General features: G+C 46.5%; 1 protein-coding gene across 1 annotated transcript; it reads right to left on the reverse strand.

Moving 5' to 3' along the window:
• Positions 1-995: 995 nt before the first annotated feature.
• MYCBP (MYC binding protein) lies at positions 996-38,316 on the reverse strand. The gene is made up of 5 exons (XM_088460563.1): positions 38,124-38,316; positions 17,844-17,916; positions 3,144-3,192; positions 2,526-2,655; positions 996-1,992 (listed from the first exon to the last, which is right to left on the reverse strand). The coding sequence occupies exons 1-5, from the start codon at positions 38,298-38,300 to the stop codon at positions 1,948-1,950; spliced, it is 474 nt and encodes a 157-aa protein (XP_088316689.1). The 5' UTR covers positions 38,301-38,316; the 3' UTR covers positions 996-1,947.
• Between the last annotated feature and the right edge of the window lie 20,979 nt (positions 38,317-59,295).

Genomic DNA, 59,295 nt, shown 5'->3' on the forward strand with positions numbered 1-59,295 from the left:
GGTACGCATCAAATTAACATCAACATGAATGACCAGATCTAGGGTTTTACAGCAGAACATTGCCCAAAAGCATTAAACTTCATTGGTTTGTTTTCGTTCCACAAAGCATCCTGGTGCCATCTCTTCCATAGGTAAATGATGCACACATATCTGGCCAAACACACGATTCAACATAAAAAGGGATTCAAACAAACCAGGTGAACTTCTTCCATAGACCCAGGACCAGTACCGATGCCCATCTGCTCATTGTAAGTGCTTTCTATGATGGGTGGGTTACCATGGGCACTAATCGTTACACATTACTCATGATACAAACCATTACAATTTTATTTAATTTATTCCACAGTAGCTCTTTTTGCTTCATAACAGAACAAATAACCTTTGCTGACATCTCATATCGATGAGTCTTGGCCGCCCAACACTCAGACAATCCTTTTGCCTTCATAAGTAGGTAATCAAAACAGCTGACTTTGAGCACATTACAAGCCTTGCCGTTTTACATATGCTCTGACCCAGTGATCTGCCCATGGTGATTTGTCCTTTAAAGTAACAAGTCTTTACACCTGATCAAATAATCTACTGACCTTGCCATGCGCCATTGCTATGAGATAGTCAAAACGTCATTCACTTCATATGGGAGTAGACATAATGCTTTGGCTTGTGTGTGCAAAATTATTTTTATGGGTCAATTCAATTGCATGGCATCTTACATTGCATGTAATTGTATCCAGTGTAAGATCTGCTAATCTCCTGTACATACAGTAGTCTAAAATTCTGTGCACCCCTATGGGGATGCCAGGTAAACTGTACAATGTAAACTCAATGCAGGGTGCTGTTGCCAATGTTCAGGCACAAGTGCAATAGTGCCAAGTCTTGTACCAAAGATAATACTTAGCTGTGATTAACAGATTGATTGTAGTGGAAATCTGTTAATCACAGTAAAGACCTGTTTTCATACTAAGGAGAACCCCAAATAAAATACACATGATGCATAATACTGTTTGTATAGCATTTTTTTAATATAGGCAATAAGGACTACTCACAAAAAATCTGCTTATCAGAAATACACTGGATACGGTCAACATTTTATTCCATTTCTTCTTTAGTCACCAAGGAGCAGTATAGATGTGGACAACCCAGAACCCCAAGTATCTGCAGTTTCAGAAGGACTCCTCTTTGAAATGAGCTGAATCCGAAGTGTAATGAAGCCAGAATAGGAGAGATACAGCCAAATCCCTGGATTTCTTATTTCTTCAGTGAAGGAAGAATAATTTCTCGGAAGACACATTTGAAAGAGGGGATTTCTCTCTTTCCAATGAAGGTAAGCAAGTCTGTGGGTGCCAGGATGGAGAATTTATGGTGCTACAGTTACATGGTACTTTACATTTGACTTAAATGTTTTGGCTGTGAGTACTGTGGCTCATGCTCCCAGCAATGAAGGCAAGCTTTTCCAACATTTAACCTACTGCAGTGCTTAGGAAGTGTGGGGCTTGTCTTTAGCAGTTTAAATTCACAGGAACTGGGATGAGTGGTCACACTCATCCCACCAATGAAGGAGTTAATATCTATACATCCCTATCTTTAATTCAAATTGATTTAATTCAGTCTACTAAAAAAAAAAAAAAAGTTTCACATAACTTTATTTCATTATAATGAAACTAAAAACATTTTACTGATCACAAGTTCCAGAAGCCAGAGATGAGCGCTCTCAAGTTTGGTTTGATAAACTATAAGGATTATAATAGTTTAAATATAAATATAGACGAAAAAAAACTAAATATGGCTTTGGACATAGTGTTTATTTCGGAGCATAAAAAGAAAAAAAAAAAAAAAGAAGAAATACTGAAACCAATTGTTCCTTTCTGCCCAAAATAGAATACATCCTGATCTTCTATATATTATTTACAATTCCAGTGCAGCATTTAAAATAGGAAGTCAAAGAGAATCCTATTCAGGACATTTGTCATCAGAAGGAGGTTCATGCTGTGCAAGCTGCAATAGTCAAACAAGAAAAGGTAAAGTGAGAGATATTATTGACTGTAGCACAAAATTCAGCTGAATGGTAAACATAATGGAAGAACTGAGTGCAGCATTGGTTGTGAGGGGGAAAAAAAACAAAATAGATAATTAAAAGTTGAGTTCCAACAGGACTATATTACTATCAACTTAAATGTGAAAAGTGGTAGTGTTACCCCTAGCAACCAATCAGCTTCTAGCTATAATTTCTCTATTGCATACTACAAAATGATAGACAGAATCTGATTGCTTGCTACTACTTAATTTTTAGAAGCTTTAGTAAATCTACCCCATGATGTTAAAATACCCAATTATTAGTACATTTGTGGGGGCCTCTTCACGGTCGGTGCTACTCCAGTTCCAGATGGTGTGAGTGCAACTGGGTTTGATAAACACTACTAATAGTGAATTAAAAAAAAGAATACCTAGTTTAATAATAATAATAATGTAGAGCCACCTTAGGTCAAATGTACAGTGAAATATAACAGAAAAAAACAGAAGCCACTAACCTTTGCTTTCAGTTCTTTATTCTCTTCTAGAACAGCTTCATACTTTTGTTTCAGTTCTGCGACCTCCAAGCGCAAAGCTTCCACATCTGGTGTTTCTGGCCCAGCAGCTCCCATGTGCTGTTTCAGGAAGCTGAATGTACAATTTAAGGATACAGAGCTCTCCATTCTTAAGTTTCCAAGTTCTATACAACCATGAACATATTTTATAGAACATAAAAAACTATTTAAATTGGCGCATGAGACCCACTTAAAAAAATAAAATAAAAGTTAATAGTTGTTTTCACATGAACACAATAAAGCAAAGGTCTACCCTGGCATAAGCAAAATGTAAAATGCGTATATGGTACCATTTTTTTTAAATATATTTTTATGCAAACACCCAGATTGCACAAACAGATTGTGTCAACATTTAAGAATTACACCTTTCTTTTTTGTAAAGAAAAAAAAAAAAAAAAGGGAAGGACATTTGACCTGACAAGCCCTGAAAACTGCAATAACTAAACTAAAATTCTGTTGCACATAAATTCCAGATTGACTAATTTACTGACTACATAACTGATTGAATTAGGCATACAACCTATTAAGGTGTAATTACAATTTTAAACATAGAAAGGATACTCCAAGGCATTATTTGGCTTTTCTGGCTCTTCATACAGCTCAACTAACACTGGAACAGAAAATGAAAGTTAATTAGTATTTATTTCTAGCAGAGTAATGTATGTCATGAGCACTATGCTTTGCCAAGTATAAATTTGATAAATTATAAAAAATAAAAGTCCTGCCATTGACAAAACCATTTGGGCAATCCTATAATTACCAGTTTTGAGCATCATGTATTGTTGAGGATCCTCATGTTATCTAGCTTTACCAAGGTGGACATGTGACATAGTATCAGAGAGGAATTACGTTTCCAAGGGTTCTGTAATGTCATATGGTGCATTTGCATGGCATACTTTTTGTGCAGTCATTCCCTTAGATAGAAAGGTCAATGCTAATTGCCACGTCATGGTAAAAAACACCTTTTCACCCCATAATGCAGCGTTACTTTTGTAAGGGAGGGTGCATTCAAGGACGACAACAATCTGAGACACAGAGTATGGTCAAAGATTTAATGAGCATGACACCAGATTATCCTTATGTCATGGCCTTCTCAATCACCACATATCAGTGGCGTAACTTCATCCCAGGTGCCCAGAAGCAAAATAAATGTTGGTGCACCCCCCTCAAATTAAAATTCACCACCCTGCCAGCACCTATGCCAGCCCCAGCCAATTCCCCGTAGTGCCCAATCCAGATGTCATCCTCATGCAGATTCCACCGTCTGCTACACATATCACCATCATTGATTTATGTTCTGCTTTCTTCTCCGTCCCTCTTCACCCTGACTGTCAATATCTATTTGCATTCTCCTACAGAGGGGTACAGTATACATGGACACGACTTCCTCAGGGATTCAAAGATAGCCCCGAATTTTCTCCCAGGCCTTACACGACTGTTTGCAATCTTTTCAACCAAGCAATGGATCTGTCCTAATTCAATACGTAGACTATTTGTTGTTGTGCTCTTATTAGTTTATGTCATGTTTAAATGATACTAAATTGTTGTTGCTTCATCTTTCACAAACAGGGCACAAGGTTGCAAAGGACAAATTACAGCCATGCCAGACTAAGGTCAAATACTTGGTACACTGTCTAACCCAGGGGCTAAGACATTTGACAACGGACAGAATTCAGCCAATACAGACCATGACATTGCCGCAAAACCAGCAGCAGATCCGTACCTTCTTGGGAATGTGTGGATATTGTAGGACGCCCAGGTTTCTCTATCCTGATATTACCATTGCAGGACTTAGGGGCATGATTCAGAGCCGGACGCTCTTTAAGAGCGCTCGCTCTGAATCAGGGTTTTTTTTTTTGCGGCCTCCTGGCCGCTCGCTAAGCTGTGGGTGACCACAAACAGCTTTTGCGGGCGGCCAGGTGATGGTCGCGACCATCGTGGCTTGCGACGAGACCCTTGTGGTAGGGTCTCGTCTGTCGCAAGCCCCAGGGAGCTCCCTGCTCTAACAGAGCAGGAAGCTCTCCACTGACATCACTGTCAGTGGTGTCTCCCAGAAACGGCAGGCGTTCCTTCGGGAACGCCTCAGTTTGTGTAGCTACCTCCCCGCCCAAAAAACAGGGCGAGCTGTCGATCAACATCGACAGCCGCCCCTTTTGTAGTGAGTCCCGGAGTGAGAGAATTTCTCTCTCACTCCGGGGCTAGCGCATGTATGCACCACACGTGCAGTACCCCACCATCGACCCGCTTGCAAGCGCTGCGCGGTCGCGAGCGGGTCTAAATCAGGCCCTTAGTTTCATCCTCAAAACCCGACCGAGTCACACACACTGAGGAAACAGCAGGCTTTCCTTAACCTTAAGGATAGTCCGACGAGAGCACCTGCCTTGGCAATACCAGATTATGAAAAACCCTTTGAGTTATATTGTATGGAAGCTGACGGTTGCGCAGCAGGTGTCCTTACACAGAAACATGGTGACGCTAGCAGACCTGTAGCATAGTACAGTGCACAATTGGACACTGTGGCAAGATCACTCCCGACGTGTTTAAGAAGTGTAGCTGCAACTGCGCTTCTGGTAAATAAGAGCAAGGATGTAGTATTAGGGCATGATACAACTATCTATACACCACATGCAGTATCTGCTTTGTTGAATGCAGCCCAAACCAGACATGTCTCTTCAGCAAGGTTCACGAAATAGGAACTAGCCCTGATGGTACCTGCAAATATCACCATTAAACGGTGCAATATGTTAAATCCAACAACATACTTACCATATGTGCCTAGAGATTCACAAAGGGTAGAAGTGAGTTTTGCAGATAAGCGGATACACATGATTGTATGGAATATTTGAATCAGACCTTTACTGCAAGACTAGACATACGTGACACACCATTAGAAGATATAGATTTGACGTTTTACACGGATGGGAGTTGTCATAGACAGACACAGGAGAACTATGCACCGGTTATGCTGTCGTAGATGAAGAGGATATTATAGAAGCTGAACCTCTTGATCCACCTCACTCACCCCAGGTGGCTGAACTAGTGGCATTAAGGAGAGCGTGTGAGTTGGCAGAAGGTCAATCAGCTAATATATATACACGGACTGTAGGTACGCCTTTGAAGTAGTACATGATTTTGGGGATCTTTGGTGTCTTAGGAACTTTATGACAGCAGCAGGCACACCAGTAGCACATTCACAACACATAAAAGGACTTCTGACAGCAATCGAGTTACCAAAGGCAGCAGCCGTCATCAAATGCAAAGCCCACACATGCAAAGAAGACCCGGTGTCGATGGGCAATAACAGAGCAGATGAAACTGCCAAATGGGCAGCAGGGTTACGTGTAAATATACCAACAAAGTGATGGTCTTCTAGACACAGAAATTAATTGAAATGCAAGATTTGTGTTACCTACAGGAAAAAGCGGTCTGGAGATCGAAGGGATGTGGTCAAGAGTTCACTCGACTCTGGAGAGATGGACAAGGTAGGCCTGTGGCTCCCAGGGGCTACTACACAAGCCTGGCTGAGGCAGCACACGGTCTGACTCACCTGGGAAAAGAAGGTATGTGCAAGTTGGACCGAGCATTCTGCTGTACACCAGGCTTTTCTTCTCAAGCTGGAAAAAGGGCAATGTCCTGTCTAACTTGTTTGAGGAAAAATGTCGGAAAGACAATACCAACCGAGCCATCCCATATCCTCCAATGGATGGTCCTTTTCAGGTAATACAAATTGACTTCATCCAATTACCACCTTGCAGGAATCTCAAGTATGTATTAGTTTGTACTGATGTATTTTCTAATTGGGTAGAGGCATATCCCACTGCCACTAATACTGCTGTTTTTAATGCTATGAAGGTTGTTCAGGAGTTTGTATGCAGATACAGTATCCCTAGAATCACAGAAATTGATAGGGGTACTGATTTCACTGGTGATGTTTTCCAGAACATGTGTAAACTTATGGGAATCAATACTAGACTTCACACCCCCTACCGACCACAAGCCAGTGCGAAGGTGGAGAGAGTGAACGGTACCATTAAAAATAAACTGAGATAATGGCTGTAACTGGATTAGGATGGCCAGAAGCCTTACCGCGCATCCTCCATAGCATCAGAACCACTCCCAGACCTTCTCTTAATCTGTCCCCCTTTGAGATACTGTTTGGAAGGCAACCTCATTTGATCATAGGTCCACAGGATGATTTGAAGTGTAATAATGAGGTTACTGTACAATATCTTATAAAAATGAGCAGACAACTGAAACAACATCAACAGAAACTGAAAATGTTGTCACCTGATATGCCAGAAACAAACGGTCATGATGTTGAACCTGGAGAATATGTTATGATCCGAAATTTCTTACACTCAGGTTGTTTAACAGACCGGTGGGAAGGTCCTTACCAGGTGTTGATGACAAGTACCACATTTTTGAAAGTAGCAGAAAGAGATACCTGGGTCCATTCCACTCACTGCCCAAAAATCAACCACCCGAAGGAGGTACAAGGTGAAGTCAAGACAGACAACGTGGACCTGTCGATTGCGAACCTGTTCCGGGAGAACTAGAGACTGCAGTGGAAAGACTTGAGCCATAGACGTGTACAGACTAGACTACTATCCCAGCAATGGAGTGGCGATATTATTCTTTATCTTGTCCCAGGGTTCTTCTAATTTTTATTTGTTTAAGGATTTCCTATTTCTGTGACGGAGGACAGATTACGGAGAGGGAGGCCGATAGTAATGCTGATAGAGAGAAGTCGGAGGAGAGAGCGATAGAATGATCAGGGCAACCTATGGTCAAACTCAGTTCAGGGATTATTAAGAGATCTGTTAGACATGGAACTCGGAGACAGTGTGAGGGGCTATTGTATGAGGAATATTGTATCTGAGTACTGTGGATCCCTAGTTGATGAGAAATGCATCCAATGATGCCAGTCCAAGGAGTAATCTGTATTTGGGCGGGCATCATTTAGAGGATTACCATTCCTTAGTAGGTAAGGTCTTAAATCAGACTGAATGTTGAATGTGCACTCACGTGTCTCAGGGACAACATAATGTAGGATTAGTACCATTCCCATTAAATTTCTCTGAGGTCCTTGAATTACAGGGAGGAAGGTCCATAGACGGGAAGCATAACGTCACCAGGTCCCCTAGTTTAAAGCTCCGCCAATACTCCATAGATTGGTCTTTGCGGTGTCTAAACATTTCATACAAAGAAAGACTGGAGAATTGGGAAGCAGACTTATTGGATCAGACAATGGCTCGGCACACCAGTAATAACGAACACCAGAGACGAGGACGTAGTAACAAATCAAGTGTGGTATCTATTGGAAAAGTTCCTATGAATTCCTACTTATCTATACACCCTAAATGTCACTATTTAGCGTTATAAGTCGCACAAGAAATAATTGCTTTCCAGACTATGATTGTGTTTCCAAAGCACAAAAAGATATTACTCACCAAAAAGCAGATAGTTACACGCTGTGATCTAAATACAATTAGCGCAAACAGATTATACAATCACTAGGTACAGTCAAATAGATACGCATGCGCTCTGAATCCAGATTCCCGGCATCAACTATGAAACCTCCGTCAACAGCAAAGAAAATAGGACTGACTAGCAGATTCAGGGAGCTTGCATATAAACCCTTGCAGAGATAGGCAATACAATAGAACAAGTTGGCATAATCCCATTGGTTCTTCTTCCTGGTTCTCCTGTTACGATACAGTTCATTGGTCAGTTTGTATTGTAATAGTTCAGCCTCCAACAGCTTCTTTGTGTTAGTTTTCCCGGCGAAGAACAAGTCTAAACTGGCTGCATTAAAGAGTACATTTTAATGCCTAACTCTCTATGATCCATAATTTGCAGACACATGTTGCAATTTCCTCACCAATGGAACCGTAAATCAGCAAATAAACAGTGGTTTTGAATAGCACCAAACACAGTCTGTTTATCATGTACTAAACCTGAGATCTTAAATACATTTGTTTTATTACATACTTAATAATAAATAAAACCTTGAATATAAACCTTAATGCTAGGGAACCTTTTTATGTAAGTGTGCAGTGTGTAAGTGTAAGGATATTAAGAAAAGCCGCTAGTTAGCTTTGTGCGTCTTGGTGTTTGTGAAGTACACCCTGGTACGTGTTTTGCAGGGTTGGTCATATTATATGTTGTTTCAGTAAATGTATGTGCTTATATAATGAGGACTTTTAACATTGTTCTATTGCGTGGGAATCGCACGATGCTAAATAATAGCATTGCCGTATGTACTTATGTGTGAGATTCGTTAAAATGGCGTTGTGCGGCCATTCGCAAAATGGAGTCTTGTTGCCATTCACAAAATGGCGTCGTGCAGATTTTAATTTTAACAGATTCTGTCTCAGCCAATCATCCAGCTTCGACATTCCTATGGGTTATTGTCGAAATGTTATTCAGGCTGAAACTTGTCTTGAGCAGATGAGGACAATAGGCAAAGGTAGTTTTATTAAAACTTTATGTGATATTGTGCAGGATCGTAATCTACCTTATGTCCTCCCAGATAATGTATACTATGTTTCTGGAAGAAGGGCTTATTTGTGGTTATTTCCAAGTTCCAAGGGTTTATGTTTTATAAGCAAATTGGTCCCAGAGTTAATGACCCTTATACATGACTAAATGATTGGTATCCATAAAACTACACCACCTCCATACATACACATGCAATATGAACATCATGACAAAAGAAATATGATCCCCAGTGAAGGACATGTAGCCACACAGCTGATTAGTGAAACGACTGGCTTCCAAATTTTGGTAGCATTAGATCCCACCAGGATCACTCGGGGTATTTTTAATTTTAGATATATCCAAGACCTGGCTAAATTAATAGACAATATCACCGAGATGTATGATGACACTTTCAGGTATACGGGTAAGGAGTTGCAGGCTTTTAAAAAGGAATTGGTAAAACATAGGCTAGTGTTAAACTACCTGACATCTATTACTGGTTAATATTGTGTGACTTTGGCCACTTAATTTGGTGTCAAATGTTACACATATATCACCAATAATACTAATGACCCCAAAGAAGTGATTGACCGTAGAATGGATGAAATCCTACAACTGAAATGGGAATTTCGGAAGAATCATAATTCTTCACTGTATGAGACGAAGGAAGAGTTAGAGGAATGGTTCTCATGGTTGAACCCTATAAAATGGTTCTCCGGTCTAGGACAGTGGGCCCAGGAAATGATTGCTAGTGTAGGTAAGCTCCTTATTCTTATACTTTTGTCATTTTAGTAATTGGTTCATGTGTCAGATGTGTTCTTACTGTGTTAAAGGTAAACAGTGAAAATGAAATCATAATGGTGGTGAGTAGTGGTAGTATAGGTTCTAAGGTCGATAAAGAACTGCATTATGATCCTGAAATTGAATGTACCATCATATAATAAAATGTGAATAGGCTTAGTCATGTATAATAATATGCATCGTAAATGTTACATTAAACATCATAGATAATGTAGTCTCAATTCCCCCAAACTTCCTTTATAGGTTAGATGAGTTCCCACATCCTACCAATGGCCTCGTATCGATCCGCTGAGTGCGTATAAGTGTTGTTCTACCCTTTCCTGAGGCGCACCATTGACGGTTCAATGACCAAGTTGTATAGAACATTAGATAATTTATTATGCCTGACTAAATAAGTTAATAGAATATGATAGTGTTATGTTTGCTATGAAAGGGTGGACTGTCGAAGTCAGATGATTGGATGAGATCAGTATTACTAATTAATATCTATCGATGTCATCGTCCTTTGTCTGATAGCGTGACTGGCATACTAGTGCGTGCCGGCACGAATCCAACACACACACAGGCAGACGCACATATTCGAACGCACACATGTATACACATACATACATACACACACTCACGCACGTATAATAGATAATAACCAGAGTTATTAAAGGTATTGTTAGTTAATAAGTACGATGTCAGATGTATGTATAAGAGATCCAAGGTTCAGAATACAATGGACATGTCATGTTTGGTATCATACTAAATCCCTTTTTATTTGTAGACATCCATTTCAAATCGGAAAAGAAGTCGCATCATGCGTCCGCTAGATATGAATGATAGGGAGTTACTGATTAGAATGAATATTTCTTGTATGCAGTGTTGTAGCCAGTTTTAACCAGTTCTTCGGTAGGAAGATACACAATGTGACCGTTGGAAGACTGATTCATACCCCTGATGACACCGTATGAACTGACCAATGACCAGACTGGTTTGAAGACCGGGAACAATGAAAACCTGCCAACTGTGTCCTTTTGTTTCTAATGTAAACTGAATTGTATATATACCTGTGAACTGAGGACCTCATTCAGAGTCTCTCGCTAGATGCGATCGCTCGCTCCCAGCATATGCAAATTTGTCAAAGTGACGCCACGGAAGCGATTGCTTGTCAAGGCATAAGCACGCCAACCATGTCTTAGCGAGTGGCGAGCGTACGCCCAATCGCACAGGCAGAGCCGCCCACCAGCACACGTCATCTCCAGGAAGTGTATTAAAACATTGGTACATCGAGGACATTCTGAAGCGATCGCAGCACTTGGGGTTGCCTTACCCTACCGCAAGCACTGCGAGGACTTCAGAGTAAAAAACAGGCATGTGATGTGTACTATGACGCTGCGTGTTAAACATGCACGCCTCTAAAACTGCGTTGAAACACTCAGGCACGCCTGCGTTCGCACCTCCACTCCCCCGTTATTAGTGTCCTGTCCCTGTTACCACCCACAAGCGGCCTCTCCTGTCACTCATTTCACTAGGCTGTCTTTGCTGGGCGAGCAAGCAGCCTGCGATCGCACAGAGTAGTTCGCGCACGTGCAAACCATCGGGCCGCTTGCGAGTGCACAGCGCTAGCGAGACTCTGAATGAGGTCCTGAGTCCAGTGTTCCGTCATCTCCGTTTTGTGACCACAGGCTTCAGGACTGAATGACTGTATATTGGATCCAGTGCGCTTGCGTATGTATCGGCTATACTTATTGTATATTTCTTGCTTTTTACTCTAATTGTTAAACTTCTATCGTGTTACTTTTTTTACATAAAATAACTTTTTGTGCTTTGGAACCACACGATTAGACTGGTAAGCAATCATTTTTCATTAGCGACTAAACGGCATCCATATAAGCTCCCTGTAATGCCCCCTGTACTAAGCCCCCTATAGTGCCCCCTGTACTAAGCCCCCTATAGTGCCCCCTGTACTAAGCCCCGTTTTTATAGGTTTTTTTTTTGTATGTGTGCGCGGGGAAGGGGGGGCGGAATGTAGTGTGTCAACTGTTTCTCGTAGTCTCGTGGGGTCTTACCTGGTCCCGACGACAAAGGTGGCTTCCGGGTCCCAGCTGTCACGTGAGGAGCAGAACAGGCAGAGACATCTGATGAGTAACGTTATTTTGATTATCCTTCCTCATACCCTAACCCTCCTCCTAGTGCCTAATGCTAACCTTCCCACTAGTGTCTAACCCTAATGTCGACATTCTGAAAATGATTGGATTTCACAAGTCGGCATTTCAGATGTCAACATTCTTTGAATGTCAACCTTATGACTGCATCCCCCCACAGGCCAAGCTGAGATCAAGGCTTTGTGATGTTTAGGGGTGCAGGAGTGCGAATGAGTGGACCAATGAGAAGCCGCAATCACTGGCAATATCCTGCAACCATTTGAAAGTATTGAGTAAAATATTTTCAACAATTTAGGATGTAGTGCAACTTCAAAAGTATGTTTCTGCCCTAATGTCTCCCAAACTACAGTCCTGGCCTTGGAGATCATAAAGGTCAGCAGGTTGAATTCCTGACAATCTTAACCACGGTATGGCATATCCTTAATAGTTAATTTGAATGTCTCTCAACATTAATTTTAACACCTCCATTAAGCTAAAGCAAAAGATTACATTGTAAGAATATGAGAAAGCCTTTTGCTGTTGGGGTAAAGGGAGGAGGGAGTAAAGAGTGATCACATTATTTTTCACAGAAACCAGATACACTTTAAAGCACATTAAAATGTATGATAATCTACAAATCATCTCTAGGAATTAATTCACTAGACGCAGCATTAACTCTTTTTTTCTTGGCAAGAGCTAATATTTTTATCTGACTCAGAAGTAGTGCTGGGAACACAATAGACGATCCTGGATTATGGCAGACGACTGATTTAACAATACATTGGTTACACGTACACACAGAACAATATAGCGCGTGACTGTGCGATATATCATTCAGTGGGCACATCCAGGAGCATGTAGTCGGATAGTCACATCTGCTGTGTAGAACAGCAGATGTGACGAAGTTGCTGTTGACCCACGGGAGCACGCAATCTCGGGTACACATTAGACGGTGTGCCTGATGAAACACTACGATCCGCATCGAAATTATATATATATAGTATATAACCAAGTTTAGGTCACATCACCACCTGCACTTACAAGTAAATTTAATAATTGGGTTGCTGTACAGCATTCCACAGATTAGCTACACTTAATCCCACCTACCACAAATTTACAACAAATGTTAAGCATTTGTGTTGGATACCACTGTATGACAATTAAATTATGGACTTAAGATACAGTCAGGTGCATAAATATTGGGACATTGACATAATTTTAATATTTTGGCCTCTATTCACCACCACAATGGCTTTGAAATGAAACAAACAAGATGTGCTTTAACTGCAGACTTTCAGATTTAATTTGAGGGTAATTACATCCAAATCAGGTGAACGGTGTAGGAATTACAACGGTTTCTATATGTGCCTCCCACTTTTTAAGAGACCAAAAGTAATGGGACTATCAACTCAAAAGCTATTTCATGGACAGGTGTGGGCTATTCCCTCGTTATTTCAGTATCAATTAAGCAGGTAAAAGGTCTGGAGGTGATTCTAGGTGTGACATTTCCATTTGGAATCAGTTGCTGTCAACTCTCAATATGAGATCCAAAGAGCTGTCACTATCAGTGAAGCAAGCCATCATTAGGCTGAAAAATCAAACCAAACCCATCAGAGAGATAGCAAAAACATTAGGTATGGCCAAATCAACTGTTTGGAACATTCTTAAAAAGAAAGAACGCACCAGAGAGCTCAGCAACACCAAAAGACCCGGAAGACCATGGAAAACAACTGTGGTGGATGACAGAAGAATTATTTCCCTGTTGAAGTAAAACCCCTTCACAACAGTTGGTCAAATCAAGAACACTCTCCAGGAGGTAGGTGTATATGTGTCAAAGTCAACAATCAAGAAAAGACTTCACAAGAGTGAATATAGAGGGCTCACCACAAGATGTAAACCATTGGTGAGCCACAAAAACAGGAAGACCATATTAGAGTTTGCCAAACAACATCTAAAAAAGCCATTACAGTTCTGGAACAACATCCTATGGACAGATGAGACAAAGATCAGCTTGTACCAGAGTGATGGGAAGAGAAGAGTATGGAGAAGGAAAGGAACTGCTCATGATCCAAAACATACCACCTCATCAGTGAAGCATGGTGGTGGTAGTGTCATGGCGTGGGCATGTATGGCTGCCAATGGAACTGGTTCCCTTGTATTTATTGATGATGTGACTGCTGACAAAAGCAGCAGAATGAATTCTGAAGTGTTTCGGGCAATATTATATGCTCATATTCAGTCAAATGCTTCAGAACTCATTGGACGGCGCTTCACAGTGCAGATGGACAATGACCCGAAGCATACTGCAAAAGCAACTAAAGAGTTTTTTAAGGCTAAAAAGTGGAATGTTATGCAATGGCCAAGTCAATCCCCTGACCTGAATCCGATTGAGCATGCATTTCACTTGATGAAGACAAAACTGAAGGGAAAATGCCCCAAGAACAAGCAGGAACTGAAGACATTTGCAGTAGAGACCTGGCAGAGCATCACCAAGAGGATGATTCCAGATGGATAAACCCAGCGTCTGGTGATGTCTATTCGTTCCAGACTTCAGGCTGTAATTGCCTGCAAAGGATTTTCAACAAAGTATTAAAAAGTGAAAGTTAGATTTAGGATTGTTTAGTTTGTCCCATTACTTTTGGCCCCTTAAAAAGTGGGAGGCACATATAGAAACCGTTGTAATTCCTACACCGTTCACCTGATTTGGATGTAATTACCCTCAAATTAAATCTGAAAGTCTGCAGTTAAAGCACATCTTGTTTGTTTCATTTCAAAGCCATTGTGGTGGTGAATAGAGGCCAAAATATGAAAATTCAGTCAATGTCCCAATATTTATGCACCTGACTGTATATATCTTCATCCTTTTCGGGATGCCGGCGTTGGGATACCGTTCTGTTCGGGATTTTGGTGTCGGGATATCGGTGGCCAGCATCCCGTCTGCCGGCATCCTGACTACATCCCCTGTGGACCAAGTGTCCTAATCTGGGGTGCTCCCCAAGTCCTATTCCAAGCTGAGCTCATGTTTTGGGTTTTCTGGTTGTATGTTATCCAGTAAAAGACAAAAATAATATCCTTCCAAAGAGAATTATGTATGCACACATTTTCAAGGCAGGTCAAGAGTACAGCTGTGTGTTGAAATGGGGAGTCAACAAAATGTCTTACCTGAATGTATGCAAAGGTGCTGATTGTCAGAATATGAAATGTATCTTGTTAGACTCTCAGAGAGACGCAACAGTTAGAAACAAGAACATCCAATATCACTCTAATACTCTGTGCTATCTCACAAGCGAAAGCAGGGTAAATAGCCAGGAGAGACACTTGTGTTTTCCCAGAGGGGAGTAATGGGGGAGGGCAGTGGAGTGGCTTTAAAATATGTTTTACAGTGATCCCATGTACGGCAGCAAAACGCCTTGGTGCAATTGTGCCAAAGTGAGCGCTCGCAAGCGGGTCGATGTTGGCCCAGTGCGCATGCGCACGACCCAGATAGCGACGGGCAGGCCGTCGCTCCAGGTCACGTTACAAAGGGGGCGTGCTGTCGATGTTGAGTGACAGCACGCCCCCTTTGGTGGGCGTGGCTGCCCAGAGGGAGGCGTTCCCATGGGAACGCCTCCCGTTTGGGGCCGGCTCCACTGACATCACAAGTGTGATGTGTGCCGAAAGCACTCCAGGGCTTGATGCAACGAGACCCTACCACAAGGGTCTCGTCGCAAGCCCGATGGTCGCGATGGTCTTGACCATCGCGACCATCTTCCTGGCCGCTCGCTATACGAGCGGCCAGGAGGCCACTCTAAAAATTAAGAAAGACGGCCCTGATTCAGAGCGAGCGCTCTGTCAGAGGGTCCGGCTCTGAATCAGGGCCAGAGACGGCCAACACTACCATGGCTGAGGAGGGGAAGCTGACATTACAAGAGGATGATTCCAGATGGATCCACCTCGGAGCATGTGACTATGCAAACCAACAGCAGTCTGACTGAAATGGGTGACGAGAAAATAGAGCCTAACATCAGGAAAGCCCCTCCCACCATTGTAAATAGCCCTACACAGGTTGGAGCCCGGATCCCACACACAAGTTTTTCCTGATCTGTGTATTTAGAAAAGGGCCCTAGACTGCACACCCTGAGAAAAATGTATATGTGTATATATATATATATATATATATATATATATATATATATATTATATATATGATAGATAGGAGGTGCTACCTGTGTAGACTACTGTTGCAAACACAAAAAGAAGAAGAATTACAAGTGCAGAACTCCAACAATAGAATTTTGCAATAAATAAATAAATAAATAAATAGAGGTTTTGGCATAATCATGGCCATGGTTATGGGCCTACCCACTGCGCCCAGGTAATCTCTGAGGGTAGGTCCCTAACATACTGTATTATATATAATTAGTAATGTTGGAGTTGTGCACTTGTAATCCTTTTTGTGATCTGTGTATTTGTACCGTGTAATTATTTTGAGCTTGTCTGTGAACAATTTGTAACTCTCCCTGGCATTTTGCTGTGGCAATGAACGGTCAGCCCAATTCTGAAAGAAATTATTCACTATATGTATGCATTCTTTGCTTACCTGCATGACAAAGAAACAATTTGATATATTAAAAGTTAAGAATTAAATTTGCTGCGAGCACTGCTGGAATGGTTTCCAGCGGCTTTGCAGGATTCGTCTCAGAGACTGATTTGTAAACGCATCCTATGGAGATGCAAGCAGAGATCAGCCTACCATAATTGGCATTTATACGCACAGTGCAAGCTGCTGAAGGAAGCTCATTGCTAATTGAATCTAGTCCATGGTCTTTACAGTAAATTTTAGTATTGACTACAGCCAACAGTTCTCCTAGAAGTAAACCCCTGCACTTTACTCCTTTGCTTTTTAATAAGGTACCTGTACACATCAATTTTAAATATTTAACAAATAGTCTCACCCCACCCAATCACATCAAATTTTAAGAATGCCAAATTTATCACAAGATCTTGAATCTCTATTTATACCAGAAGTGTGAACATCCCAAGATCAGGTGATTGATGAAGCAATCTTGTTTGAAGCTTGTTACATCACGGATGATTCAAGGAGGTGCTGGGGCACAGGGAAGTGACAAGTTATAGATTTTTCTGGTTGTCACTGCTTGAAGTTTGGTTAAACTACACAACTGCCTATCAGAAAGGATGAGTGAATATAGGTAAAACTAATAATTTGTATCTTTTGCTATATTTCTAGATTCTTAGGGCGGTATTCAACTGTTTTGGCGGTCTGGATCTCCCGTCTAAAGTGACGGGAGTTTGCGGGCAGCTATTCAATTGTTACTGCTTTTCGCGCTGATCGCACCCAAAGTGGTCGGGTTTAGCCACGTAAATCGGCTACCCCTGACCAAAGTGCTGGGCGTGATCGCAAAAAGTGCCGTTAGGGCGCCCAAACAGGTCACTTTACGCCCATTTCAGTTCGCACCCCCCTGGGGCTGCGAGCTGAAATGGAGCGCCGGCAGCTGATCGTGCCCAACAGGAGCAACAATTGAATAGCTCCATCGGGCACGAAGGGAGCTGGAAACAAATGAATTCCGCCCTAAGCATAGTTTAATTGTCAAATGCATTATGGTAATGCATTCTAACTATAATAATTTATCAATCTGACGCCTCTAATTTTCCACAGCTAGCAAATAAAGGGGTCCATAGAGCTGCAAGTGATTGCTGCAATTCCTAATTCTGTGGACACCAGGTTATCAACATATTCAACATGTTAGACAATCTTGATTCCCCGATCCAGACCCAATCATTGATTGCTGCCAATCCGTGGATCAGCAGAACGCAGAATCCAGGCCAAAGGAGTATAAGTCTACTTGTTTACCTTTAGTCAGTGTGTCAAGCACTCCAGCCTTCTCCAAGTATCTCCTGAACTGTTCTCTTTTGGAATCTGCTGCCTAAGAAAAAAGAACAAAATAAAATTTTCATTAAAAAAAAAAATTAATTTTATATACAGTCGGGATAGGGGTCCCTCTCCTGGGGTAGAAGGACTCCCTCTTTACACACACAGCAGCCGTAGAAACAGGATACAAGTCTGGGGTTCTCGTAAAAACTTGTCGGCGCCAGTCTTTATTGTGCCAAATGAAAATAAACAAACAAAACAAACATAAGTCCTAGCCCGGCTGGGCACTAGCTACACAGCAGATTCCCTCGCTATAATAATGGTAGGGCCTATTGCTCTCACCATCAACAAAACACATGCACAGTACTTACAAGGAAAGTAACCAAGTGTTTCTGAATAGGCTAGTCTGCCTGCTCTCCCAGGTGTGAGACACTCAGCCACAAACAAACCCAGCTTATATTAGCCATTTCCAGCTGCAAGCCCTAATGAGCCTGTTACCAGGCTGAAAGGCCCAAAACCTGTGGCCTGTGGATGGAGCTCTCCCTCTCCTCACATCCACACCCCAGGACCCAAACCGGCTTTTCTCTAAAGCCGACATCTCTAGTCTTTTTCCCAAACAGACTTCTCCTGGGGGTTTCAGAAGACATATAACAAAAACCTAGGACATGCATAGAAGCCATTCCACACTTCACCAGTGCTTCTATCATATAATAAATGAATATATATATATATATATATATATATATATATATATACACACACACACACATATATACATATACATACACATACACACATATTAAATTTTCACAATGAGGACTTTATTACAGCAAATATTAGAGATATGGTATGAACTTACCTTTGTTATCTCTCTTTCTTCGAAGTCAATAGGGTCCACAGGGAGACCTTGGGGTTCAGGTGATGGCAAGGACATCCGGGCACCACCTAGTTAACTTTTTTCTCCCAGGATGCACTGGGCTCTCCCTATACCCCGCCCCCGGGCCAGAGCCACCTCAGTTCGTAACAAGCCAAAGGCCGGGAGGAGGCTAAAAGAGAGAAGAAAGTCTTGAACACCCCAAGAATCACATTCTCACTTAGAAGAAGACGGAAAAAATGGTGACCAGAGCGAAGCCCATCTGAAGCCAGGTGCATCAGGGTGGGTGCCCCGTGGACCCTATGACTTTCGAAGAAAGAGATAACAAAAAGTTCTTACCATATCTCATTTACTTCTTCAGGGTCCATAGGCTCCACAGTGAGACCTTGGGGATGTCCCAAAGCAGGCCTTTTAAGGGTAGGGACGCTCCTGAGCTGAGAGGAGAACGCCGCCCAAAAGAAGCATCCTGAGAGGCAAAAAGGTATCAAAAGCATAGAACCTCAGAAAGATCTGGACAGAAGATCATGTGGCCGACTTACAAAGCTGAACAGCTGAGGCACCACGACGAGCTGCCCATAAGGGACCCACAAGCCGAGTAGAATGAGCGGTAACAGAGGGTGGAACAGGAAAGCCCTCCTGAGTGTAAGCCTCAGATATCATCATTCGCAGCCATCTAGCCAAAGTCTGGTTTTTGGCTGGCCAACCCTTCTTGTGCAATCCGTAAAAGGACAAACAAGGAGTCTGACTTTTGAAGGGAACTGGTACGGTCCACATAAAGTCTGACCACATCCAAGGAGGCCTCACCCGCTGAGAGGTCTAGAGACTGAAAGGCTGGCACAACAATTTCCTCATGGATGTGGAAACTGGAAACCACCTTAGGAAACAACAGAGGGCGAGTCTGAAGCACCGCCCTTGTCCTGTTGAAATATCAGAAATGGGGAGCGACAGGAGAGTGCCCCCAAGTCTGACACTTTTCTGGCAGAAGCTATGGCCAGAAGACAAACAGTCTTAGCCGTAAGCCATTTGAGATCCACAGAAGCCAGGGGTTCAAATGGAGGGCCCCAAGTACCAAAGCCAAATTTCAGGGAGGCTGAATCCGGAGCACACCCTGGAGGAATGTCCATATACGAGGTAGAGGAGCAATTTTCCTCTGAAACCATAATGACAGAGCCAAAACATGCACCTTCAGTGAGGCTAAACGGTGACTAAGATCCAAGCCTGCTTGAAGGAAGAAAGACTCTGGAAATCTGACAAGTCTGTGGGGGGGGGGGGGGATCATAACCTTTGGGACAACACCATTGGAAGTAGGTATGCCACACCCGGTGTTAAACCCTGGCAGAGGCTGGTTTCCGTGCTCTGATCATAGTATCCACAACAGAGCTGGAAAAACCCTTAGACCTTAGGAGGAATGTCTCAAGAGCCACGCCGTCAAAGACAGACGACCCAGGTCCGGGTAAAGGCAAGTACCTTGAGACAACAGGTCCAGACGTTGAGGCAACAGCAACAGAGTGTCCAGGGAGAGACTCCGATCTGAGTACCAGTGCCGTCTGGGCCACCAGCAGGATTGTGCCTCCTTCTTGTTTGAACTTCTGAATTACTCGAGGAAGCAGGGAGACTGGAGGAAACAGGTAGACAAACTGGAAGGTCCACTGTACCGACAGAGCGTCCACCAGGTTTGACTCAGCATCTCTTGTTCTGGACCCGTACACTGTCAGTTTGTGGTTGTGTTGGGAGGCCATGAGGTCCACGTCTGGAAGGCCCCACCTGTCCACTAGGAGCTGAAACACTTCTTTGTGAAGAGACCAGTCCCCTGGATGCACATCGTGATGGCTGAGGAAGTCCGCTTCCCTATTGAGAACTCCTGGAATGAACACTGCCAATATGGCTGGGAGATGACCTTCCACCCATGTCAGAATGCATGACACCTCTATCATTGCCGCCTGACTTAAGAGTTCCTCCTGGATGATTGATGTAAACCACAGTCGTAGCGTTGTCTGACTGAACTTGCATGGGCTTTCCACGAAGTAGGAATTTGGCTTGCTGAAGGGCCCTGAAGACCCCCAGAAGCTCCAATATGTTGATTGGTAGAGCCGACTCCTCTGCTCTCCACCGCCCCTGAAAGGAGTGTGGACCTGTCACCGCGCCCCAACCACGGAGACTGGCGTCAGTCGCCAGGAGGACCCATTCCAGAATCCAAAAGGGGCGCCCCTTGGTGAGGAGACACGTCTGCAGCCACCAGGCGAGGGACAGATGCACCTCTGGAGAGAGCACCATCGTTTGTGCTTTTATCCGATGGGGTAATCCGTTCCATCTGGGAGAGAATCAATTTCTGCAGAGGCCTGGAATGAAACTGGGCATATTCCACCATGTCGAATTAAAATACCATGGTCCCCAGTACTTGCATTGCCAAGTGGATTGACACTTGGTGACTGTGGAGGCATCTGGGTAATCGAGTCTGCAAATTGGAGAACTTTACTGCGGTCAGAAAGTTTCTCTGCTGTTGGGAATCCAACAGAACTTCCAGATGGAGCATCCTCTGAGACAGAGTCAAGGAGAACTTTGTCCAATTGATCAACCACCCATGAGTCTGAAGCACAGAAATTGTCAGCTGTAGATGATGGTGAAGTACTTCTGGAGACCCTGCTAACAATAAGAGGTCGTCCAGGTAAGGCAACAGGCGAACCCCCTGATGCCGTAGATGTACTGCCATGACAGCCATAACTTTGGCAAACACTCGAGGAGCTGTTGAGAGACCAAACGGCAGAGCCCGAAACTGGAAAGGTTGTTGCTGTATAGCAAAATGTAGGAAACACTCGTGAGATGAACCAATTGGAATAGGCATCCTGACTATCCGGCGATACCATAAAATCCCCCGGTTCCATAGCCGGCATAATTGAGCGGAGGGTTTCCATCCTGAATAGAGGTACCCTGAGGAATCTGTTTAGGGACTTGAAATTGAGGATAGGCCGATATGATCCGTTCGGTTTCTGGACCAGAAAGAGATTGGAGTAATAATCTGTTCCTCTCTGAGTAAGCAGTACTGGGATGACAACTCCTGCTTGAAGCAAGGATTGTATGGCTTTCAGGATTTGTAATTCCTTATCTTTGTCTGACATAGGGCTTGTGCAGAAGAATTGCTGGGGGGGCCTCCTGTGGAAGGCAAGGGCGTGCCCACGAGAGACCACTTCTCTTACCCAAGTGTCTGTGGTGGTCTGAAACCAGCACTGGGCGAACTGAAGAAGTCGGCCGCCCACCATGGAATCCCCCAAGGGGAGGCCCGTCCCGTCAGGCTGAAGACTTGTCATCGGACTTGGTCGCTGGACGTCTGGTACTCCAAGCCTGTTTCTTGGACTTGGTAGTCTTTTTGAGGGCTGACTGTCTAGGAAAGGGCTGACCCTTAGGCTTACCTTGGGGCTGAAAGGACCGAAAGAACGAGGGCCAGGATCCTGAAGAAATAGATGCTGAAGGAAGACACGCAGATTTAGCCACTGCCAACGTATCCACAATATTGTCCAGGTCAGGACCAAACAAGATCTTACCATTATAAGGTAGACCCTCTAATCCTTACTTAGAGTCCGCGTCCACTTTACAAGAACGCAGCCATAAGGAACGGCGAGCTGACACCGCAGCAGCCGATATCCTGGAGGATAATAGGGTGACGTCCAATGCAGCCTCATTGATATATGTAGCCGAATCACGGAGGTTACCCACCAGAGTCACTTGACCTGTGGTAGCATCCGAAGAAAAAGACTCCTCTAGGGAGTCTGCCCAGAACTCCATAGCCTTGTCCACCCAGGAGATAGCCATAGCTGGTCTGGAGACTGCTCATGAAAGAAAATACATTGACTTTAAACACACCTCTACCTTCCTATCCGTGGTATCCTTTAAGGAAGAAATGGATGGCATAGGTAGAGTAGCACTTTTGATTAAGCATGTCATATGAGAGTCCACTGCAGGAGGTGTCTCCCATTTAGTACAATGCTTGAATAGAGCAGGTTTGGACCGGGGAGCAGGCGGTTCGTCCTACTCTATGACTAGGGCCGAACGGACAGCATGTATCAGGGCAAAGTCGCCTGCTGTGTGAACCCCATCTGGGGAAACACAGGGGGTGCTGCCCACCGCCCCGCCATGGCAGTCAATGCCTGAGCAAAGCATTGAGGCATGACCACAGAGGGGCCTGGAGGATTATAACACCTCACACATAATCCCTCTGAGACCATGTCCCCCACACCTAGTCCTGCAGTACATGATTTGCAGGACTGGGGTGGAATCGTGCACATCATCCCCACTTTCAGACATAGCAATGAGGGAAGTGCACACTGTGACAAACCACACAATAAAAAAAAAAAAAATTATATATATATATACATATACACACACGATGTTACTCCTATGGGCGGTATGGCAACCCCCAGGGGAGGAAAACAAAACACAGGAGGCACTCCCTTGTAGAAAATAGAAAAAATGTGTATACTTATAACATGATGCAAAGGCGGTACAGCAATATATCAACGTTTCAAGGTCCGCAGACCTTTTCGTCAGGACTGTACATCTGGTAACAAAGAGTAACATCGTGTCTATAGTTGTCATTTAGGACGGCACCCCGCACTTCGCAGCTTTCACTGAGTGCCGAACTTTTGCAGTCATATATATATTTATTACAACACTTGTAATTGTAAGGGCTTCAGAAAAAGAAAAAGGTATAATTAGATTGTCTGACAGAATGAGTAAGAAATACAGACAGACAGCGCTAGCATAAAGTTAGATACAATGCAGAAATTACACCTGCACAATGGCACTACAACTCAACTACCCAGACTAGGTGTCTGGTAGGATATAGAGCTACATACACTGACCAGGAGGAGAGGCATGTAGCGGGACCCAGGCAGATCTGCGACTTTGCAAGGGAGATAATGGCCGCCAGAAACCTCAGAAGGGGCGTTCCTGAGGGAGGAGTGCTGCTGCAGCTCAGCCAGACTGCAGTGGAAAGGCGCGCTGTGCAGAGGGTAGGAGCCGGCTGTAAACAGGGAAGGCTGCCTCCCCTGGCCAGCAATTAACCCCATGGGCGCTGGAAGCGCAGTTTACTTTGTTCATTGCGCCCCAGAAACATGTCCCCAGGCAGGTCTAAGTGGAAGTGTAGGTCATCCCCTGGTCCGTCCCCTGAGATCCGGTGGGAAAGGACTGCAAAAAGCGGATCACCACACGCGGTGTCCATAACTTACCTGCCTCCCCGTGAATCCGGCTGCAGTCCTGGGAGTCCCATGGGGTCTGGCTAGCATAGGCCCAGGGTTCCCGCCGCGATCTCCGGATCAGTACCAGCGTCTCGGTGCTGGCAGGGTGATGGAGCAGCAGCGTGGACGTCCCACTGGACTGTCCATGCTGTCCGCTAGTAGAAGTATATGGAAAATCTTGAGGGGCCGTGAAATAGCCTCACCGCGCTACAGTGACCCGACTCCGGCCGGGCACCGAACGAAACTGGCCCGAGATAGGCCCAATGCATCCTGGGAGAGAAAAATTTACTGCGTAGTGCCCGGAATGTCCTTGCCATCACCTAAACCCCCTCACCCTATGGAGCCTATGGACCCTGAAGAAGAAAGTTTTATTTTCGGCACCCTTACAACATTTACAAACATGTACAAATGGCCAGGTGCAGACATCTACAGCTATAGTAACATTCAACGGTGGAAACTCGTGATCTAAATATTTCAACAATGTATTATGCTTGCCGAACTGATCCAGGGATTAAAAGTTACTCCCAGTGTGCAGGTAGGATTTATTATGATAGATATTGTATTATTTAATTTCTGTCAACATAATAACTGCCTTCACAGTGGCAAAACTGCTGAATTCGAAACAGAGTATACTCCGATATAAACACTTAGCCCAGCATGGAAATGAATACTGGACCCCATAGCAACAAGCTGCAAAAGTGAGATTGAAGATACACCAGCTATTTTAAAGAGCTCTTGGACTGGCTAATGCTGGGCATACAAATAGTAGTTTTTTTGTGCAATAATGTACCAACTTAATTCACTAACATTGTGGGATCACATTTTACAAAAATTTTAGTCTAAATTGTGCATCTTGTGTTCATTATGGATAGCCATAAATTAGGTTTTCTTGCAATGGGATGAAGATTTCCATATACAGGTTGAGTCTCCCATATCCAAATATTCCGAAATGCGGAATATTCCGAATTACGGAATAATTTTGGCATGACTGATAATAAAACCTTTGATTTTTGATGGTTCAATGTACACAAACTTTGTCTAAGGCACAAATTATTAAAAATATGGTATAAAATTACCTTCAGGCTGTGTGTATAGGGTGTAAATGAAACATAAATGTATTTCATGTATGTACACAAACTTTGCTTGAGCCACAAAATTATTGAAAATATTGTATAAAATGAGCTGCAGGCTATGTGTATATGGTGCATATAACACATATATACATTCTGTGTGTATATTGGGGTCCCATTCCCAAGATATTTCATTATGATATGCAATTATTCCAAAATACGGAATATTCCGTTATCCAAAATACCCCTGGTCCCAAGCATTTTGGATATGGGAGACTCAACCTGTACTGAGTCATTGATATGGTTTGGGTACAGGATACCGGCGTTCAGGATGTTGGAGGTCAGAATACTGACAGCGGCATTCCGACAGTCAGAATTCCGATCCAACTAGATTAATAGGGGTATTCAATATGGGAGCGAAAACATCGTTTTGCGTTAATATCAACCATTATCGCAGGTTTTAGTTTTACACCGTATTCAATTTAAAAAACTTTTCGCAGGTTCGAAAAGTATTTGATAAAAAACGGGGATAACTTTTCACCATTGAATAGGTGTCGAAAAAAAGTGCAGAATTGGGGTTTAGGGGTGCAGGCTTAAAAAAAAAAAATATGAGATATGGTAAGAACTTACCCTTGTTATCTCTATTTCTACGAAGTCCATAGGGTTCCACAGGATACCTTGGGGTATAGGTGTGACGTCAGTCATCGGGCACCAAAGAGTTAAGCTTTCAGCCTCCCAGGATGCACTAGGTCACCCTCCTATACCCCGCCCCCGAGCCAAGGCATCTCAGTTAGTTACCAAGCCATAGGCCGGAGGAGGAGAAGGAAGAGAGAGAACAAAGATCTGGACACATACAAGAATCACATTCTCACCAGAGGGAGACGGAAAACCGGTGACCAGAGCAAAGCCCATCTGTAGCACAGGTGCGACAGGGCGGGAGTCCTGTGGAACCCTATGGACTTCATAGAAATAGAGATAACAAGGGTAAGTTCTTACCATATCTCATATTTTCTACTTCAGGGTCCATAGGGTATCTACAGGATACCTTGGGGATGTCCCAAAGCCGTATCCTTTAAAGGTGGGGACGCTCCTGTGCAGAAAGGAGAATCCACCGCCCGAAGGAAGCATCCTGAGAGGCGAAGGTGTCAAACCTGTAATACCTCACGAAGGTATGGACAGAGGACCACGTAGCAGCCTTGCAGATCTGGACTGCAGAGGCACCACGTCGAGCTGCCCACGAAGGACCCACAGACCTAGTGGAATGAGCCTTCACAGAAAGAGGAACCGGCAGGCCTTCATGAAGATAAGCTTCAGAAATAGCCATACGGATCCAGGCTGCCAAAGTTTGCTTTGAAGCAGGCCAACCCTTTTTACGGAAGCCATAGAGGACAAACAAAGCGTCCGACTTCCTAAACGAAGAAGTGCGGTCAACATAAGTCCTTAAGGCCCGCACAACATCCAAAGAGGCCTCACCCACAGAAAAACCCGGTGAGTTAAAGGCCGGAACAATGATTTCCTCGTTAACATGAAACTGGGAAACAACTTTGGGAAGAAACTCGGGCCGAGTGCGGAGCACTGCCCTGTTCCCATGAAGAACCAAGAAAGGGGGTCTACAAGAAAGAGCCCCTAACTCAGAAACACGTCTGGCCGAAGCAATAGCCAGAAGGAAAACAGTCTTAGCTGTTAGCTATTTAAGATCCACTGAGCCCAGTGGTTCAAACGGCGGTCCTTGGAGAGCCCTCAGGACCACAGCCAAATCCCAAGGCGCCACAGGTGGAACAAAGGGCGGCTGAATTCGGACAACACCTTGCATAAAGGTGCGCACATCTGGGATTGTAGCAATCCTACGGTGAAACCAGACAGACAGGGCCGAAACCTGTACCTTCAAAGAAGCAAGGCGAAGCCCATGATCTAGTCCCGCTTGTAGGAAGGCGAGAATCCGAGACAGACGAAACTCCCGCGGTGCATAACCTCTCGGTCGACACCACTGGAAGAACGTATGCCACACGCGATGGTATATCCTCGCGGAAGACGGTTTCCGAGCTCGCAACATGGTACGCACCACAGAGCTGGAAAACCCCTGGGACCTCAGCATGGCCGTCTCAACAGCCACGCCGTCAAAGACAGCAGAGTCAGGTCCGGGTGAAGACAAGGACCCTGAGACAGAAGGTCCGGTCGTAGCGGCAACCGCAGAGGACTGACCACGGACAGACCCTGAAGGTCTGATAACCAGTGCCGTCTGGGCCACGCGGGAGCTATCAACAGGAGCGTCCCTCCTTCCTGTTTGAATTTCAGGATTACCCGTGGAAGAAGGGAGACCGGAGGGAACAGGTATGCGAACTGGAACGTCCACCGGACGGACAGAGCATCCACCAGAGACGCCCCTTCGTCTCTTGTGCGAGACCCGTACACCGGCAACTTGTTGTTGTGCCGGGACGCCATGAGGTCGATCTCTGGAAGACCCCACCTGTCCACCAGCAGTTGAAAAACGTCCGGGTGCAGGGACCATTCCCCCGGATGAACGTCCTGGCGACTTAGAAAGTCCGCCTCCCAATTTAGCACTCCCGGGATGAAGACCGCTGATATGGCCGGAAGATTGCGCTCCGCCCAAACCAGGATCCGAGAGACGTCTACGAGAGCCGCCCGACTGCGGCTTCCTCCTTGCCTGTTTATGTAGGCCACGGTGGTAGCGTTGTCCGACTGGACCTGTACCGGGCGACCCTGGAGAAACCGATGTGCCTGCTGGAGAGCATTGAAGACCGCACGGAGTTCCAAGATATTTATGGGAAGCTCCGCTTCTGTCGGCGTCCACCTGCCCTGGAACAAGTGTGGACCCGAAACCGCTCCCCAGCCCCGAAGACTGGCGTCCGTTGTCAACAGGACCCAATTTGGAACCCAGAACGGACGTCCCTTGTTGAGGTGGGTCGTCTGCAACCACCAAGCAAGGGACAGGCGAACCTCCGGGGTGAGCACAATCGTCTGGGACTTCAGAGACTGAGGCAGCCCGTTCCACTTGGACAGGATCAGGTGCTGCAGAGGTCTGGAGTGAAACTGGGCGTATTCCACCATGTCGAACACCGACACCATAGAGCCCAGTAACCTCATCGCCGAGTGTAGGGACACCCGGCGGCTGTGCAGACAACTGCGCACCCTTGACTGTAAAGCAGAGATCTTGTCCTCCGTCACGAAGATCCTTTGCTGTCCCGAGCCCAATAAGGCTCCAAGATGCAGAATCCTCCGAGACGGGATTAGAGTGGACTTCTGCCAGTTGATTAGCCAGCCGTGCCGTTGCAGCAGTGCAATGGTCAGGCCCAAGTGGCGTAACAGGAGCTCTGGAGATCCTGCCACCAATAACAGGTCGGCCAAGTACGGCAACATGCGGACTCCCTGCAGCCGCAGAGAAGCCGCCATGGTCGCCATCACCTTGGTGAAAACCCGTGGTGCTGTCGCCAGGCCAAAAGGTAACGCCCGAAACTGGAAGTGGTCGCTGCGGATTGCAAACCTGAGGAACTGTTGATGGCGCAAAATAATAGGGACATGCAGGTAAGCGTCCTGTATGTCCAATGACACCATGTAGTCCCCAGGTTCCAGCGCCAGAATGATGGACGTAGGGTCTCCATCCGAAACTTCGGTACCCGCAAAGACCTGTTGAGTGCTTTGAGGTTGAGAATCGGACGATACGACCCATTGGGTTTCTGTACCAAAAAAAGATTTGAATAGAAACCCTGGCCCCTCTGGGAGAATGGAACAGGCACTATAAATCCAGCCTGGAGCATAGTGTGCAATACCTTCCGCAGCTCCGTAGCCTTGTTCCGGTCTGATGGTAGACCCGTGGTGAAGGATCGAGCCGGGGGTCTGTGCCGGAAGGAGAGGGCGTACCTGTGGGAGACCACCTCCAGAACCCAAGTGTCTGTCGTAGTGGTCGACCAACACTGGGCGAACTGCAGCAGGCGGCCTCCCACCCTGGGATCCCCCAAAGGGAGGCCCGGACCGTCAGGCCGCAGGCTTGTCATCTGGCTTGGGGGCCGGACGTCTGGTACTCCATGCCTGCTTCCGGGGCTTGACCGATTTCTTAGGGCCAGCCTGTCGAGGAAACGACTGTGGTTTGGGCCTGCCCTGGGCCCTAGATGACCGAAAGGACAACGGTCCAGAACCAGAAGGAGCAGCGGCCGACGGGAGACAAGCCGATTTGGCTGCCGCCAGCGTGGCCACAATCTTATCCAGATCCGGACCGAAGAGAACTTCTCCGGTAAACGGCAACGCCTCCAGACCCTTTTTGGAATCTGCGTCCGCCTTCCAGGAACGCAGCCACAAGGTGCGACGAGCAGCTACCGCTGCTGAAAAAATCCTAGACACCAGAGTACTAATGTCTAGGGCCGCCTCGTTGATGTAGGTGGCCGAATCACGGAGATTGCCAATCAACTCCGCCTGTTCGGCCGGACAGTCGGAATCAAAAGAAGCCTCTAATGAATCCGCCCAGCGCTCCATCGCTCTGGCAACCCAGCAAATGGCCATAGCCGGCCGTGCTGCCCCCCCCAGCAAGGGAATAAGCGGACTTCAGGCAGATCTCCACCTTGCGGTCCGTAGCATCCTTAAGGGAGGACATGGATGGCATCGGCAATGTGGCACTACGGACAAGACGGGTCACGTGAGAATCCACCTGTGGAGGGGATTCCCACTTTGCAAAATAATTATCCGCGAACGGATAAGCCACCGCCAGGCGTCTCTGCGGCTGGTATCTTTTGCCAGGTTGTTTCCACGCCTCCTCTAAATGGTCCACCAACTGACCCGAAAGAGGAAAGACTGTGGCATCGCCCTTCACATCTTTGAAAAAGGCATACTTAGATTTAGCCGCTGGGGGAACTTCGTCCTCAATCACCAAGGCTGTGCGGACCGCCCGAATAAGTCCAGGAATATATACTTTGGACTTAGCATCAGCATCCTTAGTATGGAGAGGTTCCTGATCGTAAGGATCCAGAATCTCCCCATCATCAGACGTCCCCTCGTCATCCTCATAAGGAGCGGACAGAGACGCCACCGGCCTTTTATGCGGCCGCATCACAGACTCCCCTTGCAACACATCCGACAAGTGCTGTACAGAACTCGTCAGGGAGATAACCCACGCTGGCTCCTGAGAAACCGGGAGCGGGGAAATAGGGAGACTGTGGGGTACCACCAGTTGTCGTGGGAAACCCTGCATGGGTGACGACACCACTGACTGCTGGGACAAACCCATCGGTGTAAACGCGGGCTGCGGAGCTAACTGGCCCACTAAGGCTGTAAGCGCTTGAGCGAAACAAGCCCAGGGCGGCTCCTGTACCGGTGCAGTAACCGCAAGAGGCCGCGCCATAGACAAACACTGCCGGCAGAGGCCCTCCGCGCTACCCTCCCCCTCCGCTAACGGTACTTTACACGTAGTACACTGTAGCCGGAGGGGAAAATCACTTTCAGACATGATGGCACCACGTATGTGACCCCTCTCACCAATTATATATATATATAAGAGGCGAGAGACCACCCTGCAGCACCGCACCGCAAGGGCTTAGCAGAAAAAACAGGGACAGTATAAAGCTGACAGTTTAGAAAAAAAGTTACAGGCAGCAGCGCTAGCACAGTCACATACAATGCAGAGAAATAACAATTCCTGCACTAACAGCGCTGATCACTCAACTACACAGACACAGGGCCTGGTAGGACACAGCGCTACATACACAGACCTGACCACAGCGGAGGAGAGGTATGCGGGGGGACCCAGACCACGATGCTTCCAATGCAGGCTTCCAGCAGCGTTCACCATGCTTCAGAAAAGATGGCCACCGAGGAGCAGAGAGAAGGCTGGCCTGGGGGAGGAGCGCTGACACAGGGCCAGTCAGCACAGTGCAGAGAGGGCTGTGTGCAGCAGGGGAGGCGCCGGCTGTGAGACAGGGAAGGCGTGCTCCCCTGGCATGCATTTAACCCATGGGACGCCGCAGCGCTACCGCTCTGCTGCGGTCCGCTGTCCCAGGGGGTAGTGGAAGCGCAGGTTGGTCGCCTGGCTCCACGCTGCAGCCAGTCCCCAGGGAGCCCCCTGCCTGGGGACTTAGGACCATGTGATCAGCGGGGACCCCCCGCGGGACCCCGCTGCTTACCTCTGTCCCCCTTGAATCCGGCCATGGTCCGGAACATCTGGGGTCACCGCTAGCTGTGACCCCAGATGTCCACCAGCATCCCCGGATCAGTACCGGCGGGGTGTAGGGAAGACAGCATGGACGTCAGGACTGACTGTCCATGCTGTTCATCCAGATGTGCAGCCACAGCTGCATGAAGAAAAAGCTTCAGGGGCTCTTCTAAGCCCCCCTCTAGCAGGTGCCTCCGACTACGGCTGGGCACCAAACGAAACTGAGATGCCTTGGCTCGGGGGCGGGGTATAGGAGGGGGACCTAGTGCATCCTGGGAGGCTGAAAGCTTAACTCTTTGGTGCCCGATGACTGACGTCACACCTATACCCCAAGGTACCCTGTGGATACCCTATGGACCCTGAAGTAGAAATAGCCTGCACCCCTGGGAATGACATTTAAAAAAAGAACTGTTTCAAAAAAAAGTTTTAAAAAAAAAATAGGGACACCCCAAAAAATGTAAAAATTGGGGTGAAAAAAAAAATGGGAAAAAATTGTTTAACAATAGGGAAATAGGTTCAGGGCTATTCTGCAAGTATGCAGCAGATGTTTTCTAGAATAGATTTATAGCGGCAGGTGCACAATTGCAGAATTTTTAAAAACTTACTTTAGGGACATCAAAATATGCTACCACCCATTTTCATGTACCCCAAATTTGATGGGACCACTTAAAAAAAAGAAAAAAATAACCTAAGTGCTCTTCTGTAACACTTCTTCAATGTCGGGAAAAAACACCTGCTGCGGCTATTTAAATCCCCGACTTTCATTTAAAGGCTAAAACGGGGGTACCCATAGTGATCCCCCATGTTTTTACAACTTTAGGGGGTCCTACAAATTTTTTAAGGAAAAATTTGTAACTCTACGCAAATCCAACTTCGCAGGCTCCCGTTTTCGTTAATTTCATATTGAATACGGGGATAAGCGGGCGCGCGCCCGATACTTCAACGCAGGTAAAAGCTCCGATATGAAACGTAAACTTCGACAGCGACGTTTACGTTTCATATTGAATACCCCTCTAAGTGTTATCCCTAACCCTCTCCCCTGCAACCTAACCACCCCCCGCAGCATAACCCTAACCCTCCCCCCCCCCCAAAACCTAATCCTAGCCCTCCATTTAGTGCCCAACCCTAAAACCTAACCCTACACCTAACACTTACTGTCAGTCGGAATTCTGATGCCGGGATTCTAAGCAGCATCCTGACCTCTGGGATGGTAACTACATCCCACTGATATACCTACTGCCTTCTTATTAATCTAAATTTCTAGTCTAGTCAAATTGCCCAATGCGTGGAAAACGGTCATATCCACATATGTAACAGAAGCATTATTTTAAACTATATATTAATCTCTTCACTGCTTACATTATCCAAAGTCAAATAAAAATCTCAACTGCCAAATCAGGAGCTGTTACAAAACCTATGTCCTTTCCACCTGGCTTTGAAGCCATTCCACAGTAACAACCCTGTTAAAAAAAAAAAAAAAAAAAAATACTTTGAAATTTATTGTGGAATAGAACATGTCACTAGACTGGTGCTTAGTGTTATATTTTAAAATGTGGATTACAGTATACTGACTTCAGTGCTGAGGTTTAGCGCTTCCTGCACTAAACTGATTTAACTTCTAATGATCAAAAATGTTCTAGTTTGTGTCTATCTCTGAGAAATCTCCAAAACGGATCAAAAACAAAACCATTGCAGTAATAATAGTGTTCAAGTTAGATATTGGCTAAATCAGCACTCATTATACATAATTTATTGATTATTGCAAACTCCTTACACTTATCAGACATCACTATCCACAGATAAATACCAGAGTGTTGCTGTGTTATTTTCAAGTGCAAATTTTGATTTGAAAGCCTAGGAGCCAAAATGTATTGGGTGGTGCATTTTGAAAGCGCCAAAAATTTAATTGAGTTAGCAATCAGATTTAAGCGGATTGGTTGCCTACATCTCTGCACTTCAGAGATTTTCTCTGCAATTTAAGGTGAAATGTGATATATTTTGTGCAGGTACTGCATTTTTTTTTTTTTTTTTTTAAATGGGACAAATGGTGGAAGGAAAAACTACAGTGGCAGCTAGTGCCCCATTAATAGCCTCTATATTTGGGGTGATTTTGAATTTCTGTGGACATCAACCTACTAACCTGCAAACTAGTGTCACCATCTAGTGACTACTTTCTATACTTGCATACACTGTTCTTTAAGCAATAGTAGGCTCCAATGCTGGCCATACCCTAGTACGACCAGCATAAGATGCGGTTCATCATGTGATTTCTGTTGAACTCCTTGGCAGCACGATTTGGTGCTTTTTGACACACGATGTACATACGATCTCATGTACGATCATTTGCCCCTATACGACGGGTCGCGATACAATCGATAGTGTGCATCACTAAAAACATGCGATCATAATAGATTTAATGACGCCATTCGAACGCACGATGCATCGCATGCGCAAATACACGGCACGATCTGCATACGATTACGACGTGCAGCCCATATTATCAGTCTGATCATAAGATACGATAGAAGAGCAGCGGGAGCGCGCATTGAATCGTATTTCTACTTAAATACTACACGATTTCCACACAATGCGTCGTATGAGGCATCTAAAATTGTGCAATCAACCCAAAATCGCGCTAGTGTATGGCCAGCATTCATTTTTCTGTTCCTTCTCTTGTAGATTGATCTCTCCCGACCAGGGTAATATACTGTTTTAGTGAAAACAGCTATTTTTTCCCCTTTATGCGGTACAGATGATGGTTGTCACCATCGATGGCACACTCTGCTGCTACTGCTGAGGCTACCCCCGATATTGCTATATCCTCTCTACCTGACCATCCCACCAACCTGCACCTACTGAGTTGGGGTTCAGAGGCTTAGGGAACTTCTATTCACCCCTCCCTAGCTTAACATTTGTACTTACTGCTTCTGAGCATGCTTGTACTACCAAAGCCGCGTATCCGCTAGTCGATTAAAATGAGCGACTGACGATAACGACATCGTTATTGTTCAATAGCTCATTAATCGTTCACAAATCGGGCAGTTTAATGTCAAAAAAGACCAGTGGTGCGCACTCCCAGAGGTGATTTGTCATTAATCATGACTTGAACATGCTGGTCAATCTGCTGAAAACGACAGATTGGGCATGTTCGGGGATGAGGGAGGGTGCCTACACTGAACGAGCAACGACTGTACGATTACAATGTTGTAATTGTACTGTCGATCCTCTATCTGCTAGTGGATACGGACCTTTAGGGTGATCAGTTATGTGCTGTTTTATATCGTTGTTATAACTGCCATAACACTACAGCTGTCATATTAAAATACCACAGTGGCTTCAAAACACTTTCGTTATGTATTTTTTTTGTGTATTCCGACTGATCGAGTTTATAAATGACAAAAAAACAAACAAACATTAAACACAAAATTCCATTTAAACTGTCTCCTCAACTGTCAACTCAAGACAGACAAAACTGAATTATAGTGATATCATGTGCCCTCTGCTCAGGATGCTTATGTAACAGCCTTCTTATGTGCTTTCCTCATATTAATTTCATCTTTTTAAAGCAAATATTCTTTTTTTATCATTTAATAATTTATCATAGTAATAACTAATTATATACCATTTAATAGCTTATTCACAAGGTTATATCCAAGAGTTATACCTTAAATCATTAGGATAATTCTATTCAAGAAATATTGGAAATATTCTGTAACATATAGCACCAAAAACAAACAAGTGAATGATTTTAGCATGGTTAATTTTAAAAGTGGTTTATATGAAACATTATTCTTTTTTTACAAATTTGCCCAATTCGACGCCATGGGCCGACAAATCGTTAAAACAGTGTAGTGTGGACGCGCTCCCGTGGGGTCGTCAGCCGCATCGTCAGGTCACTCCTACATGCAGGCCAACCTGACAACCCCATTCAGCATACACACTAGACGACCGAGCATCGGATCGTCTAGTGTGGACGGGCCGCCCCATATGTTGGCCTGTTGGCGAGGGGGGGGGGGGGGGGGGTCGCCGGTTGCAACACACTGTACACTTGTCATCTAGTGTGTGCGCTCCAATACAGTTTCACTAATAGCAACTCCGCACAAGCTGAATGCTGAGGTACCCTCCCTATCTACTGGTGCAAGGGGCAGATATGTGCACAGATGCCATGCACCTTGTGGAGGAATATACAGTCAGGTCCATAAATATTGAGACATTGACAGAATTTTCATAGTTTGGCCTCTATTCACCACCACAATGGCTTTGAAATGAAACATACAAGATGTGCTTTGACTGAAGACTGTCAGATTTCATTTGAGGGTAATTACATCCAAATCAGGTGAACGGTGTAGGAATTACAACGGTTTCTATATGTGCCTCCCACTTTTTAAGGGGCCAAAAGTAATGGGACGATCAACTCAAAAGCTATTTAATGGACATGTGTGGGCTATTCCCTCGTTATTTCAGTATCAATTAAGCAGGTAAAAGGTCTGGAGGTGATTCTAGGTGTGACATTTCCATTTGGAATCAGCTGCTGTCGACTCTCAATATGAGATCCAAAGAGCTGTCACTATCAGTGAAGCAAGCCATCATTAGGCTGAAAAATCAAAACAAACCCATCAGAGAGATAGCAAAAACATTAGGTGTGGCCAAATCAACTGTTTGGAACATTCTTAAAAAGAAAAAACGCACCGGAGAGCTCAGCAACACCAAAAGACCCGGAAGACCATGGAAAACAACTGTGGTGGATGACAGAAGAATTATTTCCCTGGTGAAGTAAAACCCCTTCACAACAGTTGGCCAAATCAAGAACACTCTCCAGGTAGGTGTATATGTGTCAAAGTCAACAATCAAGAAAAGACTTCACAAGAGTGAATATAGAGGGCTCACCACAAGATGTAAACCATTGGTGAGCCACAAAAACAAGAAAACCAGATTAGAGTTTGCCAAACAACATCTAAAAAAGCCATTACAGTTCTGGAACAACATCCTATGGACAGATGAGACAAAGATCAACTTGTACCAGAGTGATGAGAAGAGAAGAGAAGGAAAGGAACTGCTCATGATCCAAAACATACCACCTCATCAGTGAAGCATGGTGGTGGTAGTGTCATAGTGTGGGCATGTATGGCTGCCAATGGAACTGGTTCCCTTGTATTTATTGATGATGTGACTGCTGACAAAAGCAGCAGAATGAATTCTGAAGTGTTTCGGGCAATATTATATGCTCATATTCAGTCAAATGCTTCAGAACTCATTTGAAGGCGCTTCACAGTGCAGATGGACAATGACCCGAAGCATACTGCAAAAGCAACCAAAGAGTTTTTTAAGGCTAAAAAGTGGAATGTTATGCAATGGCCAAGTCAATCCCCTGACCTGAATCCGATTGAGCATGCATTTCACTTGATGAAGACAAAACTGAAGGGAAAATGCCCCTAGAACAAGCAGGAACTGAAGACATTTGCAGTAGAGGCCTGGCAGAGCATCACCAGGAATGAAACCCAGCGTCTGGTGATGTCTATGCGTTCCAGACTTCAGGCTGTGATTGCCTGCAAAGGTTTTGCAACAAAGTATTAAAAAGTGAACGTTAGATTTAGGATTGTTTAGTTTGTCCCATTACTTTTGGCCCCTTAAAAAGTGGGAGGCACATATAGAAACTGTTGTAATTCCTACACCGTTCACCTGATTTGGATGTAATTACCCTCAAATTAAATCTGAAAGTCTGCAGTTAAAGCACATCTTGTTTGTTTCATTTCAAAGCCATTGTGGTGGTGAACAGAGGCCAAAATATGAAAATTCTGTCAATGTCCCAATATTTATGGACCTGACTGTATATGCAATAACTATTTACAGGGGTTAATACATATACTTAACATCATTTGTCTACTATACAACAATTATAAATAGGTTATTGTATAGGGCTGGGTTTTTACTGCAATAAAATTATAACAGAGGAGATGAGACCCTCAACCCCAGGTACCCAACTCATCAAAACTCCTGGTAACATATTTAGTGATTCCTTTTTTGTTACATGCGGTCTCTATGACAACCATGGAATCACATAGCAGATCAACAGGGAGTGAGGAGGCTCAAAGTAAGCTTCACTTACCATAGCAGCTGCACACAGTCATTCCTATCAGCCTGGTCTAAACAAGGTTAGGAACCTACACGGGTAGAGCTGTACAGTCATTCCTATCAGATTAATCTTATCAGTGCACATGGCTATGTACAGGAAGCGGTCAATTGCAAGTAAAATAAAGAAATATAAAATCTAGGAGTGCATGTCATTTTGCCATCCCCATATTTGTCTCATTAGCTGCACAATCACACACCTGACAAGGGGCAGGGAGAAGATATATACACAAGAGATGTAAGACCCATCGGATTGGGGAGAGGGATAGGTACGGCCTCACCATCACCACACTGTACTGCACCCCTGGGTGGCCTCCCTGTTACACTGTACCCTGAGACAATACTGCTGACAGCACTGATCACCTAAGCTGTAGTTTATATCTGCATAGCATGTAACCAGGATATGCCTGAAAACAAGAGACATTTATATCCTCCTGGGAAGATAATTTGTCAATTATCCAAACTATTTTGGACATGGTAAAACTGCCAATCACCATTATCTCTCTACTCTTTAAAAAGAAAGGCACAGCTCCCTCCCCTAGGTATTTGTAAACATAAAACAACCACAATGGTGAAGACTTTATAAACATTTAAAGACACAAGTATTTGGTAAATAATAGGGTCACTTGTGCTGATAGGCACATGTGCTGTGACTAGGTTTTACCATGGTAGTGTAAGTGTACCGGACGTACCCAGCACACACAACTGCCCGGGCTGCATGTACATAAACATTATTACGCCATTAACACTGATACTAGTCCTGGTAACAGGATTTAATAGACACAACGCGGCCGCTCTCACCTTATAGTTCGCCATTCTCCTCCGCTGTGTGAGGTGAGGTGACCGGTTCTGCAGCTGCTTCTGGTTTGTTACCCAGCAATCTCCCCGGTAACGCCTGGCGCATGCGCGGAAGTCAAACAACCTGACGCTCAACACTGAGCATGCGCAGCTTCTGGAACAGCCACTCACACGTGACATGCATAGCTCCCATCATACTCTCATTTGGTTCCGACTGCCGAGTCGGTTTTACTGTGTGGTGTATGCGGCTGCGCAGAACACGACATTCACATTGGGGCGGCTGAGTATAATAATAATAATAATAATAATAAGTATAATAATAATACGTGCCCTCCAACATGACCCGCTCTGCTTCTGGACTTCCCACCTAATTTATGATTGCAGTCACCTGTGTTGAACTAGGTAATAGATGAGACAGGTGTGTCACCACAGGTGTCTGCAATCATACATTAAGAGGGAAGTCCAGGAGCAAAGCATTTTGTACCTAATGGAACAGGTCATGTTGGAGGGTCTGATAATAATAAATGCTAATAACAGTCTAAGCAGCACCTGACACTCAATTTAGGCAGGCTGCTAGCATGCGGTCATCGTGTGTCACACGGCTTGTCGGTTACAAATGTAAAGCTTCATACACACGTAAAGATTTTCTGTCCAACCATGGTCGTCAGACAAGTTTGTTAAATGTTTGATCTAAACCACAGGTTCTCAAATTCGGTCCTCAGGACCCCAAACAGTGCATGTTTTGCAGGTCTCCTCACGTAATTACTAGTGAAATAGTCAGCTGCACCTGTAGATCTTTTAAAATGTGTCAGTGAGTAATGAATACACCTGTGCACCCGCTGGGTGACCTGCAAAAAGTGAACTGTGTGGGGTCCTGAGGACCGAGTTTGAAAACCACTGTTCTAAACAATTTATTCAAACAACAGTTTTTGACTATTTTCTGGCGTTTGGGAGCAAATTGCTGAATGTCATTTGCTTTCATACCGTACCAGAATTTCATTCCAACCAATCAACTAGTTGGATGGTTGGACAGAAAATCTTTACGTGTGTATGCACCTTTAGATCATGAACCATGGCTTGCTGCTGTGTTTTAATGCAATTTATACCCCTTTTCCACTAAAATTCCGGGTCTGACCCGGAGTTGGAACAGGGTTCCTATACGGATCAGACCCGGAATTTAGTCGGTGCCGACTCGGGATATTCCCAAGTCGGCGCCGCTCACACCACAGTCGGGTCTGCATAGACCCGGCTTTTCCGGCGTGAAAGTGGACGCTTGGAGATCTCCAAGCGCCACTGAAGCCAGAGCAGTCGGCCGGCTTGCGGCACACTGCAGGTCATCAAGACCTGGAGGGCGCCGTACACACAGCAGGGTTTCACAGGTTACTCCTGTGTTAAACCCTGCTATTTACCTGGGTTGGATTGTCGGGTCACTCGACCCGACGATCCAACCCTCACCCCTTTTACACCAAGGAGCTGCCCAGGTTAACCCTGCAATAACCTGGGTTTTAGCTCCTGTGTAAAAGCGGTATTACACTGCAATGTAGGTGACATCATCATCTGCGATTGTACTCATCTGAGCTCTGTTGCGTTAAGGACCCCATACATCAGTAATCTGAAAACCACAATTGAACAATTTGAAGATTTATTGCCTGATTTTAGGATTTCCCAATCTAGCAATCTGCGCCCATACATTACAGATCTTTTTCAGTGATTTGCAGATCAATTGCAGCAAACACAGATCTGCCAATCTTGAAAGGCCTATCATTTTACTAGTAACGGTCTGCAAATCTGCTGATCATCTCCATACACTAGCAATCTGCAGCCCCAAACGATCTGTGAAATCCAACATGTTGAACAATCTGATTTAACAATTCCGATCACTTTTTGGTTGCAATCTGCGATCTGTGAACCCCATACATTGCAGATTTTTATACATAATCGATTGCAAATTGCAGGATTGCCACAATCAATTGCTGATGTATGGGGGCCTTGATTTAACAATTCCAATCACTCTTTGGTTGCAATCTGTGAAGCCCAGATATTGCAGATTTTTTTACACAATTGATTGCAAATTGCAAGGGAAGGGAGAAGGGTGTTTAGTAACTACAACCATAAATTAAATGCAGACTCCAGGAGCATTTTGTGCCTAGTGGAAGTGTCCATGTTAAAGGGTCTGCTGAAGGGGAAATAAGCTAGAAAATACACCAAAGTTTAGATATTTGGAAATACTGATGTTATGTACATAGTATACACAGGGGCGCCGAGAGGGGGGGGACCGGGTACTGATTACCCTGGCATAGCAGGGGTCCGGGCACAACAGTATCCGGTTTTTAATTTCAAACTTTTTTAAATTTATTTAAACACTATGATAATCCTCCGCGAGCTGCGGGCGGCAGATGAAGGTAAGGGGGGGGGCGGGGTGGCGCAGCGGGGTGTTGGGGTCTCTACCACTCACTCACTGTCTCAGACAGTGTAACTCATTTGCAGGAGCAGCGCCGGAGCGGAGCTAATGATGGTCTCGCAAGATGATGACGTAATCATCTCGCAAGGTTCTCTCTACACGGCAACACTGCAGCAGGCTCCAGACTTCGGGCGGCAGGTGGGGACTGGGAGGGACTGTACAGTAGTGGAATAAGGTAGTGTGACACAGCGACTGAGGGAAGAGCCGAGCCTGCCTGTGTGAGTAACATGACTTGGACTTGTCTTTGACATTGTCCTACTGCCTGCTGCAGCTTGAAAGCAGTACATTTATAAATTCTATACAATTATTGTTAAATTAAATATAGTGCATCTATCACCATTACTATATCATATATATATATATATATAGAGAGAGAGATATCTATATAGATATATATTGTATAAATATATATAATCTATGATATTTATATATATATATATATCTATACATATGATATGTACATATAATAAGAAATATATATCATATGTATAAATATATATAATCATATTCATATATATATATATATATATATATATATGTATATGTAATATGAAATGCAAGGTCCAGCACTACCTGCTTTAATAAAACTTTTGCAGCATGCTGCTGAAATAGATGAATACAGTGGGATGGCAGCGCTCTGGATTAAATTAGTAATGCTGTTCCTGACCAGGGCCGTATTCAATTTGAGGCGAAAAGTCCGGATCCGCGATACTTTTTCGCCGATTACGTCATTTTCACCTGTTTTGCTTTTACTCCGTATTCAATTAGAAAGACTTTCCGCCTAGGTGGAAAGTCAATGCGATGTACCAGGCGGTAAAGTTTTGCCTATGAATACTAGGTGGAAAAAAGTGCAGAATTGGGGTTTTGGGGTGCAACGTTGCGGGAACCCCATGCAGCCTTCAGACAGTCAAACTGTGTCAAAAAAAAAAAAACACTTACGGACACCCCAAATAATTACTTTGAAAAAGGGGCAAAAAAAAAGTTGGGGTACAACGTTAAAAACTAGCGGACTTGACTCTGGGGGGGGTTCCCAAGTATGCCCCAAGTGTTTTTTTTGGATTGCAGTTGTTTGCGACAGGTGGATTTTTCAAAAATTTTTAAACTTCACTTTAGCAACTTTTAAATATGTTGGCCCCCAAATTTGATGGGATAAGTTATTTTCTGCAAAAAAATACTCCTGAATACTATTCTGCACTATGTATAGAAAAACGCTATTTAGCAACTATTGAGCCCGTTTAAAAACACCAAATACCTTCAGCAAGCCAAATCGGGGGGTACCATATTGAACCCCCATGTCAGAGCATCATTAGGGGGGTGTCAGGCTGATTTCCCCAAATCTGACAGGACTTGCCGCTAGTTACAGTATCGCCGGGGCCGTTTTCGCATACTTTCAAATTGAATACGGGGTAAAGCGGGCACGCGCGCGATACTTTTCCGCTTACAAAACAGGCGAAGTAGGCGAAATGCCGGCTCAAATTGAATACAGCTCAAAGGCACAATAGAGCGCTGGAATGTTGATATCTTTTAATGCTGCAATCTAATCTAGAGTGCCACCATCCTACATACAGTGTATATATATATATATATATATATATATATATATATATGTACAGTCAGGTTCATAAATATTGGGACATTGACAGAATTTTCATATTTTGGCCTCTATTCACCACCACAATGGCTTTGAAATGAAAAAAGATGTGTTTTGACTGCAGACTTTCAGATTTAATTTGAGGGTAATTACATCCAAATCAGGTGAATGGTGTAGGAATCACAACGGTTTCTATATGTGCCTCCCACTTTTTAAGGGGCCAAAAGTAATGGGACTATCAACTTAAAAGCTATTTCATGGACAGGTGTGGGCTATTCCCTCATTATTTCATTATCAGTTAAGCAGGTAAAAGGTCTGGAGTTGATTCTAGGTGTGACAATTGCATTTGGAATCAGTTGCTGTCGACTCTCAATATGAGATCCAAAGAGCTGTCACAAGTTGTAAACCATTGGTCAAAAACAGGAAGACCAGATTAGAGTTTGCCAAACATCATCTAAAAAAGCCATTACAGTTCTGGAACAACATCCTATGGACAGATGAGACAAAGATCAACTTGTACCAGAGTGATGGGAAGAGAAGAGTATGAATGAATTCTGAAGTGTTTCGGGCAATATTATATGCTCATATTCAGTCAAATGCTTCAGAAATCATTGGATGGCGCTTCACAGTGCAGATGGACAATGACCCGAAGCATACTGCAAAAGCGACCAAAGAGTTTTTTAAGGCTAAAAAGTGGAATGTTATGCAATGGCCAAGTCAATCCCCTGACCTGAATCCGATTGAGCATGCATTTCGCTTGATGAAGACAAAACTGAAGGGAAAATGCCCCAAGAACAAGCAGGAACTGAAGACATTTGCAGTAGAGGCCTGGTAAAGCATCACCAGGGATGAAACCCAGCGTCTGGTGATGTCTATGCGTTCCAGATTTCAGGCTGTAATTGCCTGCAAAGGATTTGCAACAAAGTATTAAAAAGTGAAAGTTAGATTTAGGATTGTTTAGTTTGTCCCATTACTTTTTGGCCCCTTAAAAAGTGGGAGGCACATATAGAAACTGTTGTAATTCCTACACCGTTCACCTGATTTGGATGTAATTACCCTCAAATTAAATCTGAAAGTCTGCAGTTAAGGCACATCTTGTTTGATTCATTTCAAAGCCATTGTGGTGGTGAGTAGAGGCCAAAATATGAAAATTCTGTCAATGTCCCAATATTTGTGCACCTGACTGTATATATGTATATATACATATATGTATATATATATATATATATATATATGTGTGTATGTACATATATACATTTGTGTGTGTGTGTATATATATATATATATATTTATATATAGTAATCCCGGTAGTTAATGGCACTGGAGGGCTTGATCAATCAAAAGTATTTATTAGACCAACGTTTCAGGGCTACTGTGCCCTTTTGTCAAGGTATCAAAATTTACAGACATGTATTCTTACCTTTATACACCCCTGGACCAACCGGTAGCAAGACATTACGCAGAGAAACAACACAGTTTGGCTCAATTCCAGCACAAGATAATTGATCACATTCCATTGACACTGAGAAGAGGAGATAGAGCTGGATGGTTGTTACGATGTGAAGCAAAATGGATCATGAAATTAAATACAATTATCCCTAAAGATCTTAAAGATAAAATATGTTGGAACACTCTTTGATGGAATGAGGTTATTTGCTTAATGCAGTTATTTAATCTGTAGGTCCCTAGTTGTTGGTGCGATATCGTGGGTGCCCATATAAGTTTCAAGCGCTATACAACAATGTTACATTTAGGTTTTGAGATATACATAGTTGGTCGCAAAAGATAACTTGAGAAACCTTAGAACTTGTTTTTAAGAACTAATACTATTACAATAGGTGTTTATAGATTGATGAAGAGGAAATGATGTCCTCTTAACATTGCGAGATCCAGCACCCACACTGGAGCGGATAGTTGTATTTACTAACTAACTTAGAAATAATGCCTGCGCAGTAGTAATGTGATGTATGTATTTATTTGTGTAGGGTGGTGGTATTGTGCACTTAATGGTTTTTTATGTTTGTCCCAGCGATGTGGTCCAGACTGGTTGCGTCCCGTCACCATGGGAACAGGAGCCAGCTGATTGTGGCCACGTCATCAGAGGGAGACGCGCCCTGCAGCGTGCAGACGCGGGCGGCTCCAGGGGTGTAGCAACTCACTCGGGTGTATAAAGGTAAGAATACATGTCTGTAAATTTTGATACCTTGACAAAAGGGCAAAGTAGCCCTGAAACGTTGGTCTAATAAATACTTTTGATTGATCAAGGCCTTCAGTGCCGTTAACTACCGGGATTACTATACACTTTTACAGAGGGCACGGAGGCAGCATTTTCTTATATGGGAGTAGTGCCGGACCATTTGGACTTTTTATATATATATATATATATATATATATATAATGTGGAGATGGCCGGCACTCCCTTGCTGTCAATCAGATACTTACATCCGGTCCCTTCCTGATTACCTCTCATTTCGTGAAGGCTAAATTTAGCGAGATAAGCAGGTGGCACTCGTGACGGCTTCAATCAAATAAATAGACAGACCCGCTGGGCAATGTCAACGTTTCATCCTGACGAAGGAACATCAACTAAAGTTCTGAAATGACATAACCCAGCGGGTCTGTCTAGTTATTTGATTGAAGCTGTCACGAAAATCTACCAACGTGCTGTGGCCACACCCACTACAGGGGGAGCCCTGAAAATAGCAGTACCGGGGCCCAGGATTTCTCTTGGCAGCCCTGAGTATACAATGTATTTTAATTCTTGAGGCACAAATTAAGAACATTTTATTTAACTATTGAGAAAGGAAAGTTTTATTAGGTAATCATTATATAGCATGTATTGTTCATCTTTAATTGAAGTAATATAATTTCTACTTCAGGGTCCATAGGGGATCCACACAGTTGACCTTGGGGTATAGCTGGATCTGGGTCCACGGGCACCACACAGTTAAAGCTTTAGCTCCCAGGATGCACTGGGTCCATCCTTCTCTATACCTCGCCCCCGAGCCACAGACACCTCAGTTTGAGTTGGTGCCCGGCCGGAGTCGGGTCGCCGTTTGCACAGGGGGGCTGATTAGCAGCCCCTAAGCTTATATTTATTTTTTGTGTTATTAGTTTTATCTTTACTTTTCAACTCATCAGAGCAGCAGCGTCGGACTGTCCATTGGACGTCCACGCTGCCGGTTCTACACCCCGCCGGCTCCGTGACACCAGTACAGATCTAGGGATCACGGCGGGACCCCAAAGTCTGTACTAGCCGGGCTCTGGGGAATCCCTGGACTGCGGCCGGATCAACGGGGATCAGGTAAGAAGCGCAGGTCGCTGCTAGCGGTGACCCGCGTGTACAGTCTGCAGTCTCCTGCCTCCGGTTTCTGGGAACAGACCGCTGGCAGTGGCGGCGGAATCCCCATCTTAAGAGGCATGGCCCGCGCGTCCACTAGACCACTAGGGAAATATGGCGGTAAACGGAAGCCGGCATCCCAGGGGTTAATGTCTAGCCAGGGGAGGCAGCCTTCCCTGTTTAGCGGCTCCTCCCCTAAGCTCAGCGAGCCTTTTCCGCTTGGGTCTGGCGACGCTGTGCTGCTCTCCTCCTACTGCCACACCTCCAGTGAGTTCTCCGGCGACCATCTTTCGGGCTACATCCGCAGCGTGCGGACCGGTCCCCCTGTGTACCTCTCCCCTGTTAGGACAGCGTACACAGCACTATAGCCCTCCCAGACACTGAATCTGGGCAGGTTGATTGTAGTGACAAGGTGCAGTGAGTATTAACTTCTGCATTGTATGTGACTTTTGCTAGTGCTGACTGTCTGTGCTTTCTTTCAAAATACTGTCAGTCTATACCTATCCCTTTCCTTCTCCTACGGCCCTGCAGGTGTGTGGGGGTAGGGCTTTTAACGGATCTCACTTATATAAATTCACGTATATGTGAGGTCGGTCACATACAGTTGTGTGCTACACGGTGCCATATCTATGGACCTGTGTGTTGCATGCTTGTGGGTGCTCCAGGAGCGAGCCACTGGACTTCCCAATAGTGTTGATATATATCTGGGTATATATATTTTATTGTAGTTATGTCTGACGAGAAAGTTGAGCACTCCGCAGCTCCTGCTCTGTTCTCCTGCAGACGTTGTGCGGCAGCAGGGGTGAATAAGGAGGATTTATCACAGAATGGGCTGTGTGCGAGGTGTCATCAGTTACCTGGTCCCTCTAACCGCCCAAGTTGGGGACAGAACCCTCCTTGGGCGGTGTTTTCGTCTAGCGGTCCCGACTGCTCTCCCCCATATGGGGTTACCCCAACCAGCCATACTCCCTTGTCAGGGTATGCCGCAATTATTGCAGTCTTCCCCTGGGCATCAGACTGTTGGTTACCTATATATATTCAGTCTCCTCCAGTGACGCAGCAGTCCGTCGTTCCCTTTCAGGGACTCCCGCAGCCGGGTCAACCACCTTGGGTGGATGTGTTCTCCAGTTCAGTCCAAAGTTTGGCGGCTTCATCTTCAGCCTTTCAAACTATGCTAAGGGGTTGATAAGCCTCAGAAGGCATCTAAACGCCCTGTTATGTCGTCCCAGTCTGTGCAACTATCAGACTTGGATACGTCCTCGGATGAGGGGGAATTGCCTGAGGACTCTGACTCGGATTCCCCTGTCCGGGAAGTGGACACTAAATCTTCCATTAATGTGCCGGCATTAGTCAGGGCGGTGCGGTCCATTCTTGATATAGAGGATGACGCACCGGCCCCTACGACCAAATATCCAAATTTTAAGCAGGCAAAAGTGACTTTGGCTGTTTATCCTTTATCTGACCAGCTGACTGATCATATGGCGGAGGCCTGGCAGTCACCTAGTAAAAGGTTCCAACCGCAGGTCTGCAAGTCTTTGCAAAAAGTGGGAAACTCCACCTGCGGTGGATTCTCATGTTACTCGCTTAATCAAGAGTGCTACCTTGCCTATGCCTTCCATTTCATCCCTAAAGGATCCAACAGACAGGAAGGTGGAGACTTGTTTAAAGTCAATCTATTCTCTCTCTGGAGCGGTGGCCCGTCCGTCCATGGCCATTGAGAGCTGCGCCAGTGTACTGGAAGATACCTTTCCTGAGGATGCTTCGGAGATTCAAAGAGCTTTAGTTGGACAGATGAGGGATGCAGCTTCCTATATTGGTGAAGCGGCTTTGGATGCCAGTCTTCTAACTTCCAGAGTATCGGCTGCAGCAATGTCTGCTCGATGTCTGTGGCTATGTTCTTTTAGAGCAGATGCGGATTCCAAGAAAGGTCTGGAGGTCTTACCCTTTAAAGGGGAGATTTTGTTTGGCCCAGACCTGGACAAAATTGTGTATACCCTGGCGAAGTCTAAGTCAGCTTTTCTGCCATCGGCGGCTGCGCCTTCTAAGGCTAGGACCTCTTCTTTTTGGTCCTTTCGAACTCAGGGGAAGTCCAAGGGTCAATCCTTCCCGAGACAGTTAGCAACCAAGGCCGCCCCTAAACCAAAGAAGCAGGCCTGGAGCGCTTGACGCCCTGCTACCAAGCCAGAGGATAAACCTTCAGCCTGATGGGACGGGCCTCCCTCTGGGGGATCCCAGAGTGGGAGACCGACTTCTTCAATTTGCCCAGTGCTGGTACAACACCACGGATGCCTGGGTTCGAGAAGTGGTCTCTCAGGGGTACACCTTCTCCTTTCATCACAGACCTCCCCAACAGTTCTTCTGCACAAGTCCTTCTCAGGACAAGATCAAGGCCTTGCAGATTCAGGAAGCAATAGAGTCCTTGTTGAAAGCAGGGGTCATTGTTCCCGTTCCACCTTCTCAACGCAGGACGGGTTACTATTCTACTCTGTTTCTTGTGCCTATCCTCAATTTAAAGTCGCTGAACAAGTTCCTCACAGTACCCAAATTCAAGATGGAAACTTTGCGTTCCATTATTCTGTCTATGGAACCTGGGGATTACATGGTCTCCCTGGAAATCCAGGACGCCTACCTTCATGTTCCTATAGCATCTTCACATCAACGGTGTCTGAGGTTTGCTATACGACAACACCACTACCAGTTTCAGGCTCTGCCCTTTGGCCTCTCCACGGCTACAGGGGTATTCACCAAAATTATGGCGGTCATGGCCTCCCATCTTTGGAGCCAGGGTATACGACCTCCTATTGCTGGCAAGCTCTCCAGAGGTACTTCTACAACATCTACATCTGACGATCGCTTGTCTGCAAGCGCACGGGTGGCTGATAAATTGGAAAAAGTCCTTCCTGATTCCTTCACAACGGATGGTTCATTTGGGAGCTCTGCTGGATTCCCATCAGCAAAGGATCTGTCTGACTCCAGAAAAGATTTCCTCCCTACAACTACGAGTGCGCAGTTGCCTGAGGAGTTGCCAGGTGTCGGTTCACTCGGCAATGAGAGTTCTGGGGTCCATGGTGTTGGCATTCGACATGGCATTCGGCAACGAGAGTTCTGGGGTCCATGGGGTTGGTATTCGACAGTTTCATTCCAGGCCCCTGCAGGGGCTGATTCTATACAAATGGAACGGGTTACCACAACGGATCAGGACTCAGATGCTGGTGTTGTCTCCGGAGGTGCGCCTGTCGCTTGTTTGGTGGTTTCAGACAGCACATCTCACCAAGGGTCGCCCCTTTTGGATCCCGGACTGGGTTCTGCTCACGACAGATGCCAGTCTCCGGGGTTGGGGTACAGTGACGGGCCCACTTTCACTTCAGGGCCATTGGACGGCGGAAGAAGCGGTTCTTCCAATCAACATTCTGGAACTTCGGGCCGTGTACAGGGCCTTACAGTTGTCCGATCACGCTCTTCAAGGCAGAGCCGTGCAAGTTCAGTCCGACAATGCCACCACGGTGGCGTACATCAACCATCAAAGGGGGACTCGCAGCGGAGCAGCGATGTCAGAGGTGTCACGCATCCTGTCTTGGGCGGAGTGCCACCTTCCGGCCATCTCGGCAGTCTTCATTCCAGGAGTCCTCAATTGGAAAGCGGACTTCCTCAGCCGTCACGATGTGGGAATGGTCGCTTCACTCAGAGATATTTCAACTACTCGTGGACAGGTGGGGACTGCCGGAGGTGGACCTCATGGCCTCCCGTCACAAGCTGCCCATGTACGGGTCCAGGACAAGATACACCGGCGCAAGTGGTGTGAGTCCAGAAACTACTATCCTCAGGCGTTTCGTGTTTCTACAGTTTTGGCGTTCCTTCAGTCTGTGTGGTTCTAGCGTAGACCTCCTTTTGTCCCCCCAGTGGCTCCTTGGGATTTGGCGGTGGTGCTTCGGGCCCTACAGGGTCCTCCATTTGAACCTCTTGAGTAGGTGGAACTCAAGTGGTTGACGGTTAAGAATTGGGGGGGCGCTTTCCTGTCGTCCTCCTTTTCTGATTTTTCACCAGGACAGGGCGGTGCTTCGCACTCGCCTGGGATTTCTACCTAAAGTGGTTTCTAAGTTCCACATTAATCACGAAACTGTTGTGCCGGCATTTCAGTCACCTGATCTCTCAGCTGGTGAGGCTTCCTTAGATGTGGTCCGGGCCCTCAAAGTTTATGTGGACCGGACTAGTGCCATTCGGAAGTTGGATTCCTTGTTCGTCCTCTTTGGTTTTCACAAGATGGTTTGGCCTGCCAACAAACAAACTTTTGCCCGTTGGCTTCGTTTCGTTATTTGTAAGGCTTATACACGGGAGGGTTTGCCTTTTCCAGCCTCTATTAAGGCTCATTCTACTCCATCTGTGGGTCCCTCGTGGGCTGCTAGCCATGGCGCCTCATCTGTTCAGCTGTGTAAGGCGGCCACGTGGTCTTCCATCCAGACCTTTCTGAGGTTTTATGATTTTGACACCTTCACCTCTCAGGATGCATCCTTCGGGCGCCGGATTCTCCTTTCAGCACAGGAGTGTCCCCGCCCTTAGTTGAAGTGCTTTGGGACATCCCCAAGATCAACCCTGTGGACCCCCTATGGACCCTGAAGTAGAAAACAAGAGATATGGTAGAACTTACCTTTTGTTATCTCTGTTTCTACGAAGTCCATAGGGTCCACAGGGCACCCGCCCTGACGCACCTGGCTTCATATGGGCTGTGGGGCTGGTCACCGGTTTTCCGTCTCCCTTTCTATGAGTATGGTTCTTGTGTGTTCCAGTCTTCCTTCTCTCTGTTTTTCCACCTCCGGCCTTGGCTACTTACCAACTGAGGTGCTGTGGCTCGGGGTATAGAGGAGGATGGACCCAGTGTATCCTGGGAGCTATAGCTTTAACTGTGTGGTACCCGTGGATCCAGATCCAGCTATACCCCAAGGTCAACCCTGTGGACCCTATGGATTTTCGTAGAAACAGAGATAACAAAGGTAAGTTCTTACCATATCTCTTGTTTTCTCTAGGATGCGGTCAATATACCGATCGCGGGGATTCCAGCGGTCAGAATCCCGACACTAGTCAAAATACGGGCGCCCAGCATACCGACCGCCGGGATCCCGAAGGTAAGTATCGAGGTGAAGAGGAGGGTTAGGCACTAGGGGGAGGTGACATGTGGTAACCCACAGCTATGCGAGCGGCCAGGAGGCCGCAACTAAAAAAAAAAGTGCCCGCCTGATTCAGAGCTTTTTGCGAGCACCTCTGAATCAGGGCCTATGGACAGGAGGGGGTGCGAGACACCCTCAATGCTTATATTTTTCAATAAAATATTTAAATATATTTTTAAAAATACTTTTTAAACTTTATTACATTTTAAAAAAAAAACAACAGTTTCTTAGCGGTTTTGGGGAAAACATTTGTTGAGAGAATGAAGTTGCTCAGTTGTGGTGCACTAAAATGAAAATATAACTTTTATTGGTTCACTTTATAAAATAAGGACCCATTAATTAGTTCATATCAGTAAGATAATTAAAAATGAATTACTCAGGTAGTAATATTGAGTAAGAAAGTAGGAAAAGTGTTTAAAATGGTAATGCTGTGTACCAATTTATACTGCTTAATTTTTTACAGTTCCAGCAGTGTGTGTTTCGATGGGTATCACATGGATTACGCTAGTCAAGAATATACATGTCTTTCAATGATATATCTGATAATTATCCATCTCGACCTTACAATTCATAGCTAGGCAAGGGTGTAACTCCTTGAGGCTAAATTTAAGATCTAAAAGGAAGTACTTTTACACCCATTATTACATCTGTAAATGTGGGGTAACTCACATTTGAAATAGGGGGAGTCCCCTCTTTCAAATTGTGTGGCCTACATAACAGCTATTATCTGATCACCTGACAATATCGACCAGCGCTATGGAAAAAAAATCTTCATAGATATGGAGGAGCACATTGTGTCCTTTCTCCCCCATACTGACCTAGTATTCACACTTACGATCTATAGTGCAGCCTTTACGCGCTATATACAGTGATGGACGCAGTATTTTAAAAGCAGGTGCCGCAGTACACGCTTTGATGATCTGTATGATCTGGCTATGTGCGCCACAGCCATAGTGTCTCCCCATCCAATCGCCATCTGAAGCCTCCCTCCCTCTGGCAGCCAGCACCCAGTGTTCTGTAATTTGCATCCAGATATCCAGGCTCTGCATCCTCCTCCCTGGGTTCTGCATCCAGCTACCCCTCTCCCCAGGCTCTGCACCCCATCAAGTCGGTGGCGCTGGTCGCCTTCAGCAGACTAGAGCGGTGTACACACGCCATTGTGCTCACCATCCAGAATCCTTCAGCCAGCAGGATCTCCGCATGCAGGAGGATGGGGAGGTGGACACTGCCTGGGCCAGGAGGGAGCTCTACACCTGGGTGCTGAGTGACAAGCTGGGGGTGCAGCTCATCGAGCTAGATGCAACAGTATCTCAGACGCCACCTCTGTGGAGGACATAACAGTGATGCTGGAAGAGATGACTCTGGTGACCCAGCCAGGGCTCCCGACAGGAGGAAGGAGGTAACTACTGCCCCCAGTTCTGCCTGCCCCTAACCCCTTCGTTGCTCCCAGTACTGGCCCAACTGCTATCTACACTAACTACCCCTAGCACTGCTTCCAGTTCTGCCTGCCCCTAACCCCCTCCTTGCCCCAGGACTGCCCCAACTGCTATCTACCCTTACCCCCTGCCTACCCCACCTGCTGTCCTTACCCTCCCTCTACCCCAACTGCTGCCTGCCCCAAGCACTGCCCAAACTGTTGCTTGCCCCAGTACTGCCCCAACTACTGTGCCCTTACCTCACTCCCCCCTCCCTACCCCAACTTCTACCTGCCTCTAGCTGTACCCCAACTGCTGCCTGTACCCAGCACTGCCCAAGCTGCCAGATTACCCCACCCCCAGCACTGTCCCAACTGTTGCCTGCCCTTACCCCTCTCTCTGCCCCCAGCAGTGTGAGATCAAGGCAATATATTTATAAGTAGCATTATTAGTACTAAAAATATAAGTGTGACTTGCCATGGTGTATGTGTAGGACATGTGGGAATGCATATGAGGAGATCAAACGCATAAATTCAGATGGGACCCAGAAACAGTGTAGTAGGACCGAATTTTTTTTTTTAATGTGGACCTACATATTTTTTTTTTCTACTTCAGGGTCCATAGGGTATCCACAGGATACCTTGGGGGGTATAGGTGTGACGTCAGTCGCTGGGCACCATAGAGTTAAGCTTTTCAGCCTCCCAGGATGCACTAGGGTCCCCCTCCTATACCCCGCCCCCGAGCCAAGGCACCTCAGTTTAGTTTGGTGCCCGGCCGGCGTCGGGTGCACCTGTCGGAGTGGGGGCTAGAAGAGCCCCTGAAGCTTTCTTCAGTGCAGCTGTGGCTGCACATCTGGATGTACAGCATGGACAGTCAGTCCTGACGTCCATGCTGTCTTCCCTACACCCCCGCCGGTACCAGAACGCCGGTACCGATCCGGGGATGCTGGTGAGCATCTGGGGTCACAGCTAGCGGTGACCCCAGATGTTCCGGACCATGGCCGGATCCAAGGGGGACAAAGGTAAGCAGCGGGGTCCCGCGGTGGGTCCCCGCTGGTCACATGGTCCTAAGTCCCCAGGCAGGGGGCTCCCTGGGGACTGGCTGCAGCGTGGAGCCAGGCGACCAACCTGCGCTTTCCACTACCCCCTGGGACAGCGGACCGCAGCAGAGCGGTAGCGCTGCGGCGTCCCAGGGGTTAAATGCATGCCAGGGGAGCGCGCCTTCCCTGTCTCACAGCCGGCGCCTCCCCCGCTGCACACAGCCCTCTCTGCATGCTGCCGACTGGTCCTGTGGCAGCGCTCCTCCCCCAGGCCAGCCTCCTCTCTGCTCCTCGGCGGCCATCTTCTCCAGAACGCATGGTGAACGCTGCTGGAAGCGCTGGACGGAAGCATCGTGGTCTGGGTCCCCCCGCATACCTCTCCTCCGCTGTGGCTCAGGTCTGTGTATGCAGCGCTGTGTCCTACCAGGCCCTGTGTCTGTGTAGTTGAGTGATCAGCGCTGTTAGTGCAGGAATTGTTATTTCTCTGCATTGTATGTGACTGTGCTAGCGCTGCCTGTAACTTTTCTTCTCTAAACTGTCAGCTTTATTACTGTCCCTGTTTTTTCTGCTAAAGCCCTTGCGGTGCGGTGCTGCAGGGTGGTCTCTCGCCTATTTAATACTTAATTGGTGAGAGAGGTCACATACGTGGTGCCATCATGTCTGAAAGTGATTTTCCCCTCCGGCTACAGTGTACCACGTGCAAAGTACCGTTAGCGGAGGGGGAGGGTAGCGCGGAGGGCCTTTGCCAACAGTGTTTGTCTATGGCGCGGCCTATTACGGTTACAGCACCGGTACAGGAGCCGCCCTGGGCTTGTTTCGCTCAGGCGTTAACAGCTTTAGTGGGCCAGTTAGCTCTGCAGCCCGCATTTACTCCGATGGGTTTGTCCCAGCAGTCTGTGGTGTCGTCACCCATGCAGGGGTTCCCACGACAATTGGTGGTACCCCACAGTCTCCCTATTTCCCCGCTCCCGGGTTCTCAGGAGCCAGCGTGGGTTAACTCCCTGACGAGTTCTGTACAGCACTTGTCGGATGTGTTGCAAGGGGAGTCTGTGATGCGGCCTCATAAAAGGCCGGTGGCGTCTCTGTCCGCTCCTTATGAGGATGACGAAGGGACGTCTGATGATGGGGAGATTCTGGATCCTTACGATCAGGAACCTCTCCATACTAAGGATGCTGATGCTAAGTCCAAAGTATATATTCCTGGACTTATTCGGGCGGTCCGCACAGCCTTGGTGATTGAGGACGAAGTTCCCCCAGCGGCTAAATCTAAGTATGCCTTTTTCAAAGATGTGAAGGGCGATGCCACAGTCTTTCCTCTTTCGGGTCAGTTGGTGGACCATTTAGAGGAGGCGTGGAAACAACCTGGCAAAAGATACCAGCCGCAGAGACGCCTGGCGGTGGCTTATCCGTTCGCGGATAATTATTTTGCTAAGTGGGAATCCCCTCCACAGGTGGATTCTCACGTGACCCGTCTTGTCCGTAGTGCCACATTGCCGATGCCATCCATGTCCTCCCTTAAGGATGCTACGGACCGCAAGGTAGAAATCTGCCTGAAGTCCGCTTATTCCCTTGCAGGGGGGCCAACACGGCCGGCTATGGCCATTTGCTGGGTTGCCAGAGCGATGGAGCGCTGGGCGGATTCATTAGAGGCTTCTTTTGAATCCGACTGTCCGGCCGAACAGGCGGAGTTGATTGGCAATCTCCGTGATTCGGCCACCTACATCAACAAGGCGGCTCTAGACATTAGTACTCTGGTGTCTAGAATTTCTTCAGCAGCGGTAGCTGCTCGTCGCACCTTGTGGCTGCGATCCTGGAAGGCGGACGCAGATTCCAAGAAAGGTCTGGAAGCGTTGCCGTTTACCGGAGAAGTTCTCTTCGGTCCGGATCTGGATAAGATTGTGGCCACGCTGGCGGCAGCCAAATCTGCTTGTCTCCCGTCGGCCGCTGCTCCTTCTGGTTCTGGACCATCGTCCTTTCGGTCATCTAGGGCCCAGGGCAGGCCCAAACCACAGTCGTTTCCTCGACAGGCTGGCCCTAAGAAATCGGTCAAGCCCCGGAAGCAGGCATGGAGTACCAGACGTCCGGCCCCCAAGCCAGATGACAAGCCTGCGGCCTGACGGTCCGGGCCTCCCTTTGGGGGATCCCAGGGTGGGAGGCCGCCTGCTACAGTTCGCCCAGTGTTGGTCGACCACTACGACAGACACTTGGGGTCTGGAGGTGGTTTCCCACGGATACACCCTCTCCTTCCGGCACAGACCCCCGGCTCGATTCTTCACCACGGGTCTACCATCAGACCGGAACAAGGCTACGGAGCTGCGGAAGGTATTGCACACTATGCTCCAGGCTGGAGTTATAGTGCCTGTTCCATTCTCCCAGAGGGGCCAGGGTTTCTATTCAAATCTATTTTTGGTACAGAAACCCAATGGGTCATATCGTCCGATTCTCAACCTCAAAGCACTCAACAAGTCTTTGCGGGTCCCGAAGTTTCGGATGGAGACCCTACGGTCCATCATTCTAGCGCTGGAACCTGGGGACTACATGGTGTCATTGGACATACAGGACGCTTACCTGCATGTCCCTATTCTTTTGCACCATCAACAGTTCCTCAGGTTTGCAATCCGCAGCGACCACTTCCAGTTTCGGGCGTTACCTTTTGGCCTGGCAACAGCACCACGTGTTTTCACCAAGGTGATGGTGGTCATGGCGGCTTCTCTGCGGCTGCAGGGAGTCCGCATGTTGCCGTATTTGGACGACCTGTTATTGGTGGCAGGATCTCCAGAGCTCCTGTTACGCCACTTGGACCTGACCATTGCACTGCTGCAACGGCACGGCTGGCTAATCAACTGGCAGAAGTCCACTCTAATCCCGTCTCGGAGGATTCTGCATCTTGGAGCCTTATTGGACTCGGGACAGCAAAGGATCTTCGTGACGGAGGACAAGATCTCTGCTTTACAGTCAAGGGTGCGCAGTTGTCTGCACAGCCGCCGGGTGTCCTTACACTCGGCGATGAGGTTACTGGGCTCCATGGTGTCGGTGTTCGACATGGTGGAATACGCCCAGTTTCACTCCAGACCTCTGCAGCACCTGATCCTGTCCAAGTGGAACGGGCTGCCTCAGTCTCTGAAGTCCCGGACGATTGTGCTCACCCCGGAGGTTCGCCTGTCCCTTGCGTGGTGGTTACAGACGACCCACCTCAACAAGGGAAGTCCGTTCTGGGTTCCAAATTGGGTCCTGTTGACAACGGACGCCAGTCTTCGGGGCTGGGGAGCAGTTTCGGGTCCACACTTGTTCCAGGGCAGGTGGACGCCGACAGAAGCGGAGCTTCCAATAAATATCTTGGAACTCCGTGCGGTCTTCAATGCTCTCCAGCAGGCACAACGGTTTCTCCAGGGTCGCCCGGTGCAGGTCCAGTCGGACAACGCTACCACCGTGGCCTACATAAACAGGCAAGGAGGAACTCGCAGTCGGGCGGCTCTCGTAGAGGTCTCTCGGATCCTGGTTTGGGCGGAGCGCAATCTTCCGGCCATATCAGCGGTCTTCATCCCGGGAGTGCAAAATTGGGAGGCGGACTTTCTAAGTCGCCAGGACGTTCATCCGGGGGAATGGTCCCTGCACCCGGACGTTTTTCAACTGCTGGTGGACAGGTGGGGTCTTCCAGAAATCGACCTCATGGCGTCCCGGCACAACAACAAGTTGCCGGTGTACGGGTCTCGCACAAGAGACGAAGGGGCGTCTCTGGTGGATGCTCTGTCCGTCCGGTGGACGTTCCGGTTCGCATACCTGTTCCCTCCGGTCTCCCTTCTTCCACGGGTAATCCGGAAATTCAAACAGGAAGGAGGGTCGCTCCTGTTGATAGCTCCCGTGTGGCCCAGACGGCACTGGTTCTCAGACCTTCAGGGTCTGTCCGTGGACAGTCCTCTGCGGTTGCCGCTACGACCGGACCTTCTGTCTCAGGGTCCTTGCCTTCACCCGGACCTGACTCGGCTGTCTTTGACGGCGTGGATGTTGAGACGGCCATGCTGAGGTCCCGGGGGTTTTCCAGGTCTGTGGTGCGTACCATGTTACGAGCTTAGAAACCGTCTTCCGCGAGGATATACCATCGCGTGTGGCATACGTTCTTCCAGTGGTGTCGACCGAGAGGTTATGCACCGCGGGAGTTTCGTCTGTCTCGGATTCTCGTCTTCCTGCAAGCGGGACTAGATCATGGGCTTCGCCTTGCTTCTTTGAAGGTACAGGTTTCGGCCCTATCTGTCTGGTTTCACCGTAGGATTGCTACAATCCCGGATGTGCGCACCTTTATGCAGGGTGTTCTCCGCATTCAGCCGCCCTTTGTTCCACCTGTGGCGCCTTGGGATTTGGCTGTGGTCCTGAGGGCTCTCCAAGGACCGCCGTTTGAACCACTGGGCTCAGTGGATCTTAAATGGCTAACAGCTAAGACTGTTTTCCTGCTGGCCATTGCTTCGGCCAGACGTGTTTCTGAGTTAGGGGCTCTTTCTTGTAGACCCCCTTTCTTGGTTTTTCATGGGAACAGGGCAGTGCTCCGCACTCGGCCCGAGTTTCTTCCCAAAGTTGTTTCCCAGTTTCATGTTAACGAGGAAATAGTTGTTCCGGCCTTTAACTCACCGGGTCTTTCCGTGGGTGAGGCCTCTTTGGATGTTGTGCGGGCCTTAAGGACTTATGTTGACCGCACTTCTTCGTTTAGGAAGTCGGACGCTTTGTTTGTCCTCTATGGCTTCCGTAAAAAGGGTTGGCCTGCTTCAAAGCAAACTTTGGCAGCCTGGATCCGTATGGCTATTTCTGAAGCTTATCTTCATGAAGGCCTACCGGTCCCTCCTTCTCTGAAGGCTCATTCCACTAGGTCTGTGGGTCCTTCGTGGGCAGCTCGACGTGGTGCCTCGGCAGTTCAGATCTGCAAGGCTGCTACGTGGTCCTCTGTCCATACCTTCGTGAGGTATTACAGGTTTGACACCTTCGCCTCTCAGGATGCTTCCTTCGGGCGGCGGATTCTCCTTTCTGCACTGGAGCGTCCCCACCCTTAAAGGATACTGCTTTGGGACATCCCCAAGGTATCCTGTGGATACCCTATGGACCCTGAAGTAGAAAATATGAGATATGGTAAGAACTTACCCTTGTTATCTCTATTTCTACGAAGTCCATAGGTTTCCACAGGACTCCCGCCCTGTCGCACCTGTGCTGCAGATGGGCTTTGCTCTGGTCACCGGTTTTCCGTCTCCCTCTGGTGAGAATGTGATTCTTGTATGTGTCCAGATCTTTTTTTCTCTCTCTTCCTTCTCCTCCTCCGGCCTATGGCTTGATAACTAACTGAGGTGCCTTGGCTCGGAGGCGGGGTATAGGAGGGGGACCCTAGTGCATCCTGGGAGGCTGAAAAGCTTAACTCTATGGTGCCCAGCGACTGACGTCACACCTATACCCCCCAAGGTATCCTGTGGAACCCTATGGACTTCGTAGAAATAGAGATAACAAGGGTAAGTTCTTACCATATCTCATATTTTTCAGCGCAATCACTGCTGACCCGCACACACATGGGCGCACCCTGTCTTGAAAGGCAATAGGTGTGTAATACCGCCAGATGGTAACCCGGCAGTTGAAATCCCGATGCCGGAAGGCCAGCAGATGAAGATCCCGACAGGGGAGGTAAGTAGGCTATCCCTACTCCTCTCCCCCCTAACCCTAACTCTCCCTTAGAAGTGTCTAACCCTAACCTTCCCCCCTAGTGCCTAACCCTAACCTCCCCCAGGGATGCCTAAACCTAACCCCCCCCTCCCCGCACTCTAACCCTCCCAGGGAGGGGTGTCTAACCCTAACTTCACCCCGGTGGTGCCTAACCCTAATCCCACCCTTCCACTAGCCTGACCCTAACCATCCCGGGAGGGGGGTCCCCTGGTGAATCTGCCGATAACGACAGACTGGCCATTTTGGGGGATGAGGGAGGTTGCCTACACTGAACGACTGATCGTTCAGTGTAGACACAGCACAGACTGTGAAATGACAGCACGATTACAATGTCGTAATCGTGCAGTCGTTTTACAGTCTGCTAGTGGATGTGCCCCTTAAGTATTACATTATTAATATTAGTTAGTACATTTAGACCATTTTGTATTTAAGAGATTGTCAGGTGCAGACACCGCAAACCCAAGTGACTGCGT

This window comes from Taudactylus pleione, unplaced genomic scaffold, assembly GCF_031769625.1.
Source record: "Taudactylus pleione unplaced genomic scaffold, aTauple2 ptg000007l, whole genome shotgun sequence".
NCBI lineage: Eukaryota > Metazoa > Chordata > Amphibia > Anura > Myobatrachidae > Taudactylus > Taudactylus pleione.

What these genes read in the sequence shown, in the direction of transcription:
- MYCBP (XM_088460563.1), bottom strand. Translation starts at nt 38,300, where the DNA reads ATGTCACGTGTGAGTGGCTGTTCCAGAAGCTGCGCATGCTCAGTGTTG. An exon ending in GCTTGACACACTGACTAAAG is followed by an intron (nt 3,193 to 17,843) that starts GTAAACAAGTAG and finishes TTTCTGTTCCAG; the next exon opens with TGTTAGTTGAGCTGTATGAA. An exon ending in AAGCCAAATAATGCCTTGGA is followed by an intron (nt 2,656 to 3,143) that starts GTATCCTTTCTA and finishes TTGTACATTCAG; the next exon opens with CTTCCTGAAACAGCACATGG.